Here is a 72,089-nt window from a genome sequence, read left to right as displayed (position 1 = left end):
AATGCACCAAAAGGTGGAGTAGTATTCTAATATATATTAATAACTAGGCATTTTTAAAACAATGCAAGAACCATCAGAAAACAGTTTTAATAAGAGCATTAGTGGCATAGAAATGTTGAGGACTCAAGAAAATCTTATGTACATAAAACAAGTTATAGGTCAATATACCATCTTTACCATATCACCACAGGTATAGTCATCATCCAAAAAGCTAAACCACAAAATCTGAGTCAGAAAGGACTTCAAAGGTTATTTAGTGATGTGGTATAAAAAACACTGGGTTTGGAGTCAAGGAATCTGGCTTTTAATCTGGCCTTAGTACTCCCACACAACCCCCAATTGCCCATCTTATCAATAATTTGTTGAATGAACAGTTTAACACTTCCTCCATAATAATTCTGTATCTTTCATATCTTACTAGAACTACTACCGACTCTTATTTGCCCCAAATAGCTCCAAATTCCCTACAAGTTCACTGACAGGAGAAAAGGACTTTGAAAAACATATCTGTGTAGGTGTACATATATGTATGTACATGGGTATACAGGGTGTTCAGGAAAGACTAGCACCTCTGGTATAAGGGCTTGCCAAGCCCTTTTCAGGGTTGCTCATTTACCTTTGGTGGACATCTGTCACCCAACTCTCACCTGTGGCTCCAAGAAGCTGTAGCACGCAAGGAGACCACACGCTGGTAAAACCATCTAGGCAGACAGGCTAAGCCAGGTTGAGGATAACTGACAGGCCTCAAAACAGTCTGTGTGCATTAGGGGGATGTCTACCCCAGCCATGTGAACATTTTCCCTGGCAGAATGGGCAGATGAGAACAATTTGTTCCAATAGCCATGAAGGCAGCTTAGAGCTTGGTCAGACATCAAAAACCCCAAGATCATCCACTGCATCCTGGGCCATCATCACTTGCCACTGAACTCTGATGACTCTGGAAGAGATAGTAAGGCTGGCAACTCTGCCTCACTTTAATCCAATTTGTGCACAAGTCAAAACATCACCCTGTGATGTCATTGGTCCACTTTGAAAATGAAGGACAAACAGCAGTATCTTCAAATGTTAAATGAGGGTATTGGACTCAAAGACCTATATTTTCCCTTCCAGCTCTGACACCACAAGCCATATGACTTTCTTCCAATAAAAAAAAAGCTTGGCCTCAGACATTTGATACTTACTAGCTGTGCAACCCTGGGCAAATCACTTAACCCCATCACCTAGCAAAAAACAAACAAACAAACAAAAAAGGTGTTAGTTGCCTGACAACCAAGGCAATCTAAACTGACAGTGGACCTGCATGGAGAGTGCATTGGAAAGTGGGGCAGCAGGGATCCCCTGGTCATGTAAAGTCATCAGTGAAATGGCTACTTATGGAGAGGTCAGACACTATGAGACCATAATCCCTGTAACAAGTACACCTTTAAGGAAAGGGAACTAGTCTCAGAAGAAAATATCAGGTAAGTCCAATAGACTTTTGCCCATAAACAAAATCAAGGCTCCTGGACTATAGTTTACTGACTCAATTCTTTTCCTGTATTTGAAAATCAGGACATTTGTATTTTCTAGTCCTTTCAGTATCTTCATTCTGCACAGCCTTCAAAACATTACTGAAAGTGGCTCAACAGTCACATCTGCCAATTCTTTGAGTAACATGGTATGCTGAAATTGTATCTTGTTTTATTTAGAACATTGGGGGAGACAAGATGGTGAAGTAAGCAGTAAATCACTGTAACTCTCCCATATTCATCTCCAAAAAACCATAAAATAGCACCCCAGAATAAATCCTAGAACAGTAGAACCGGCAAAAATACCAGCTGAAACAATCTTTGAACCCAAGAAACTTGGAAAATTGACAGGAAAGATCTGTCTCATTCAGGTAAAAGGGGAGCACCGTCCAGGACCGGAAGTGTCCCAAGAAGTGTCCCAGCAAGCCAGCAGGAAGCCTCACCTCAGCAAAACAGTGGTAAATCTTGAGCCCTAGTGCAGTGGAGCAGGCAAACAACAACACCAGGTCTGCCCATGTGCCTCAGCATAGCCAAGGGACCTGGCAAACTCCAGCTCTGAGAACTGCCATGTACTTCAGCATAGCCCCTGGCAAATAGGCAACCTCTAGTGGCCAGACCTCCACATGCTTCAGTGTAGCCCCAGGCAAACAGGGAGACATCAAACCTAAGGGTGCCTAAGCAAACAGGCAGCCACCAGCAGCCAGACTACCACCACATGCTTGAGCATATCCCACCCCTGAATCACAGAAACAGCCCACCAGCCTCAGCATACCCCAGATGCCAGCACTAGGACCCCAGCTCAGCACAGGGAAGCTGCAAGACCCCCTATACCTTCTAGCAGCACCAACCACCCGCCACCACACCCCCTCAGCACAGCACAGGCCCCAGGGCAACATCAGTGCAGCATCAGGTAAATAGCCAGGGCCTGCAGCCCCTGGCACAAGAAGCCTGAGACAGTGCCCCTTCTATCCCAGGAGCAGAGATCAAATTTAAAAGAAAAGAAAAAGGCCAAAAAAGATGAGGAAAAAACAAAAACCAAAAAAAAATAATCTTAACATAGAAAGTTATTATGAGAGGGAATATCAAGACACAAATTCAAAACAATGTCAAAATACCTATGCGCAAAACCCCAAATAAAAACAGGAAGTGGTCTCAAGCCCAAAAAGAACTTGTGGAAAGGCTCAAAAAGGAGCTTAAAAATCAAATGAGAGAGGTAGGAAAAAAATTGGGAAAAGAAATGAAAGTGATGGAAAGAATTATGAAAAAAAAGTCAACATCTTGGAAAAAGAAAACAACTGCTTAAAAAGTACAATTGGCCAAATAGAAAAGGAATTACAAAAGCTAATGGAGGAAAACAACTCCTTGAAAGTTAGAATTGGGCAAGTGGAAGCTAATGACTCTATGAGACATCGAGAATCAATCAAACATATTCAAAAGAATGAAAAAATAGAAGAAAATATAAAATACCTCATGAGAAATACAACTGACCTGGAAATTAGATCCAGGAGAGAAAATATCAGAATCATTGGACTACCTGAAAGCCATAATCAAAAGGAGGACCTGGACAGTATACACAGAGATAGAGGGTATGGGTAAAAGATGAATTTGAAGGAATGACATAAAAATAATAATTAAGGGATGAGAAAGGGGAATACACTGAGTGCAGAAAGAAGGGAGAGGTAAAATGGGTTAAATTATTTCACATGAAAAGGCATAAAAAACTTATTTCTATGGAGGTGAAGATGGGAGAGTGGGTGATAGGCATCACTTGAATCTTATTCTCATCAGTATTGGCTCAAAGAAGGACTAATCTACACAATCAGATGAATACAGAAATCTATCTTACCTGACAAAGAAGTAGGAGGGGAGGAGACTAAGTAAAGGAGGAGGGGTGGACTGACAGAAGGGAGTGCAGACCAGGGAAGGTGGTAGACAGAAGCAAAACACAGGTAAGGAGGGAAAGGGTGAAATGACAGAGAGGATAAACAGAAGGAAAAATAGGATGAAGGGAAATACACAGTTAGTAATCATAACTGTGAATGTGAATGGGATGAATTCTCCCATAAAAGAGAAAGGATAGCAGAATGGATCAAAAAACAGAATCCTACAATATGTTATTTACAAGAAACACACTTGAAGCAGAGAGACACATACAGAGTCAAGGTAAGGGGCTGAAGTAGAATCTATTATGCTTCAGCTGAAGTAAAAAAAAAGCAGAGGTGACAATTCTGATCTCAGACAAAGTAAAAGCAAAAATAGACATAATTAAAAGAGATAAAGAAGAAAATTACATCTTGCTAAAAGGCATCATAAACAATGAAGCAATATCAATACTAAACATATATGCATCAAGTGGTATAGCATCCAAATTCTTAAAGAGAAGTTAAGTGAGATGCAGGCATTATGAAATGTAAAATAGACAGTTTTGACTGTATTAAAATAAAAAGCTTTTGTACAAACAATGCAACCAAGATTAGAAGGAAAGCAGAAAGCTGGGAAACAATCTTTACAGCAAGTGTCTCTAATAAAGGCCTCATTTTTCAAATATATAAAGAACTCATTCAGATTTATAAGAATACAAGCCATTCCCCAATTGATAAATGGTCAAAGGATATGAACAGCAGTTTTCATATGAAGAAATCAAAGCTATCTATGGGCATATGAAGAAGTGCTCTAAATCACTTTTGATTAGAGAAATGCAAATTAAAACAACTCTGAGGTACCGCCTCACACCTATCAAACTGGTTAATATGACAAAAATAAAAGGAAAATGAAAAATGCTGGAGAAGATGTGGAAAAATTGGGACACTAATGCACTATTGGTGGAGTTGTGAACTGATCCAACCATTCTGGAGAGCAATTTGGAACTATGTCCAAAGGGCTATAAAAATTGTGCATATCCTTCAATCCAGCAATACCACTACTAGGTCTATATCCCAAATAAAAAAGGGAAAGGACCTTCATGTGCAAAAAATATTCATATTAGCTCTTTTTGTGGTGGCAAAATATTGGAAATTGAAGGAATATCCATCAATTGGGGAATAGCTAAACAAGCTATGGTATATGAATGTAATGGAATACTATTCTGCAATAAGAAGTGATGAACAGATTTCAGAAAAACCTGAAAAGACTTGTATGAACTGATGCAAAGTGAAATGAGCAGAACGAGGAAAACATTGTACACAGTATCAGTAACATTGTGTGATGATCAATTATGAATGACTCAGCTCTTCTCAACAACACAATGACCTAAGACAAATACAAAGGACTCATGAAGGAAAATGCTATCCATATCCAGATAAAGAAATGATGGACTCTGAATGCAGATTGAAGCATATTTTTTTCACTTTATTCTTTTTTGTGTTTTTTTTCCATTTGATCTGTTTTTTCTTTCACAACTGTGACTAATACAGATATATGTTTTACATGGTAGCACATGTATGACCTATATCAAATTGCCTACCATTTTCAGAAAAAGGAAGCAGTGTGAGGGAGGGAGAAAAATTTGAAACTCAAAATCTTGTAAAAATGAATGCTAAAAATTGTCTCAACATGTAACTGGGGAAAAAATAAAACACTATTCAAAAAAAAGTGCATATTGTTTTTGTCCTCCTGATTACCTCACCAGTTAGTATGGTGAGCACATATATAAATAGTTAGTATTAGGTAACTTCTTTGCTGTCTTGTTGCCTTAGGAGGCAGTGATTCAGGGCCTGAATATTGCATAGTCTCCCAAAGTGGGCAATGCTGACCCCTGGGGGGGCACTGGAACGATGGAGGGGGAGGAGCGGTAGTAGTCCAGGTACAATTGGGAGGTGTTGAATAAAAATAAGGGGACACTGGAAGCATAAGGAAAGAAAAGAAGATAAAAATTTTGAAAAATAGTTCATACATGTTTCATCTGTTGTATAGCAGAGTTGAAGTCCTAGTGATTACCTTGTTTTCTAAACACACAAAATGCAAGTTATAACCTGTCAGTGGTCAAGTCCGCTGACAAGTCTTAACAAGCAAGTGTTGGCAGGCAAGTGTGTCATGCATTGTTGGGAAGTCCAACATGCATCAGCAGGAATATGAGCATGTAATGACTTGTGTGTACAGTATAATACTATACAGTTACATGATGCAATGTTGCATCATCAAAATTTCAATGCAGGAAAAAAAACAAATTTACAGTAAATTATTAAATTTAAGATGCATAATTTTTTTAAAATATTTTATATTTTTTGAAATGATGCAAATTTCCAAAAAAAAAAAAACATTAAAGGGTTAAAGAAAGTAGATTTCCAAGGTAGTGCTGAGGAATTATTTTAAAAGGGGGTAGTAGGCCAAATAAGTTTGGGAACCTTTGGTCTAGAGCATCTAAGCTCCAATAGTAACTCACTTGGTAGAAAATAAGATGCAAGCTTGGGCCTTACACACTTCTTCCAGAGTGTACATGTTAATCCTGGAATCACTGAAGTGTACCCAGAACCCTCTTTCAGACTTTCAGACTTGCAGCAATATGCAGTATAGTGACCTGAACCAAATTCTTTCTCGTGATTCATGATGACAGCAGACAAATCATAGATAAACAATCTGGTCTGAGGGCCTTTAAAGACTTTCTGTAGCAACGGGATTCTGTGTTTAAAATTTCATCAAAACCGATATATACTCCTGGGGCAGGTAGGTGGTATACTGGGTAAAGCACTGACCCTAGAGTCAAGAAGACTCAACTCTCTGAGTTCAAATCCTGCCTAAGACACTTACTAGCTGTGTGACCCTAGGCAAGTCATATAACCTTGTTTGCCTCAGTTCCTCATCTGTAAAATGAGCTGCAGAAGGAAATGGCAAACCATTCCAGTATCTCTGCCAAGAAAACCTCAAATGGGGTCACAGAGAGTAGGACATGATTGAAATGACTAAACAATATGTATTCCTATTTTCTCTCTGTTATTATGCCCTAACCAGTGTTAACACTGGTCACACACATAAATTTTTCTTTCTAAAGTTTCAGTTTCTTTGAAGTTAGTCAATATGTCAATAACCAAGCAGGGACCCTGTTGAATCATCTGTTTTCCAATGAAGTTGCATCTTTCAGGAAATTCCAGGGACAGGTCCCAGAAATGTTCTGTGGCAAAACAGGCAACCTGCCACAGTCCAAGCCACCATCTTACAAGCTTGCCACCACATTCGGCCACAACTGCAGCAGCAAAAGCAGCAGCCATGGCAGCAGGGAACCAGTGACTGGGTGGCGCCCTTGAAGTCCAAGGTCATTATTTTACAAAGAAATGTTTTTTTTAATTGCTTCCTATATTCTTCCTCTATATTCCTACAGGTTTCTTCTCCAAGTTTACCTTTCATTTATCCTTTAAGTATTTTATATCTATCTATTTATATATCTGTAGGCTCCCCTCAGGCACCAGACTTAAACCGTTATAATTTGCAAACTTGATAGGCATTATATGAATGAAGTAAAAAACATATATTAATCATTTACTCTGTAGGAGACTATTCTAACCTCTAAGGATACATATACAAAAGTGACCTTCCATATCCTGAACTGTAGAACTCTATATAAGATATAAGCCTACAAATTTAGTATTAAAATGTCAAGATGTGTAATATAGAATGAAGGTTGAAAGCATTAATGATTCACAATAATTCTGAGAAATGAATTATAATAAAGGAAAGTTGGGCTGAGATAAATAAGCATTTTTAAATGAATGATCACTGGAAATGTGCTATATGTCACTTAAGAGTGGATTATGGTGCTTTAGCTGAGAAAAGCATTGGAAAATAGTATTGTTACTTTGGTGAATGGTTCATTTGATTAAATCAAATGAAACTATTATAAAGTCTACCAAAAGTGTATCACTCAAAAAGAAAGAAAATGGCTTTCCAAATTCAATATATGATCACCATGCTGATAATTTTTTCAAAAAAAAGCAGAACATACATTTAATTTACCTTAACTATTTATGATCACAAACATTTGAATCTCATCTGGAATATTATTGCTTCATTCTAGGAGACATCAACTTGAAGATCCTTAAAGAAAAATCATCCTCATGTTATATTTGTGAGCAATTTCTAATGTTTTGTGATTGGGAAACTAACAAAAACTAAATCAATCTGAGGTGTTTCTGTGCTGTCTTTACCCCACAGAATAAAAAAAATGTCTTATTTGGTTTTGGAAAGAATACAGCAACTTTTTTCTTCCTGGTGGAAAAGCACTAGCTTCAGATTCCAGGGACCCAAGCTCAAATCCTAACTCCAGTACTTAGTACCTATGTGACCTTAGTCAAGTCACTTAACCAATGAGTCAGAAAACAAGTTTGTACCACTGACATCTACCTGCTTCATCTTTCCCAATTCCCTGCTCTCCTTTGCTGATATTCCCATTGCCTGTCCCATCCAGTTTGGGCTACTTCTCTTGCTGTCTCAATCTGCCCAACTCGGCTCATGTTTGGTTTCTATGCCTGTCTGTTCCTGTGGATTTGGTATTTCTGAAACCTTCATTCCCATCCTCAAAAAAGCAGAATACTAACCTCCTATAAGAACTTCTGTCCTTCTGACCCCAGGCAAGAGTTACTTTACCCCTTAGTCTAAGCTGCTCATCTCTGGCTACACAGTGGGAAAGGCTTTGGCACTATTAAGACCTCTCTTCTAAAATATTTGTTTCTGCTGTGTTAAGAGGAATTTTGCAGAAGAAAATTATATTAGTGATTGTATACCAGTATATAAATGTCACAAAAAAAAAATAAAGACAAAAGAATAGAATCAGAGTTGCATCCTTTGATTTAACTTTATGAAGGGGATTTTAAGGTAAAGTGTCAAATCAGATTGCATACTTGCAGGGAACTGAGACACTTTTGGCACCAGATTTGAAGATTGGCTTTCTCTGCACCTCAGGCCCTGGTTGCTCCTTTGCCTACACTCTGTACTCTAGCATCTTTCCATCTGTCAGTCCCTGGATCAAACTGAGGTCAGGGCTTAGCTCTTGTACAAACATATACTTTTCTGAACCTTGAGCACTGCCCACCTTCTTAAGCAACCTATGGCTGCTAAAGTCTACTCTCTCCTCCCCTCTCTTCATTTTCAGTCAATTACCTCCAAAGGCTTGCTTTCTTATTCCTGAAAAGATCTTGAGTATGAGTTTTCCTTAATAGGTGTGGGGGACCTCTTTCCCTGGTTTAACATAGGAAATTTAGAAGTGTATGTAAGTGTTGCAGTAAATAGAAAAGATCAGGCAGCTCTAGTGCCCATAAATATAAAAAGGAAAGCTTATTTAGAGCCAAATCATACAGCATAGGCAAAAACCAATTCATGAAGAGATGGCTGTGCCAGAATCAGTATGGGGTGCTCCACGTAGAGTTGTGCATTATTATTTCATTCTTAATTCAGTAGAAGAGGAAAAGGAATGATCAAAAACATAGGGGAAAAAAGGACTTGAAATACCTTGAAATCTATCATTTACCTAGAGATAAAAGTATGTAAATTACTTTTTAAAAAAACACTTTCTTATTAATGTGTTGATATAGTAAGCTACTTTGTGATTTTGGGGAAAAGAATATTATCATTATCAATCAAGGTCATTTGTTTTAGGCTCCCTCTTGTCACCTCCTCCTGATCTCACAATCCTTTGACCTCAATGCCTTTACTCCAGTCTCTGATAAGGAGGTAGTCCTTCACCTCACCAAGGCACACCATTCTACACATACCTTTCATCTCGTTTCTTTCCATTTTCTGTAGCAGATCACCCATGGTATAATTCCCACTCCCTCTCTCTCCTCTCCTTCTTGACCCCTCTCTCTCTCAAATTTTCAATTTCTCCCCCATCTACTTGTTCCTTCTCTGCTTCCTACCTACATATCCAAGTATCGACTACCCTTAAAAAATTTTCACTATATCATATTCCCATGAGTTTATATTCCACGTTTTGTCTCCCTTTCTCAAACTCCTTAATAAAGCTTTTGGTATTTCTATTTGAGGCGGCTAGGTGGCGCAGTGCATAGAGTGCTGGGCCTGGAGTCAGGAAGACTCTTCTCTCTGAATTTAAATCTGGCCTCAGATACTTACTAGCTGTGTGACCCTGGGCAAATCACTTAACCCCATTTGCCTCTATAAAATAAGCTCGAGAAGGAAATGATAAACTACTCTAGTATCTTTGCCAAGAAAACCCCGAAACAGCATCATGAAGTCAGACATGACTGAAACGACTGAACGACAAAAAATTTCTACTTTGTCGGTTCTCATTCTCTCATAAACATTTTATGATCTGGCTTCTAACTTCATTACTCAACTGACCTCATTTTTCTTGGTCCCACTCTCCTTTTCTCTCTACACTCTCTCCCTTCAGTTCAATTATATCTTTTTTTTTTCCTTTTTTGCTTTTTGGTGAGGCAGTCAGGGTTAAGTGACTTGCCCAGGGTCACACAACTAGTAAGTGTCAAGTATCTATGGCCAGATTTGAACTCACGTCCTCCTGACTCAAAGGCCAGAGCTCTATCCACTGTGCAACCTAGCTGCCCCTTCAATTACATCTTTTTACAAATGACTCCCAGATCTATATATATCATCAGTAGTTTCTTTCCTGACATCCAGACCAACATCACCAGCTACTTATTGGACATTTCAAAATGGATATCCCATAAGCACTTCAAATTTAGCATAACCCAAGCAGTCATCTCTCATATACATCCACTTTACTTGACTCACGCTAACTACCACCCTAGTTAAGGATTTCTTCACCTCTCACCTGGGCTTTTGCAAGTCTCTTAATTGGTTTCCCTGCCTTGTTTTTCCACACTCTAATCCAACCTCCACTGAGTTACCAAAGTGATTTTTATAAAGCACAGATCTGACCCTGTCACCTCCTCCTCGATTCAAAATAATTGTCATAGCTCCCTATTGCCTGTAGGAGAAAAATTCAAACTTCTCCATTTAACATTCATGCTACCTTTTGAGAATCCTTAAATATTACCCCTCTCCACAAACTCTGCAGTCTAGTCAAAATAATCTACTTGTTGTTCCTCATACATGACACTCCATCTCCCAACTCCATCCTTTGTCCTAACTGCTTCCATGCCTGCAATACTTTCCTTCCTCATCTCTACTTTTTAGACTCCTTGGCTTTCTCCAAGTCTCAAGTTATGCCTCCTGAGGAGATGGTCTCCTCAGTCCCTAGCACATTCTTTCCCAATGTTATCTCATGTCTACTTTGTGTCATTTATATTGACATATGTACATGCCTTCCCTGGTAGAATATAAGCTCCTTGAGGGCAACATTATTTTGTATTTTTCTTTATATCCCCTAGACTTTATGCAGTGCCTAGTATGTAATAGGTGCTTAATAAAATGTTGATTGATTACTTGACATTAATTTAAATATTGAATATTAATAGTCTATAATTCATGATTATACTGAAACTATATTACTTTTATAAATTGTGTGTCATTTAATTTTATATTTTAAAAAATATAGCTCACAACTCAAAATCCTGAGTGTGAGTCTCATTACACAACATTATCTTTCACGTAGAAATTTAACAAATGTTTTAATTGAATCAAATGTTTAATTGCTTTATTTCCTCTATTTCAATATGTCTTAATTTACAACAAATCAATGAATATACTTTTTATGGAGGTAGTATGGTGTAATATAAAAACAATGGAATTAGAGACAGTAAAGCTAAAATCCTGGCCTTATTACTTATTAACTGTGTGACCTTGGATAACTCATCTCTCTAAGCCTCAGCTTCCTCCCTGTTAAAGGGGTAAAAGAGTACTTATAATTATCAAATGAAATGAAGTATCTGAAGTACTTCATATCAATATATTATTAATAATAATAATGCCATTCATATAATACTTTAAAATTTGCAAAATAAATAATATCTAATTTTATCCTCACAACAACCTTGGGAGGTTGGTGATATTATTGGCCCCATTTTCCTTTTTTTGGGCTAGGCAATGGGGTTAAGTGACTTGCCCAGGATCACACAGCTAGTAAGTGTTACGTGTCTGAGACCAGATTTGAACTCAGGTCCTCCTGAATTCAGGGCCGGTGCTCTATCCACTACACCACCTAGCTGCCCCTCCCATTTTCCAGATAAGGAAATCGAGTCAGGCAGAGGTTAAGTGCCTTACCCAGGGTCACACAGCTAGTAAGTGTCTGAGGCCAAATTTGAACTCAAGTTTTCCTGACTCCAAGTCTAGCACTCTATCCACTGTGCCACTTAGCTTCTAACCACAAAGCATTCTATATAGATCTGAAAAATAATCTACTACAGTGATTTTTGCTTTAAAATCCATGTTTATTTGCCAATTACACTTAGAGGGGTTACATTGAGAATATAACCTTGCATCTCTACTTCTGTTTATATGTTGTATTCAATCAAGGTGGTAACAGAAATAAAAGTGGCTGAGGATTGTATCTAATCCATAAGTTATCATCAGCAGTCAGAATCACCAAAAGCTGCACAAGAACTACAGGAAACAGAACCAAAACATATGTAACTGCAAAAGTAAGAAAACGAGATTATAGTGGTGAGATTTCAACAACCAACCTAAAATGAAGTTCCTTCTCAGTGCCTTCAATATTTTTCAAATTTTGAGCTTTACAGGACTTTTTTTGAAATTGAAAAAAAAAAATTGGTGACGCAGCAATGTGTATTGTGGACTAATTAAGCCAGGCTCATGATCATGAATAGGAACATGTAAAGAGAGTATCTGGCAACCAAGGGTATTCTAATAACAGTTTGTATAGATAGCAGGTATTGGGTACTACAACTGTGCAGTACAACTCTGGGCTTTCCAGTGTGGAAGTGCCTTTCTATAGCATAAGAAATGAATAGCACTCGTGGACATCTAATAGACTGACCTCATGAAAATGCCCTCCAGGCAGGTATTAGGGAAACCAGTGCTTCACTTTTGTCTATCCTGAACCGAGTAGTACTAGATGAAGAGCGACATCTTGTGGTTATTTCAGTCAGTGAAAAAGTTGCTTTACAACTTGTATCAAGTGACATCCCAGATAGGGGGGTACATGGCATCACCTTTGCACGTGAAGGACTAAAAGTTTTTCATAAAACTTTATTGGTCTTGTCTTTGCTGTACTAATAATAAAAACTAGAAGACTAGCCTGTACCAAACTAATGCTCCGTGTCCTAGCCAAGGAATTTTTTTCAGTGAAAGTTTCCGCCTGACTTTTGTAAAAATTTTGTTTTGCCATTCTGAAGTTCCTACTTTTAACATGACAGTGACCTGAATAGCCAGGAAATACCATAAACAACTTACTAATGCCTACAATGATGGGTTACAATATAAATACATGCAGTGAGATTTTCCAGAGGCAAATCAGTGCAGATGCACCACAGCATAATATATTTCGATACAAAGCACAAACATAATCAAAGCTGCCAGCATATTAATATTGTTGGATTAAGTTTACTCTGGAGACGTTATTCAGTTTTCCTAAGTGGAGTGCATCCAGTTCATCAAAATCTCCACAACTATTGGATCATGCCATGGAATTACAGAAATGTGTTGTTGTTTTTTTACCATTGACAACAAGTTATTGTTTTTTAGGTATAACTGTTTCCTATTAATAAAAAGGAAGAGAGAAGAATGAGGGCATTCTTTGGTCATTTCTATCTACACAGTCAGCCTGAGGCTGACATGGGGAAAGTTTTTCACAGAAACTTTGGAGCCAGAAAGGACCATAAAGATCATCTAGTCTCATCCCTTGTTTTTAAAGATGAGATAACTGGGGTTCAGAGAGTTTAAAAGATTTTCCTAAGTTAATGGTAAAGCAAAGACAAAAACTGAAGCCTTCTAAGTCCGTGCGCCTTTCTGAATATTGAAGCTTACTGCAGTTCAGGTTTTCTTGAATTTATTCATGGTACCCCACACAAGAAAATCCAAGAAACTTCCCTAAGCCTCTCTTAGGTTCAAGTTTGGAAAATAAGAATACTTTGCTTCATCACTAATGGCAATATAAACCTTAAACAGACATGTTCCACTGTTTTTCTAGGCAAGAAGAATATATTCTGTTTGGTAATCTTAGCCAAATTTCCAACTGGAAAAGCAATTGACATTATTAAAGATTCAAATGTATTTTTTAAAAAACCAACCAGATTTAAATGTAATGGTGTAGAGGTAAATTTCAGACTTTTCTCCAAACCACTACCTTCAAGAAATCCTTTCATCCTTCCTATGAGAGGCCCAAGAGCTCCAGTGAAACATCTCAGTAAATGTATTATTTAGCAAGGAGACAAGCAACTTATGGCCCCAGTGGACTAATATGAGAATAAACTGCTTGACCCAACATTCCACATGATGGCATTTGTATCTTTTCTTCTCTTTTCCTTTTATTTCCTCTTCTTTTTTCCCTCTTGTCCTATTTCTGCCTTAGGGCTACCAATGACACAAAAAGGTACAAATAAGTGTTCAGTTAGCATGCCTGATGACCCTCCAAGCTAAGGAGATGGATGCCCAGGAGCACTGGAGTGAATTTGTAGTTTGTATGGATAATGTTCATTGATGTCATGTGATATTGCAAGAACCAATGAGATCAGGTTCAGAAAGCACTTTGAGATGCTCAGATAAAGAAATTCATGCAAGCACAGATTACTATTATTGGCTGCTTACAATAATTAACACCATAAATAATTCAGCAGCACATCTTTTTATTTAAGTAGCAAGGGGAAATTGCAATCTTGAAACAATGGTCTAACTACATAAGATATCTTTTATATAAATTCACCTTGCCTATTTTTTAAAAGATGTTTTAATTCAAACAAGTACTCAAAATTTACCAAAGCACAAAAAAAAAAAAAAGAATCCTATAGCTTGCCCTCAACTTATAAGCTAGCCAGAGAGTAAAGGAAATTAAATCAGCACGTCTTCCTGCTCATTGAGGATAATGCTTTACCAGCCCTAGGAGCGAGGCAAGTGTCAATTGGAAAGGCCACATCGTTTGCCATAGCCAACACAGCACAAGCCTAGAAATAATTTTGTCTTGCTCTCAGTGCTAAAAACACATTGCCAAATCTTTTTCTGAAAAGCACAAAAGCAAAATAGCCCATTCCTGCAAGCAGACCAACCACAAAGGTGGTGCCAAGAACTTTTGGGGCCCTTTTCTTGGCCACCCGGAATGCTGTTGGCAGCACTGCCGAGATTAATATATTGTTGACATGTCCTAAAACCTTGTTAAATGTTTTTCTCTTCAAGACACGCTCGTAATAGGTTTCCAAGTTTGGTCGCTTTCCGTTTCCCCAGTTTCTCCTTGCAAAACCCAGGAACTTCAGTCGATGCAATGTGACAGCAAGCGATACATCTGCCAATGTGAAAGATTCACCACAGAGCCAAGGCTGGCAGCCCTCCTCTAATCAGAGAAAAAGACATGGAGAATTAGGTGCAAATACTATACAGGGAGAACCCAAAGGAGATGTGCTGCCTGACTACATTATCCCCTCATCTTTAAGAGTGACTGCAAAGATATCAACATTTAAAAGTGCTGTATTACTCCTATTGAAACACTCATGGCCAAGTTATTTGATGCTTAAAAAAAATAAAAGCAAAAGCTAATTTATTCTAAGCTAAAGGGATTTTTGAGGAACAGCTGTTAGCTGCCCAGGTCTCTGGGTGAAAGCTGAAGCCCCCTGGTGCTTAAAACCTGCCTGATGCTTCATAAGGGACCCCAAGTGGCTCAAGGCCTCCAAGAAGCAGCGTGATCGCCAGACACTCCCTGCTCATTTCAGTAAACAACAGGTGTGCTTGAGGTAACAAGATCAGGGTCAGCCTGCAACTGTCAATGGCATTGCCATTAATTTTTTTTTTTCAAAGCAGGGACACTCTGTCACCTTGTGCAAGGAAAGTTTCAAGCGACAGAACTATCATCTAGAGACCCCAGCATGCTGCACAGGTGGGACTAACATATATGGGCACATGGGAATTGTTTTATTCATAAAGCTCAGCCCGCATATGTTCACAACTAGTCCAAACTTTAGATTCTCTATATCATGCATCTGAGAGACAGCTCGAGCTGTGGAGAACAGATCAGCCTAAGCAGCAGAAAACTCTGGATTCCAGTATTGCCTTTGAACACAGTAGCTTTGTGACCATGGGCCAGACTCTAGTCAACTCTAAGACTGGGATCTAGAAACTAGGTCCTGAGGGTCAGATCTGGCCCACCCCCTATTTTTGTACTGCCTAAGCTAAGAATGGGATTTTTATAACATTTTTAAAGCAATAAAACTTTATTTTAGAAATTTATTTTAAAAACCATTCTTAGCTTGCTACCCATACAAAAAACAGGCTGCATGTCCTACTCTAAGACTAAAAATTACAGAATAGTTACTTATATGCATTGATAGAAGAGATTTCCACACTGGAAGTCCCCCACATTGATGAAATCACAGGTCCAGATGCCTTCCTTTGTCCCCAAAAAGATATGCATGCTTCCTGATTCATATGGTTTTCTCACCTGTACTTTTGGGGGCAGAAGCCATGCCTGAACAGGCAAAATGAAAAACAGTATTTAGACAAAGACCCAGATTAATGCCCAGGAGTGAAAGGGAACTGTGGAATCTGAATGCTATTGTCTTCTATCACTTTCACTAAAAAACCATTCCATTCTCTCATATACCACATGAGTGACCACTAAGCATCTGATTTTGCTGAGTTCATTTGAGTTATCACGATCATAATTAAAATATGAACAGAAAGCATGGATAAAATGTTTGAAATGATATCTTTCAAGGTGAGCATGATAGCAATGGTAGGAGGGGACAGGAGAGACACCTAAATCAGCACTTACCTGGGGTTTCTTCATTTCTCCTTTGCAATTCAGTTTCAACTTGATCCAAAACTTTCTCAAGCTCATCAAGTATTTTCTTCAAATATTTTACATTGTCATGGTCCAGTAGCTTTGACTAAGCAAACAAATTTTAAAAAAAGCCACACTGAACACATTCAATTTCTGTGAGGGACTTACACAGTGCAAAGTCTACATCTTATGAATCCATGTGTTATTCTAGAAGGCAGCAAAAGGGAACAGGATAATTTAAAGTGAAAAACTCCGTTAAGAGAAAACTTCAGCTTAGAAAAGGTGCTCATAAGTAACTTCCTTTTCTCAGAAGCATTTCCAAGCAGACTCAAATGACTACAGCAAGGAAAGAATGGGGACTAGCCAGTAGAGAGAGGCATCAGAAAGTCCATTATATTCACTCTAAAGGACAATCTACATAGGAATAAAAACCTCTTTAGGCCTACATGGACTAAGGAGGGCAGGGAGAGTATATAATTAATGATGGTTCACTGATTCAATTTAGCAAACATTTATTGAATGTTTAGTACTTGTAAGGTATTGTACTAGGTACTACGGGGACACAAAAATGAAAAATGGAAGTCCTTACCCTCAAAGTTCTTATAATTTAATAGAGGAAAGATGACACAGGAACAAAATTGGGATGCTATAAAATAGAAAGTGATGAAAGCAAAGGAGAAATTTCCCCCAAAAAAAATGCTCAGAAAAAAACATATAAAGGACAGATCATTTTCACTTGGTAAAAAATAGTGATTTTTTTTTGGAGGGAGGGGGCAGGTGTTAGGGAAAACAGGGCACCACAGCCAGGCACAGGACTTAGGCAGACGATAAGAGACTGTTGTGATGGTGGTGAAAATATTTTCCCAATAAAGTAGGATTGCAAAGGAGAAAGGAAAACAAAAAGGCTAGGAGATAAAGCAATGGAGAAGGTATTGGGGGGAGTTGTTCAACAGTCTATCTGATGAGATCTAGGGGTTGACTTTTGTTGAGCTGGAGTATTTTCTGCAGAGCTGTACATGCACACTTGGCCTTTTGCTGAGGGAGAACACCTTGCTGGGAGGACACAGTGAATTCCTCTGGTCCCCAATGACTGGAACTGCCTCCGGATGATTACTGACAGATTGGGAGTGGGGAGTGGCGTGAAAGACTCTTCTTGGAAGACTCCCAAGGAAGGAAAGAAAGCTAGGAATAACCCTGGGTGACTTACTTTAAGACGTTTCTGCTTTGCTATGTATGCATCCTGAAGGTCTGGATTTTCTTGAGCAAGTTTCTTCAGTTCAGACTCAGTATTACCTATTTGGCCTGATGTTGGGAGCATTTTCCAAAAACAAAACAAAAACAAAGTTTTTTCTCAGATCACAACATGGCACAGCATGGTGTACCTACAAAGGTTTCAATCAAATAAAAGTAAATTTGTTCAATCCAGTGAAACTGATAGCTTGCTTTTAAATCCTTTTCCCATTAAGTGATTTATAAATACAATCATTCAGAAATAAGAAAGGTATAAAAAAGAGTAGAGAACGGTTTGTTTTTTTAAAGCCCTTAGACTACCTCAGACTACCTCAGACTCTACTGACAGGAACAATGAATAAAAGGAAGCCTTGGGACAACTAAATCAGTACAATTCCACAATATTTCCCCTTCTCCCTAGGCCCTCTCTCCAGGGAGCTATTCCACCCCTAGATAGAAATTCTTTCCTGACTTCATGCCCCAATGAGAAGTAGGGAAATAAAGGACTCTGAAAATTACTGTAAAAATGATTAGAATACACCTACTCCTGGCTGTAAGCCATAAAATCAGTATTTTAGAGTAGCAATAAAGTAATTCTAGAATTATCATCATCATAACTGCATGTCCACAAACATGTGAGGCAAGTAATATCAAGGCTCTGTAAACACATAGACTTAATTGTGAAGGAATAGGCAGAAAGGGGGATAATGGATAATTTCATTATACTGTGTGATATCCAGGAAATGATCTACCAATACTCAGCCAATTGTATGGCCAAGTCTTATGGGACTCTTAAGTTTTGTCTGGACATCAATAATCTCTCGGGAGGGATAGAGACTGAACCTGTCATTTTATTGGTATAGAGAACACCTAGGTGAGAAAACTCCCTCTACCAGTTTTATAATCTTAGAGAATTGCCTGGGGCACTGAGAGATTAAATAATTGCCCACGATCTGATCTATGTATCAGAGGCAGGATTTGAGCCCAGGTCTCCTTGGCTTTAAGGCCACCCCTCTAGTCACTACACCCCATTGCTTCTCAAAACATGAGCAAAACTTTGTATAATCTTATTATGCCCAAGTAAAGCAACATCTCTTTAAAATCTTGAAGATACAGAATCAAAGGATGAGGTGAAGCAGCAAATAAGGGGAGAAACAGTATAGGGAAGACTAGAGCAAGAAGTTAGGAAGATTAATGAATCTAAAGAACCATTCATGAAATTAACAGACATATTCAAAGGAGAACCACTGAGGCTTAGCATTCTCCTCTAGAGCATTTGGGAAAAAAGAAATATCAATAAATAATAGATTATTATAAAAAAAATTACACAGGCAAATAAAAATAGCCTTTTGTTTTCCTACATAGAGGGAACAAGGTTTTCATTAATTTCTTTAGGTTAGTATTGCCTAGTTGCCTAATATTGCCTAGGCCTTTGTTGTAAAATCAAGCTCTATTGAAATATAACAGAATAAGTCAGGTATTCATTCCTCATAGGTCACTATACTTGAGACCATGAGGAGATTTCAGAATGTTCCTGAATCCTATAACTAGTCAGTGGGAGGGGCGGGGAGGGAAAACAGAACAAAAACTCAGCTCATCACATTACTAGTCCAATCTTTTTTCCACTATATCAATGAACCTTACCACAAAGGAGTCCTATTTTGTGATGTATGTAGCCTTCCCCAAAATAAAAGTGGGGAAATGCGCTAATTAAAAAACAAACATTTACTTAATATAAGGCACGGATTAATAAACTTGAAGCATCTATTTTCTATAATAATCTTGGGGGTGTATGTGAAACAAATTGAAAAGCCCTACCCATGACCATAAGAAATAATAGAAATCAGACAAATGAGTTATAAAAGGAATGTGAGACAAATCCGGGTTCCTGAATCCTTTACATACTTCGAATCCTTGTTGTGGCGTAAGCAGGGATCATGGAGTCCACTGTTAGTTCTGGGTGTAAGATGCAACCATGTGTATAGGCATCCATGGGCAAGGAGTCAAGGAGTTCTCTGTAGTGCTGGACTCGTGGGTAATACATGCTTTCTTTTTCAGGTATTAACCTGGGTGTCTTTTCTAAGATATTCATGCATAAAGAAAAAAAATTAAAGTTAGGTAGCATGGCAAAAAGAAACACATTATGATAAAAATCATCAGCATGACCTTAGTAGAATTTAAACGATAATAAGTATGTATTAAGAAGTAGGGATTATAATCGCAAATAATGGGTTCTTAATTAGGCAATTAAAAATATGAAGTGACATTATATACAAGGTTACTGATATGAACACAATAATGAACACAGATGAGAGGACCGCCAATAGAGGGGGGTTTTCTTCCAAAATTTTTAATGTAAATTAATTATCTTAAGGTTGGATCTTCAGGGAACAAGAAAGGTCTTGCCCCACAGAAGTTGCTACTGGTAATTGTTCTTTCCCAGGAACTGTTCAAAATTCAAATATGAGAATTGGATTCATCATACATTCTTTTTTGTTTATGGAGTGCTCCTTTGAACCTATCTGACTCTCCACCACTCTGCTACTCTTCACAGTGGATATTTGACTGAGAGTGGCAACAGGAACTAAAGAGATATAACCCAGATGCAAAAGAAGATCCCATTCAGTGTCCATTTCAGAGAGTTATGCCAGGATAAGCAACGGCAATAGCAGGCTGAAAGCGTGTGACCTCCCCACCAACAATTAATCAAAGAGGACTGAGAAAATTACCCATTGTGGAATCTTCCATATAACCCTAAATCTACCCAACTCCAAAGTCTATCTTCTATGTGATAAGTCACAATCCAAAATTCCTTGGGGGTTCTCTGTTGGCTTTGAAAGAACATCCCAACTGGAAGTGAGTCAATCATGTGCTTCTTTGCCCCCTTGAAAGGGCATAGCCATAGGAAAGCAAATGCAAATTGTGCATGTCATAGAACTCCCAGAATGTCAAAGCAGCTTCTGTACTCTCTAGGGGCTCCCAGAGTCTAGGAAAGTTGTGGGCTAATAACTGTTGGGTAGATTTTCATAGTTTTATGTATCATGTGCTAGTTATTATTTAATTATAGTCTATGCTGAATAGAATCCACTATATGCACTATCCAAGAATATTTGTCAATTTCTATAGAGATCCAACCCCATTATGCCAAAATCATGTGACTAGAACACTTTAAAGTATATTAAGTTCAAGAAGGAGCTGCAGTTTCCTAATACATGGGGTTGCAAGAACTAGTTTCTGCAAGAACTAGTTCTGTAAATCCACAAATCCACATATTCCTTGACAGTGAATTGGTGCTGCCCCATAGAGAGAGGCAAAGCTAAAGGAGAAAAGATAGCTGACTTTCTGAGAAACATGGAGAATACTCCTACCTTGTGGGTCCAGTCAGTCAACTGCCAGAAGAAGTATCAGACTCCCCAAAACCCAAAGCTTCAAAACTTGAAGGATCAATGATTGGTTGTCATTGTTTACATGGCAGTTAACTAAGTCTAGTTAAGATTTTATTTTTTTTCAACTAGACATTCATCATCCATTTATTAAATTTTAGTGTTTGAGACATTAGGCATTATTGAATCTTGCTGTTTCATTTTACAGATAAAGAAATGGAACCTCAGAATGGTCAAATGGCTCTCTCAAGGTGGCATAGCTAGTTAGTGGCAGAGACAGGACTTCCAATTTCTAGGCCGGTACTCTTTCAACCACACAATTATGCCTGTCTTGTGATATTTTTTCAAAGGGTACAAATGTCAGAGATCAGGAGAAGGAAATAGGAATCATGTGACTTAATAGTCAAAAATGAGTTTCTACAGGCTTCACAAAAGAGTAGAGAATAAGTAAAGCACTGGATCTCCTCAGCCAATAATTCCACAATTCCATAATTATTCCTGTTTCAACTAACCTGCTTAACCACTCCTTTATTACTTTAATGAATGACAAAGTTCTTTACTCTACCCCAGGCTATAGTTCTGATAGTCCAGACTTTCTCTACCATGCCCCTACCAAGGTACTTCTCCTCTTTTCAATTTCTTTTTATGTGCTGTCTTCCCCAATTAAAATGTAAGCTCCTTGAGGACAGGGACTATTATTCTTTCTGCTGGTACATGTATTCCCAAAGTGGGCAGCTAAGTAGCACAGTGAATAGAGTGCCAGACCTGGAAGTCAAGAAGACTCCTCTTCCTGAGTTCAAATCCAGTCTCAGACACTTACTAGCTGTGTGACCCTGGATAAGTTGCTTAACCCTGTTTGCCTCCATTTCCTCATCTGTAAAATGAGTTGGAGAAGAAAATGACAAACTACTCCAGTATCTTTGCCAAAAAAACCTCAAATGGGGTCATGAAGAGTTGAACATGATTGAAAAATGATTAAACAATAACAGCAACAAATAGTATTCCCAAAGCTAAGCGTAGTGCCTAACACCTTGTAAATGCCCAATGAATGTTTGTTGTTTGTTGATTTGACAACTCTTTTATTGACTAATGTCAGTAATATAAAAAAATTCAATAAATATGTATTAAGTACTTACAATTAAGTACTTATATAATTTACTTAGTTGAGATTTTGAAAGTCTCAGACTGGTTCAGAAAGTGTTGAAAATCTAGTATTAGACAATTTCTGTAGAGCAACAAGGCAAAGTCCCATGCCAGGTCAATAAGCAAAATTTCCAGGGGACAATAGGCTGTTTTTATTCTTTCTTTCTCCTCCTACATCTACAAAAATGCCTACACAAAACACTAGAAAAATGCTTAACTCCCCCTCCAATACAATCCAAAACTGGCTGCCAGCATAATTTTACCAAGAAGGAAACTTCCAATGCACAACACTCTCCAACAAGCCTTGATACAAGATGTAATAAGACACATTTCTTCCTTCTTGATATGACCCTATGGGAAAAGGGGGCAAGTGAAGGCTGTAAGCATTCAACCTCCAGGTGAGTCATTTGCAAAAATGTATGGTCACATTTCAACAATCAGCCTTCAGTCTCTCTACAAACCAACCAATACTTCCAATATCCCTAACCATTTATTCAGGACAAAAGTTTCTTCTGGCTTCAATGATTGAAAAAAAATGTCACCAAGTAAAGAAATCTCTGTTTGATTTTTCTCCTGCCTCTAATTTCTCTTCATTGCAATATAGCCACAAGACAGCCACCAAAGTGATTTCTCTAAAGTACAGATCTAATCACATCACTTCCTCCACTCCTTAATAAACTCAAGTGGCTCCCTACTACCTCTAGTATTAAATTTGAACTACTCTGTTGGCACATACAGCTCTTCACAACCAGGCATTTTCCTACCTTCCCAACTTCTTACAACTCTACTATCCAGCCACACTGGCCTAGTTGCCTCTTAGGTCCTACTTGTTTCACACATAGTGTTCTACAACCACCTCTGTGTCTTTGTACTGACTTTCCCCATGACTGGTGTGCTTTCTCTCATCTCCTTCTCTTAGAATCCCTGGCCTCTGTAAAGACTCAGTTGAAATACCACCTTCTGCAGGAGGCTTTTCTTGGTTCCCCATTCACTCCCCAAATACATCTTGAAACAAACCATTCCACTTTTGTTAGGAAACTTTTCAAAACAAGTCTAAATCAATCTCTCTACAACTTCTACCCATTCTACCTAATCCTACTCTCTGGGGCTAGGAAGAACAAATATAACTTCTTTCCCATCCACATTATAACCTTTCAGATTTTATTAAATTTCATTTTTTTAAAGTAAGCCCAAAGTTCTAGCCTGTAGAGAACTTTTAAAATCCTAACATTGTCATTCTTTGAGTTAGATAACCCTCCTGACTTTTGATTAGCTGGAGATTTGATAAGCATTCTATTTAAATCATTGACAAAAATCAGAGAGAGAAACACACAGAGAGGGGAGATGAGAGAGAGAGAGACAGAGAGAGAGAGACAGAGACAGAGAGACAGACAGATGGATGGAAACAGAGACAGAGAGAAAGAGACAGAGACAAGAGAGTTCTAAGCACAGATCCCTGGGTCACACACCACTGGAGACTTCCTTCACAAGTGACATCAAACCTTGATTACTCTTTGTGTGGCCACTCAACCAATTCCAAATACATTTAGTAATGCTATGGTCTAAACTGCATCTCTTCATCTTTACCACAAGAATACCCAGAGAGATTTTTAACAAACACTTTGCCAAAATCTAAGTAAATTATATCTACAATAAATAATCTTAATCTGGTATGAATTCTTCCTGCTGTGTCTATGTGATCATGGCCTCCTTTTCTGGATATTCCTTACTGATACTGACACTTCTTAACATTATGGTCTAGAATTTTGCCTGAAATTAAAGTAAAATTCACTAACCTATAGCTTTAAATACCATTCTCTGCATTTTTTTCCAAAAACTCAGGACAACAGAGACTTAATTAGTTGGTTAATTTTGTGAAACTTTTTTTCTCTTTCTTTTATATTCTATTAAAGGGGCTGCCTCACCAAACAGAAAAGATGGAGAGAGAAATATTCAGAAATGGAAATTATGTAAAAAATATATACTGATTTTTAAAAATTAAGAAATTCAAGACATTTGCTTCTTTCTGATATTGGGATACTTCTCCCATTCTCTACAATCTTTCAAAGACCACTGACAATAGATCAGCAATCAAATCTGCCAGTTCTTTCAGAACCCAAGGAGGAAGGTCATCTGGATGAAGTAACTTGAATTCAGCATTCTTTTTCCATTTCCTTTTTTATCTTGGGTATCAATTTCCAACTAGTCATTTTTGTTCCGCTTTTGGTTCAAAGGTCATTTTTCTTGGCATAGAAAATAGAAGCAAACAGCTCTGCCCTCTCTATATCATCATTTATAAATAAGAGGATACAATTAGATCAACTCATAGTCAATTAATCAATAAGCATTAAGTACGTATATATCAAATGCTGTGGTAATCACAGTCATTTAATGAAACAGGATGATAAGAAAAATAGCAATAAACCTTTCTCTATCCATTAATCTGAGCCATGTTCTTCCACAACTAAAAAATTAGTTGAAACAATAATTTTAACAAGATATCTGGATATAAAGTAAATCTACAGAAATCATCAGCATTCATATATGTCACAACATTCTGCAAAAAGAGACACTAAAAAAAATCCCACTTAAAATAACTCTAGACAGTATAAAATACCTTGAGTACACATGCCAAAATAAACCCATGAACTACAAAAACAAAATTATAAAAAAAACTTTTTATATTAATAAGATGAGATTTTAAATAATTGGAGAAATATTAATTGTTCATGGGTAGGCAGGGCCAATATAATAAAAATTATAATTTTGCCCAAACTAATTTATATATTCAATATCATCTCAATTAACTTACCAAAAAAATTTTACTTAATTAGAAAAAATAATAGCAAAATTCATTTGGAAAAAAAACAAAAAGTCAAGAATATCAAGGGAAATAATGAAAAAAATGTAAAAGAAAGAGGTTTTGCAATAGCAGATCTTAAACTATAAGGCAGTGATTACCAAAATTATCTGACACTGGCTAAGAAATAGAAAGCTAGATCAGTGGAATAGAAGAGACATACAATTTACAGAAGCAAATAAACATAATGATCTTGTATTTGACAAGTGTGAAGATTTAGGATTTTGAAATAATATTTGGTTAAAAAAATTGTTGGAAAAACTGGAAAGCAGTATGGTAGAAACTGGGGATGGACCAATATCTTACACCATCTACCAAGATAAGGTCAAAATGGATATGTGACTTAGATACAAAGAAAGATTTTGCAAGAAAATTAGAAGAACATAGAACATATTACTTATCAGATTTATGGATAGGTGGACAATTTATGATTAAACAAGAGATAGAGAGCAAAGTTAGGTTTAAAATAGATAATTTCTATTACATCAAATTTAAAAGAGTTTGTACAAATAAAATAAATGTAACCAAGATCTAAAAGAAAGGAGAAAATTTGGCAGGGAGATTTCAAAATTTCTTTGACAGTTTATCAAATAAAGGTCTCATATTTAAAATATACAAAGAACTTTGTCAAATATATAAGAATACTAGTCATGCTCCAATTGATAAATGGTCAAAGCCTATAAATAGATGGTTCTCTGATGAAATCAAAACAATGTAGAGTCATATAAAAAAATGCTCTAAATCATTATTGACTAGAGAAATGTAATTTAAAACAACCTTGAGATATCATATTACACCTATCAGATTGGCTAAAATGATAGAAGGAGAAGATGACAAATGTTGGAAGGGATGTGGAAAAATTGAGACATTAATTTATTGTTGATGGAATTGGAAACTTATCCAACCATTTTGGAGAGCAATCTGGAATTATGCCCAAAGAGTTACTAAGCTACCTATATCCTTTGGACCAGAAATAGCACTACTTGGTCTATTTCCAAAGATTATTAGGGGGAAAGGAAAAGAGCCTATATATTCTGAAAGGTTGATAGCAGCTCTCTTTGTGGTGGCAAAGAACTGAAAATTCCAGGGATGCCCATCAATTGGGGAATGGCTAAACAAGTTGCGGTACATGATTGTGACAGAATGCTACTGTGCTATAAGAAATTATGAGCTCAATGATCTCAGAAAAAAATGGGAAAATTTGCACAAAATAATGAAGAGTGAAATGAGCAGAACCAAAAGAACATTATGTACAGTACGAGAAGTATTGTTTTAAGAATGACTTTAAACAAGTAAGTTATTTTGACTATTATAAATACCCAAATTAGCTATAAAGGGCATATGAAGTAAGATACTATCTCCATCCAGAGAAAGAATTGATAAATAGAAGTATGTATAGAATAATCATACGTATACATATATGTCTATTTGTGTCTAACAGTAGCCATCTCTAGGGTGGGGTAGAGGAGAAAAAAAGAAATTTACATGATAATTTCATTGTATATTTGAAAGGTGCATAGTAGATTTGCAGTTTCATGTGTAGTCATCTTTTCATTGTACTATGTTATGGAAATGTTTGTTTTATTCCGTAAGTTAAAAATAAAATGTAGTAATCATTTTTAAAATAGAAGTCTTTAGATATAGTTTTTCAGGAAGGCAAAGTTCTAATATCCATCAAACTACAAAAAAAAGAATCCTTAGAGATTTTTCTCCCAGGATAATCTGTCAATTCTCAGAACTTTGGCTCGAATAGGAGGTAAGTGGGAGGTCCTCTCCAGAAAGAAATGCCTTGAACCAAAAGTCAAGCTCTTTGAAACACAGTCCTAACTAATTAGTGTCTTCAGGCTTAAATTCATTCTTTTAACTCTTACTTCATGTTTACCAACAGCAGTGTCTCTATCAAAAGCTTCATTGATTTAGGTTTAGAAATTCCTTGTTGTTCCCTGTTTAATTTCCAATTACTAAATTTCACCTAGTCAACATCGGTGTCAAAACTTTCAAAAAACTGCCAAGGACTTTGAGTTTTTTAGGGGTAGGGAAAAATAGTTTTTCAACTACAAGATTCTTCTGCTCTCCTGTACAAATTAATGGGGGGGGAGGGGAAGGCATAAAAAGAAAGTTAAGTCCAACAAGCAAAGTAGTTGTCTTTCTACTAACTAGGCCAATACCTACATTTAATGTGTGTGTGTGTGTGTGTGTGTGTGTGTGTGTGTCTAGCCTCATCCTTTCCAGACTTCAAGCCCCATACACTACACTACCCTTTTTTTTTTAAGTTTTATTGATGTATTTTATTTTTATCCCATAGCTTCTCCCAACATCACACCCCATCCCATTTCAGAGAACCATTCTATATAGCAAATAGTATGATTTTTCAAAGACAAGAAAAATCATACTATGAAAAAAATTAAAATAGAAGCAAATCCTATACCTCTGTTCTGGGTAAGAGATGTATTCTTTGTTTTGTTGTTATTGTTTTTTTTCTTTTTGCGAGGCAATTGGGGTTAAGTGACTTGCCCAGCATTACACAGCTAGTGTCAAATGTCTGGTCTGAGATCACATTTGAACTCAGGTCCTCCTGACTCCAGGGCCAGTGCTGTATCCACAGAGCCACCTAGCTGCCCCTAGGAGAGTATTCTTAACCAAGCAGGAGATAAGGGCAATTACAAAAGATAACTATAATTATATGAAATTTAAAGCTTTTGCACAGAAAAAATTAATGTATGCCAGATAAGAATAGAAGCTGTCAAATGGGGGAAATTATATCAAATTTATCTGATAAGGGTTCAGTATCCAAGATATACAAGCAATTAACAGATAATTTATATGTGTGTATATATATATATATGTCTATTTCTCAATAGATAGATGGTCAAAGAATATGAACAAACAATTCTGAGAATTGCAAACTATTAATGAGCTCATGAAAGAGTGCTCTAAATCACTAATAACAAGAGAAATGCAAATAACAATTCTGATGGACTTACAGAAGAATTTTTGCAAACTTTTAAGAATCAATAAGATTCATATTATATAAATTATTTTTAAAAATTTAGAAAAAACACACCTTCACACCCTGCACATTCTCAAGGACAAAAAACTTACAGTAGTCAATGGTAAAGGAGTTGTGGAGTGATAGGCATGCAAGTGCATTGTTGGTGGAGTTGAAAATCAGTACAACCATTTTGGAAAGCAATTTGGAATTAATCAAATAAAGTGGCTAAAACAACCATACTCTTCAACCCAGAGATTCTATTATTAGACATACCACAGCAAGGCCATTGACAAGAAGAAAGTTCCCCTATACACCAAAAGTGTTTAGAGTTATTACTGTGTTGTAAGAAAGGGTGAATGTGATAAATACAAAGAAGTATGTAAAGGTCTATTTGAAATAATGCAGAAGTAAGCAGAACTAAGAAAATAACACATACGATGACCTCAACAATGTAAACAGAAAGAACAACTAATAAAAAACATAAAAATTCAATGTCACAAAATTATAAAGAACAGGCACCCCTCAAAGGAACAGATATGAAAAGACACTCTTACCCAACTCCTTTGCAGAGTTGGAAGGCCCACGTGTGTTGTACATTGTGCATATTTTCAGATGTTTTTAATGTATCCTTCAATTATTTTCCTCTTCTTTTTCTTTTTTGTATTTGAAAAATAGTACTATTTGCTATATGGAATAACTCTCTGAAATTGGGAGAAACTATAGTGACATAAAAACAAAATACATCAATCTAGATCTAGAAAGTATTGTGGAAATTTCTTCCAGACAGCTTTTCAGTTTTCTTAGCAGTTTCAAAAATCAAATTAAGAGTTCTTTCCTAGGTAATTATTTTTTCTACTTTACCAAATATTGAGCTACTGAGTTCCATTGTTTCTGATTCTCTCTTGTCTAGTCTGTTGCATTGATTTATCTCTCTACTTTTTTTACCAATATCAGATGGTCTTGATGACTGCTGCTGATCAGGACACAGTTCTTTTCATCATTTTTCTTGATATTCTAAATCTTTTGTTATTCCAAATGAATTTTGTGTGAAGTATCTCTTTGATAATTATATTAGCTTAGCATTAAAAGTATAAATTAATTTTGTAGTCTTGTCAGATTTTCACTTTTATTACACTGGCATGGCTGAACCATGATAATCCTCCATTTAAATTGTTCTTCATTTCTTTAAGGAGCACTTTGCAAATGAATCTATATGTCTTTTGTATGCTTTGGTAGAATGATCTCCAAATACTTTATGCACTTTATATTTATTTGGAATGAGATTGCTCTTTCTATTGTTGCTTCTTGGACTTTGTCATTATATAGAAATGTTGCTGATTTTTGAGGGTTGGTTTGTAGCTTCTGCTGAAGCTATTGTCTCAGTGTCTTTGTTGATTTCCTAGAATTTCCAAGTAAAAAAATTATATCATCTCAAATAATAATAGACTTATCTCCTCTTTACCTCTCTTTATTCCTTTAATTTCTTTTTCTTGTCTTGTTTCTATTGCTAGCATTTCCAAAGTTATGTAGAGTGATCGTGGGTAAAATAAGCATCCTTGCTTTACTCCTGTATTTATTGGGGGAAAATACTGGTGTAAGCCCATTGCATATGATGTTTACTTCTGATTTTAGATAGACACTTTTTATAATATGCAAGAGGTCCCTCTGTGCCTGTACTTCATAGGGTTTTTAGCATAAATACTGTGTTTTGTCAAAGATCTTCCCTGAAATTTTTGAAGTAATCGTGTGGGTTGAGATGTTTTTGTTTTTAATATGATCAATTATGTGGATTATTCTCCTAATAATTAACTGTCTTGCTTTCCTGCTATAAATTCAATTTGGTCATGATGAACAATTGCTTGGATGAATGACTATAGTCTGACAGTGTTTTATTTTTAAAAAATGTAATTGATATTAATTAATGATATTTGTCTATAATCTATAGTCTCTTCATGTGCTTTGTCCCTGCCTGATTTATACTATATTTGCCAAATAAATTGATTCTAGCAGGGTGTGTTTTTTCTCAATTTTAAAAAATAATTTGTGTAATATGGATCCTATTGATTCTTAAAAGTTTGCAAAAATTCTCCTGTAAACCTATCAGGACTTGAAGGTTTTCTCTTCAGTAGTTCATTTGCAGCTAGTTCTATTAACTTTTCTGAGATTAGGTTAAGATCTCTGTTTGGTGTTCCATTAGCTTGGATACTTAATATTTTTTGAAAATGTTCCTCTCTTTTGTGTTCTGTTTTGTTAGCATATAACTATGCATAATAAGTTCTAATTTTCTTCTGGCTGTGTTGTGATTTCTCCTTGTTTATTTGCTAATTTGTTGATTTAATTTTCTGCCCTCTTGTTTTTTATCAGATTGGCTAAAATATTTATGAAGTTTTAGTCATTTCAAAGAAACAGATTTTAGTTTATGTGTCATTTCAACAGTCTTTTTGATTTCCAGATTATTTCTCCTCTAAGTTATAATATCTCCTACTTTATGTTTATTTTGGATTTGTCTATTTGTTCTATTTTAATGCATAATCAATTCATTAACCCTCTCTTTTTCTGTTTGATTAATGTATGTAGGGATAAGATTTTTCCCCTAAGGATTGTTTTAGCTATCCCAGAAATTTCAGTTTGTTGTTTCATTGTTATCATTTTTTTATATAATTATTGTTTCTATTATTTATTCTTTGGCTCACTTATTTAAATTGCATTACTCAATCTTCATTTAGAGCTGTGTCTTTTGTTTGTGGTTCTTGAACCAATTGCTATTTTTATTGTACCGTGATCTGTGAAGTCTGTATTTATTAATTTTGCCTTTTTGCATTTGTTGGCAATTTCTCTGCACCCTAATATGTGGACATTTTTTGGTAAAAATTCCATGTGATTCTGTGAAATACATACATTCATTAGCAGTCTTTAGCATTTAGAAGACATAAGTCTTTTGTCTTGAGTCTCTCCCATGATTTGTTCAGTTCTATATGCTTTCTTTTGTTTATCTTTCTATCTTCATCTATATTTATTTGAAACAGAGAGAGAGGCATTGAAATCTCCTGCCATTTTTGTATTGCTATCAATATCTTCCTTTAGTCTATTTAATGTTTTCTTTATGAATTTCAGTGCTAAGACATTTTAAGTGTATAAGTTTAATACTGATATTGATTTGTTGTCCAGGATTCCTTTCAGTGAAGTAGTTTCCTTGTTATGTTTTGAATGTTTATTTTTGTTTTATCTGATAGAATTATTTCAGTTCCTGCTTTTTAAAAGCTCAGTTGATGCATAGTAATATCTGGCCCCTCATTTTCATCCTGTTTATTTCTTTGTTAAATACATTCCACATAAACAACAAATTATGGGGTTTTGTTTTCTTATCTAATCTGTCATTCTTTTATGTTTTATTGTATTGTTTAATCTATGCACAGTTATGAGAATTAGGTTTATGTTTTTCTCCATTTGTTTCAAAATTAGATTTTTTCTCTTCCTCTGTAAATATGGTCCTATGTTCTTCACTTATTTTCACTTAATTTATCCTAAGGCCAATCCTAAACCCACTGGCTCACTTCCCCTCACCCTACTTCCCTCCTGTTTATTACCCTTCTCCCTAGTTTTGGAGTTTTGCTTATTAGTTCTTTTCCTTTCCTGCTTTTTTCTGGTCATATAATTATTCCCCTCTTTTATTCTCTCTCTTAAATAGTTAAATAGTCAAGTAAAATTTCCTTCCCTCCCTTTCAACTTGTTCAGTTCATTAGAGCTTTTTGAATTTCATTTTCTGTGCCTTTTTCTAAAAAGGATTTTCCCCTTATTCTCTTCTTTATTTATCTTCTTTTTCTATTTGTTCTTTTTATTCTTTGATTCAAGTCCCAGATACTTATTTAGTCTTTCCTTAGTCTCCAAAATCCTCATGGAATTAAAGTTTCTAAAGTATCTATTTGTAGTTTCTTCTTTTTTGTTTTATTTTTTAAACAATTTATTTATTAATTTTTAGTTTTCAACATTCACTTCCATAAGATTTTGAGTTTCAAATTTTCTTCCCTTCCTTTTTCCCCCCTCCCCAAGACAGTGTGTAATCTGATAATGCTCTCCTTATATATTCATATTAAACATATTTTCACATTAGTCATGATGTAAAGAAGAATTAGAACCAATGGGAGGAACCACAAGAAATAAGAATCAAAACAAAACAACAAACGAAAAGGAGAGCAAATAGTATGCTTCCATCTACATTCAGATTCCATAGTTCTTTTTATGAATGTGAATAGCTTTTCCATCATGAGTCTTTTGGAGTTGTCTTAGATCCTTGCATTGCTGAGAAGAGCTAAGACTATTGTAGTCAGTCATCGCACAATATGGCTGTTACTGTGTACATTGTTCTCCTGGTTCTGCTCACTTCACTCAGCATCAGTTCATAAAAGTCTTTCTAGGATTTTCTGAGGTCTGCCCACTCATCATTTCTTATAGTACAATAGTATTCCATAACATTCATATACCATAGCTTGTTCAGCCATTCCCCAATTGATGGGCATCCCCTCAATTTCCAATCTTTGGCCACCACAAAAAGAGCTGCTATAAATATTTTTGTACATATTGGTTCTTTCCCATTTTTATGATCTCCTTGGAATACAGACCTAGAAGTAGTATTGCTGGGTCAGAGGGTATGCACAGCTTTATAGCCCATTGGGCATAGTTCCAAATTGCTTTCCAGAATGGTTGCATCAGTTAACAATGGAGTTCCTTCTAAACAATTTCAAAAATATTGTCTTATAGATCTTGTCCCTTGGCCTTCTTTTTTTCTTTTAAACCTCATTTTTATAAATGCAGGTGACAAGTGCCCCAGTGTTCCTGATTATGTTCTTCATAATTGACCTTTGCTGCCTTGCCACTCTTCTGGTGTCAGTTGCCCGCAGGAGCTCTGATTCACCTTCTCCTGAGGCAAGATAAGTGGTCTCTCTAAGTACCAAATCCCTATAGATTATACCTATTGTAATGTCCTGAATTTCCTTTATGGGATATCTCCCTTCTCCCATGTTTCTTTTCCTTCCTTCTTTCTTAATGGTCTTATTTTTATTTTATGGTCATTTTTGGTTGCTATATTTCTTTAACTTTCTCATATTTCTGCTCTCTGAGGTGTTTCAGAAGCAAATAATTTTTTCAGAGTTGGCTTTCTTTATCGGAATATTTTGAATTCCTCTTTTATACTGAATATCCATCTTTTTTTTATTACTGGTTAGACTCAAATTTTCAGGGTAGGTCACCTTAGGTTGCATCTTGAGTTCTTTTGCTCTTCAGAGCATATTCCATTTCTTCCTAAGGTTTTGAGGGTTTTTTTTGGTGAGGGGTGGAAAGGTGAGCAATGCAGAATAGTCATGTTGATTGAATCTCCTTTATATTTGAAGATTTCTCTCCTGATAACTGGCAGAATTTATTATTTATCAATAGAATGTTAAATATAACCACTAATTTGTCTTGAAGTTTGCAGCTTAGGGTGTTTTTCTGGAGGTGATCAATGGATTATTTGGATTGACACTTTGTTTTCTGTGTTCAGAAGTTGAGGGCAGTTTTTGTATCATTTTTTGCATTGTGATGTTTAGGTTTTTCAACTTGTGTTCTTTTCGGGGTGTTATAATGCTTAAGTTGTCTCTATGCATCTTATATTTGAGATCAACAAATTTTGTTTGTATGGAGAGCTCATTTTATTTTAATGTAATTGTTTTTGTATTCCCAGTTATTCTCTCATTTGTTTCTTTTGTGAGATTTGCCACCATGGATTCAAGTTTTTCTATTCTGCCAATTATTTCTGCTAGGCAGGACATGAATCCTGCTTTCACAATTCTTATTTCTCTGAAGTCATTAAAGAGCATTCTGCTGTGGTTCCATGCTCTCTTCAAAATAATAAGGGTCCTCTGCCTCATCAGATGTTGATTCATTTTCCTTTGTCTTACAATACTTTTTAAAATTGATGCCTCAATTTTTTTCTCTGATCTGGAAGCCATTTTCCCTTCTTTTAATAATATCTTCCCTGTTGATTTATCTGCTTATGTTCAAAGTCTTTAATTGAGCATTCTTCCTCAAATTCCTCCTGAGATCATTGATGGTTTCAGTCTCTTTTCTTTATTTTATCTTATTGCTCACTTTCTGACTCCTTCCTCTTTGATGGCAATTTGTCTGCGGGGCTAGATCTCAAAATTGTCTCAGTTTCCTCCCATGCTGCGGGATTTATGGTTCATCAGCCCAAATCTCTGCCCCAAGTGACTTCTGGGGAGACAGACCTATTCCCAGATAAATAATGGGTTCTTTCCCTCCCACTTAGCAGATCACCACTACATACACACATACACACACATACACATGCATACACTCACAAGCACATGCACGTACTGGCTCACTTCCCCTCACCCTACTTCCCTCCTGTTTATTTACTGCCCCAGTTCCCTTTGCTCCTCAGTTCTGTGGTCAAGCTCTTTTATTGCACAGAGTGCTACTTCTCCTTGCTGCTGTCATGTATCTCACTCCTACTACAACCTGAGCAAATTTCTATTTGTACCTCTGTGGTACTTGAGGGAATATCCAGAAGGAACTATAGAATTTGAGTTCTCTTGCAAGCATGACCGCTGCTTCTGGGAGTTTAGTGGACTCTTCACAAAAATCAGAAGTCACCCTACACTATTCTTTAAGGATTGGGTCATGTTTTGACATTCATCCTTCATACCATTGTTTCCATATTCTGTACATTTCTCTTTTTTTTCTACAGTGGTTGGTAATTGTTCTGTGCACTCATATCAGTCTCATGAGACAAGGAACTTTGATTGTTTTTCTTGTCATCTTCAGAATTTCATTCTTGAGACCTTCTGATTTATCCTGGACAAACTTCCCCTATAAAATTTTAGGACATGAGATCCTATCTATCCTTTCTCTGAATTCTTTGAAATCTCCTTTACTAAAACCTAAGTATCATGTTAGGATATTTACTATTTTCCTAACCTATATTTCAAAATCAAAATTGAATTTGTCACTTCTCCTAAAGGTTTCCATAATTTCCACATAATCAACTAATGCTTCATTGTAGAAGAAATGCAAAATAAATTTTTTCTTGTTTAGTTGCATCTCCTCCCCATTTGAAAGATGAAACTATCATTAAGGCAAGCCAAGCCTTCATTAACTGCTCTGCCTTTCAATGGAAGATAACTCTAGAATTTGTTGAGGTAATTGAAATGTATCATCCTTACTGTCTCATACCTCTGTGCCAAGCTAGTCATCTGTTTTACAAACTCTGCATACAGTTCTTATTTTTGTACATGTGTTCTGTAGTATAATACCATTATAATATTGCTTCTATTTCTGTTTCCATTTATTTTCACCCAAAGCTCTCCACCATGCTTCCTGGCTCTGGTTTCTCAATTTCCTCATATAAATGTTTCTTCTTAATAGATTGCCATATAGGGCTACTCCAGCCAAGCCCCTTTTTACCTATCCTGTTTCTTTTGAATAAAGTATTTGCTTCCAGAACCATACTCCATTCCTAGGTCTCATTTGGCCATATTGAAGTGACATATATGAGCTCAAATTTGCCTCTTCAAATTGGGATATATAGTTCAACTTGCTTGTTATACATACTTTATGAATCTTTATATAAGTGTCTGAGACCATGTTTTACTTTATTTTAATTATTGGCTTCCTTTCTTGTATTTTATCTCTGGTAGACTTCTGGATGTCTCTATTGTTACTATTATTTCTATGTTATAGTTCTTCTTTATGGTATTTAGCTTGGTGGATGCAAGTAGTTTTCTCTTCCCCCTCTTTCTTTTCAGTTTAAAACTCTTTTGACTAGATTGTCAAGACTCAAAGCAGATATTTTCTTGCCAGTCCTTATTAGATCCACTTTATCCCTGGTCAGGAATCTGTCATTCTTGTATTTAAGCCATGATTCAGAACTATAAATCCCATTCTCAGATCTCTTCTTAAATAGCTGATTACTTCCCAAATATGCTTTTCTCTTCTGAATCCCTTGCTTTCAGCAATAAAAATATCATTTACATAGTTAAGGCCTTTAGGTCTTGTCCAATGTTTCAAAATATTTCTAGGTAATTACAATTAATGATTGATGATTTCAACATTAGTCCAAATGCCTTTCTCCAGTATCATTATACCCACATGAATCTCCAGAAGTAGGGAGTAATCACAATGAAGTTACCAAAGTAAATAGTGGTTACAAAGACTGAGCTTCAGGGGAATGACTCTTGGCCATTAAAGAACTAGAGCTACAAGCAAAACCCCATTATCACAATAATTGGGATATCAGGGAAGGAATAAATGAAAGAATTCAAACACAAGCGACCAATTGTTAGAAGTAAGGTGTAAGGTCAGAATAGAATCTTTTGTATACAAAACTGACAATACTTAGCCAATAAACTGCTGACGTGGGATCCCTTATATCCTTCCCATGCATAATTGGTCCCCGAATCTGGTGTGAAACTGAACCTACAGATGAAAGATATTTGGTTCCAGCTTCAAAAATTAGAGGGATAAAGAGGCAAGGATTGAAGCAAGCCATTGTAACATCTTTATTCAGAGATCTGAAGACTGCAACCATCTATAAGATTACTGTAAACTCAGAAATAAATGAGAACTCTGAAGAAACTAACTGAACAAAATAACTTATTGCAAGGTCCACAAACTTGACTAGCAGCAGCTAGGCAGTTCAATAAATAGAGTGCTGGAACTGAGTTCAAATTCAGTCTCAGACACTTACTATCTGTGTGACCTTGGGCAAGTCTCTTAAATTCTATCTGCCTCAGTTTTCTCATCTACAAAATGAAGATAATAATAACACCCACCTCACAGGATAGTTATGAGGATCAAATGAGACAATATGTGTAAGGTGTTTAGCACAATGCAATAGGTACCATATAAATGCTAGCTCTTATTATTAGGGAATGGGTAAAATAAGGCAGAAAATTAGATGTTGGAAGGATATACTGAAAACAGGAAGAAGTGACACAATAATAGAAGCTAAAAACTATGAAAAGTAGACAGGAAATTTCTATTATATAAATCAAAAGTCCTACCCACATCATTGTTACTCCTACTTCTGTGTCTAAGCATAAAATTTAATCTCTATTTCATGTGACCTTTCAAGTACTCTGAAACCATCATATCTCAGCTTAGTTTTCTCTTCCCCAAGCTAAATATTACCAAGTCATTCAGCCATTCCTCATATGGTATTAATTAAAGGTTTTTCCCTATCCATATTGCCACCCTCTGTGCACTCTTCACTTTATCAGTGTTCTCATTAAAATGCAGTACCCAGATAGGAACACAATGCTTGAGGGGTAGTCTGATCTTGCCAGGATACAATGGAACTATACTGCCCAAAATTGCTTTTATTTTCTTGGCTTCTATGTCACTCTGTTGAAACATTAAGCTTGTGGTCCACTAAAATCCTTAGAACTTTTTTTTAATACAAATTGCTATGTAGTCATACATTGCCTATCTTATATAACCAAAATTTAATTTAAAAAAAACCACATGAACAACTTTACTTTTTTCCCTATTAAATTTCATCTTATTATATTCAGTCCAATATTCTAGCCTGTTGAAATATACCAAACAAAATGTTTGCTATATCTCCCAGTTCCATGTCATCTGAAATTGTGATAAGCATACACTATACCTTCATCCAAGTAATTATAAAAAATATGAAACAGTCCAGAACCAAAAACAGACACCTGAGACACTTTAAGAGATTTAATTTATATTATCCCTTTAATGACTACTCTTTGGATCCATTTTTCAGTAAGTTCTGAACCCACATAACTGTCCTGTTGTCCAGCTAACATCTCCCTCAAGAAATTCAAATTGCTCACTATGATTGGCCTTATCCATCCACAAGCACCTTAGAAATGAAAATATTTTAGTGGAACTTCTCTCAATCAAATTAAAATGAAGAAATTCTCTTCAGATTATATCAGTAAGAATATCAGAATCTACTTTTAGTCTGGATCCCCAGATCTTATATTTATAATGAATGATTGATAAACTCAAGTACAGGAGTTCACCACTCTTCTTGTTGGACCTGACTCAAGCCAGTCTTCTGGTAGTTCAAGTTTAGTATTAGAACAAAATAAGATACTTGAAAAACCATTAAACAGTTAACAAAAGGCTGTTTACTTAGCCTCAGCAAACTAAGGAAGACATCAAGGACACCTTTGGTTTATTTAATTGAGAGAAGCCCTCTCATAGTTTTCCACCATTCAATCATCAGAGAAGTACTTGAGCTCTTTGTTGGAAGCTTTGTACTCAGGTGAGATAGAAATGATTCCAACATTCTGAGGTTTTAGTCCTCTAATTCAATCAAGTCTCAAGGATGGTTTTGATACCTTACAAGGAAAAATTATCTTACTTCGTACCATGGAATGTAGTTAGGATATTGTTCTTACCATAACCACATTCCCTCCTTTAGTTCATTTGGGAAAAGGATGATTTTAGAAGTAGCCTCTCATTAGAGCAATGGGAAATAGAGTTCTCTGAAGGTAGGAGAGCACATAGAACAAAGATAGGATGCAGGCCCATTTCTTATCTACCTCTCTGACTTTATACACATTCAGCTCCCATAAAGGCATCTTGTTTCTAAGCACTTCATATGTTTACCTGATCTAGTAATTTAAATTTTCTGTGTCATTTTGCCAATTTATGTCACTTTCCTGGCTTTTTTCTAACTACAGTGACATTATCCTCATCTGGCAGTCAATGAAGAACCATATGACATGTTTGAGAAACAGAATTAGAAAATTGCCGAAGATAGCAAAACATAGAAATAATCAATGTTGGAGGTGCCATGCAAAGATATGTACACTAGTATGCTGTGGATAGAGCTGTGACTTGATCCAACCATTCTGGGAAGTAATTTGAAATTGTGTTTTTAAAAAATCACTAAGATGCTCATAACCCTTTGACCTTCAGACATCGTTTTTAGACATATACCAAAAGTCTCATATACATCAAAATAGTCCCATAAGTGCTTTCTGTGTCAAGAAAAACTGAAAACAATTGAGAAATGACTGAACAAATTATACTTATATATAATGGAACATTATTGCACCATAAGAATTAACATGTGAATGAAGAATTCAGATAAGCAGAGAAAGATATATGAACTGATGCATAATGAAGTAAGCAGACTTAGGGAAAATACATACATAACTATGTGAAAGGACAGGAAGGACAAAATGAAACTGAATGCTACCTAATTATAATGACCAAGCTTGAGTCCAGAAAAGAGTTGAGAAAATTCATCTCTTTCCTTTCATTACAAAAGTGGGAAGATTATGTTGTTATAAAATATAACACAACATTAGACACAATGAATGTATTGTTCAGTTTTGCTGAATTGTTTTTCCCCTTTCTTTTTAATCTTTATTAAAAAGAATGGATTTCTGAGTAAGAGAAGGAAGTTATCCCTTTGAAAATTTGAAAATAAGTGAGATATAGAAATTTGAAAATATTTGAAAATTTGTGAGATTTGAAAATAAGTGAGATATAGAAATAAAGTCATCAATAAAAATGAGATAATAAACTTTAAATGAGGAATTTTTTAAAGAAAAAAGAGAGGTAGTCTTGAAGTCCTCTAGTCAATTCTCTTACAAAATTGTGAGGACAACATATGGTAATTTCTGTCTCCAAGCATTCTTATCTTAACTTTAGAAAAAGATGGCTTTCTGTTGTCTTCTGAAAAGAAAAGGATAAAACACATGTTTTCCAGAACAAACAGCGTCCCCAAATTTAAAAGCTGAATATATCTTTCTCTGAGTACCTTAAAATTTGGTCTCCTCCTCTAGTCTTTCCTGTCACACTTTCTTGAGACACATTGGCTAGGAAAATAATCAGTACTTCACTGCAAATGATTGATTTTTTTCTTAGTATATATTATATTTAGAAGTGAAAACATGAGTTTTATTTCAATTACTATATTATCTTAGCAAACAGAGCAAATTCACTTATTTTGATTCCCTTCCAAGAATTTATATGATTTGAAGTCTTTGTCAATATGGATTTAAATGGAAAGACATTCAATGAAAAGTACCTGGCATGTAGCAGATGCTTAATAAATGTTCATTGAATGGTTACTATTCAAAGGTTTTTAAGGGTTTAATTTACATGGATAAAATAAAATGGAGTTACATTGGTTGAGATAAAGCTTATAGTATTTGTTGCTGAATCTATTGGTGTATACTTATGGAAATGGAAAATATGCCACTTCTACCAAAATCAAAACTAAAGAGATAACAAATAGCCTTAACATTACCATCCACGAAAGTCTGTTCAAGATAATCAATGATCTGAGTTGCCTCACAAAGAATGTTTTCCCCATGGATAAGGACAGGCACTTCTCCAGAAGAGTTCAAACGCATAAACCACGGTTCGTTATGTTCACTCAGCGGCAGACTTACATCATGTTCCTCACACTTCAGTTTCTTTTCAGCAATTACTAAGCGCACCTGAAAGAATTTACATTGGTTACAAAAGTGTGTTTATTCTGGATTAAATTACTTCTCTTGATTCTACTAAGCATCTTCTGAATCCCTTGTGAGTCATGTCTTTGTAAATGCAACCTAAATATCTAAAGACTGTGGGGAAAGTACTGATAACATCTATGCTTTTTTTATAACCTACTGAGGTTGGTTTTTATAGTATTTGCCTTCTTATTCTAAAGTCCTATTTTATACATAATTTAATGCAAAAAGCTTTTATGAAGTATCTTCTATGTACAAAGCACTGAGCTAGGCGCTCAGAATCAAAAACAAAAATGGAAACCAGTCGCTGTCCTCAAGGATCATATGCAATCTAACCCTACCACAAACCCTGTCTGATTCCATTTGGACAAGCCAAAGACAATGCCAAGAACCTGAAACTAGGGTAAATAATGCTGTATGGGGGTAAGAAGGAGAACAAAGAGAAGAAGCAGAGTGGGAGGAGGTGACGTTTAGAAGTTAGTGTTCGAGCAAGATTATGATTAGTTTAATTGAGAAGTGGAGTGACTTCTTTGACCCTTTTCTCCTAACTCTCCACCTTATAGTTGCTATTACTAAAAAAGGCCAGGCTTTCAAGGCCTATAAATCTATGCTGCCTTGGTCGCATTTATGGCTAAATAGGGCACATCCACTTCATTCCTTGGGTTGATTTTTCTTTGCTCCTCTCGGAAAGACTAATATAAGTCCAAGCTGAAGTGGCAGAGGCGAGTGGTGGCCACCTCCCCAGCCAAGGTAGACTAGCATTAATGAACAACCCAAGGGAGCTGTCCCGGTGCTGAAACCCAATACTCGGTGCCAAGGCCTCCCCGAACATTTACCTTTTGGGAACTAAAGGAATGGGTCCAGTGGTAGAGAACGAGCTTAACCTCTGAGTCGGACTCCCCTTTAGTCGGCGGCACATTCCCTGCTTGCTCATCTTTCTTCAGAGCCATTTCTGAGTGTGTTTATCTCTCCTCTTCCACCCACACTGCTCTGCGCTTTGTCCTTTTTTATTGATTCCTCCCAAAGAAGAAAAAACTAGTTCTTGCTTTCGAAAAGGCACCTGGGAGCTGTAGTTTTTTGCCTCTGAATATGCAAAGGCTACTTGTTCCAGTAAACCTGGAGAAACAGAGTACTACCTAGGCGGGTTAGGAGATAACAATTCTGCTACTGAATAGTTTACCAAGTTTAGTTGAATCTGTAGTTTTTCAGATGTGAATGTAAGCATACAGACCAAAAGACAGAACCAATAACACTAATTGCAAATTTCCCCATCAGTCAAGGGGAAAGTTTTCCTCTTCGTTTGGAGTTACAGTTAATTGGCAGGTTTCTGTTTAGTGGCAAAGAAACTACCTGAAAGGAAGTAGAAGATTGAAGTTTTATCTTGGGCCACTAAGGAGCTGTAGCATTCTTTTACATGTGGAAAATCTATTTTTAAACAAAAAGGCTATGCCATTTACACATGAAGCTGTTTTTACTACATGGCATTCATTGTTATACCACGGTTACTGTCAAAGTCTTTGGAGTAGTGGTAAAATACCATTTTGCCCAAAATACTACCTTGTTGTCTTAGGTTTGTTTTTTGTTTTATTTTGGATTTTTTGTTTTGTTTTTTTTTGCAACTGTTGCTTCATAGTGTTCAAAAACATCTTGCTGATTATTTTTCTTCTAGTCCTTATAAATAAACATAACATTGAAGAAATGTTTTATAGTATTATTATTTTACTTAAAGAAAATACAGAGACTATCTGGTCTCTGATTTGTATATACCAACCAATAATGTGTTATGCATATAGCCAAAAATCAAATTGACTTTATTTACAAATTTAATATTTCTACTTCACCTGACCTTTATTTCTCCATCCATGATATGACCACTAATAGTCATAGATATAGATACCTCCATTGTAATAAACTGCTATCAAATTTGCATTTCTACTTTCTAAATATTTCCTTGTCATCTAACTTTTTTTTTAGAATTTTTACCAATATATTGCCTTGAATTTTAGTGTTATTATAGTTAATAACAGGCAGCATGGCCTTGGCATTGGCATTGACAATGAGCCAGCTGCAAGGTGAAGAAAAGATGATTTCAAGTCCTGCCTCTGAAACTTATTGTGACTCTAGGAAAGTCATTTAATAACCTTTCAGTGCCCCTCGAGTAACTCTCTAAAACTCCAAGTTGCACAGCACATATCCTTTTGTCTCATACTGGGAGTTTCCTCATTGGACATCCTTATACCAGTGAATAATGATTAGCATTTGTATAGCACTTTAAAGTTGGAAAAGTGCCTCACACATATCTCATTTGATTCTCACAACAACTCTGTGAGGTAGATGCTGTTATTCCTATTTTACAGATGAGAAAACTGAGGCTTAGAGTCACAAGCCAGTAAGTGACAAAGACTTAAACTGAGATCGTCCTGCCTCCAAATTCAATACTCTGGAAATAACAAATTTGATTCAAAAGAAAAGTTAGCTTTTTGCATGTTGTCTAAGGGATTTACCTCATTTCATATGCTATTATCAATCTCTTTTATTTTACTATCAGTCTATATTTTAGAATTGTTTAATAGTTTAGTCATTCATTCAACAAATATTTACTGAATGATACAAGGTGACATGAGTTTGGACATCTTTTTATGAGACCATTTCCAGCTCTAAAATTCTAGGAATATATTAAATAAGCTCTATAGAGGTAACATTTAATTAATTCACACTAATATAACTGTGCTATCCTCTCTTTTGAGCAAGTTGGAGTGGAGGTAAGCTTCAGGGAGAAAAAAGGAGCTGTAAACTGGGGAAGTAGGCAAGGGAAGGGGCTCAGAAATAAACTTTTCCTACAACACAAATGTGCTTATACTAAGCCTAGGTGTGATTAATTTCCTGATAAGGATAAAAATACATTCACCACAGTGCAGAATTATAAGATTCTTAAGACACACCAAGGATGACCATAGAAATTAGAGCTAAAGGGACTTTTAGAGATCACTTAGCCTCACACCTTCATTTTACAGATAAGGAAGATGAGAGACTAAAATGTAAAGTGCCTTACACAAGTTCACACAGGTCATAACAAAGCCAAGATTGAAACACAGGTGTTTCAACTCCAAACTCAGTACTCTTTCCACTATATTATAGTAGATAAAGGTAAATTACACTATCTCAACCACATGAGAATTTAAAATCTCTAAAAACAAGATTTTGTTTCACTCTGCGTTTTTCTAAAATAGCTAGTTTAATAGATTTCATTTTTCCACAGAATCAACTGCTTAGTCTGGCATTGTGTATTCCAGCAGTGTCAAACTCAAATAGAAAGAGATCCCTATGGGTCACATATTAACTTAGAAAACCACAAATTAACATTATAAATTAATGTATCTTATTTATTTTGTTAAATATTTCCCTAATTAAATTTCAATCTGGTTTGGGTCCCACTCTGGAGTTTTGCAGTTCACTTGCCACCTTCAGGCTATGAGTTTGACATTTCTGGCGTAGAAACAACCTCACAAAGACCCAGAAATATTCTTATCTTTATTATAAAACTAAATCTTGGATTGGAGTTTGGTGCCTGGTATGCCAACTTAAGTAAAAGAAGACTGTTAGAAAACTCATAAATAATAAGAATTTTTTTATAACAGATATCTCCAGATGGATATAATTTCTCCCTTCTCTGAACCCTCACAATCCTTTTTTCATAAATCATTACACTAATTAATTAAATCTTTTACCATAAGTATTTATCATTTGCATATCTTATACCCATGTACTCTTTTAGATTATGAATTTAATATTGGCAAACCACCCCAGTATCTTTGCTAAGAAAACTTCGAATTCAGTCAAGAAGAATCTGACACAACTGAATGAGAACAAGAAATAATTTTAATGGGAACCATGTCTTACTCATCATTGTGTCTACCTGTTGTTACTAGCACAGTGAATTAAATAAAATATCATTGATCAATTGAATGTAATAGATTATTAATAAAGTTAGGAATGTCTGATATATATCTCAAACCACAAAAGAGGCAACTATCACTTTTTCCCACAGAAGTCCCTTTGGTATGACTGTCAGAAACAGATGACTAAACTGACAATTAGTTCAAGCCGACAAAAAAGGTTTATGTTACCATATAATTCAAAAACAGATACCATAGTCTCTGTGCCATGATACACAAGCATTTTTCTAAAGAGAATCAGACCTGAAAATTATCTTTAAAAATCGTTCTATTGTTTGCAGAGGTTGATAATGTACTTTTATAAATAACCACAAGAGGTCCCTGTTTTCCTAAAAATAAAGCAAAGTTGTTTGCTTGAAAGCAGTGTAAAAAATTAACGCTGATCTTTAAATTATAAATTTAAACAACCTTATAGTTGGAGACAATAATAGCAATTCATATCTTAACTAATTTGATGGTTTTCGCCAATTAGAGATAGAGATACCATGAGATACTGCTTTTCTTTTAAAAAGGAGACCATTAGCTTAGCAAGCTTGTGACCTGACAAACCTTAATCATGCACTATCCTTTCTCTTTGAAGATAAAGCTTCTGACTCATCAGTGGAAAACTCGCTTTGAGCTATTTTAATTGGTGGTATATTTTCAATTATCTATTTTGCTTCAATCTCAATGTGACCAACAATATTAATAATATCTTACATTTAGATAATACTTTAGAGAGACAATACAACATGGCACAGTGGATAAAGAGCTAGCCTCAAAGCCAGGAATAGTCAGTCAGTCATTAAACATCTATTAAGTGCCTACTATGTGCCAGGCACTAGGCTAAGCACTGAGGATGCAAAGAAAAGTAAAAGACATTCACTGCTCTCTAGGAACTCAAAATTTAACAGAGGAGACAAGATGAAAGTAACTAGGTTGATCTTGATTTGAGTTCTGACACAGTGACAATGTAACCCCAAGTAGGTCCTTTAACCATTTCGCTCTCTGGGCAACTCTCTAAGATTATAAGTTGCAGATAAAGTGTCAACCTGTAGTGGTAAAGGGAGTTTCCTAAAACAACAAAATCATAGCTCCTGTCTTCATTCTTATCCCTATCGTTCAATCCTGCCAACAACCTTTGAGTTATATAGTATTTATTTGTACATAAGCCTGGTTTATCAGGGATGACACTGATCAATTGTGTGAATTTCTGGACCAATCTGACAAGATTACAAAGCAGAGACCTTTGAAAAAAGGGTAACTCCAACATCTATGTGCTTTATCAACTTGTTGAAAAGAAGCACAGAATTCTTCTGAGCTCTATAAATGAGCCTGCAACCAAGAAAATTGACAACTGAGAGTCAAAGTAAATGAACTCTTATAGGAAGAGCTACCTTTTCCTCCAGTCCCTAAAAATATTGTAAAAAGACTTAACCTTTCTTGTTCTGTGCCATGGGGGTAGGAGTGTGCAGTAGATAAATATTTGGATCTTGCCAACTCTGCTTTTGCTGTGACTTGCTCAGATGGTACAGATGAAAACAAATTGAAAGTATTTGTGTAGCACTCCTGCACAATGGTTTTACCTTCCAGGGGAATGGAATGGGTTATTTGTGGGCTTTGTTTTCGTGTTTTTAAATATTCCTATGAGTCCTTTGCAGCTCACATATTTTCTGTGATGGGAAAACTAAACATTTTTCAATACCCAATATCCATATTGTACGTTTAGTGCCTGTGTCTTAGTTGAGGACCCTGTTAACATATATTTGAGGAAATCTAGACATAGACAATATCTAATCTTTATTTGGGTAATTTTCCCCGTGGCAAAACTCCATGGTAGGCAAAAACCAAAGAGATAAACTGTACCTCTTTGATCAGACCCTCAGAAACAAACTGAGTCCATATGAGCACAGAGACTATTAGGGGACATTGAGGCATGTGGTATCTGTAAAATAAATATTAAATATTTATAATACCTACTTCACAGAGTTGTTGAGAAGATAAGATGAGATAATTATGTAAGGTGCTCAGAAAAAGTTGAAGTACTATATAAATTGTCATTTAATATGATGACAATGGCAGTGGTGATGGCAAATTTACCCATAATCATAAACAGTTCATAAACCTAGACTAACATACAATTATAATAAAAAGAGACATGTTAATTTTAGGAAGTAGAATTATAAGATTGAAGCCACAGATAAATCTATTTGTAACTTAAACAATTTGTGCTACTTATTCAGTTCAGGAAAAGTTTCATAGAGGAAATGATGAAATAAAGTGGAGGACATCTTTCACTGTCTAAATCAGGGGGAAACGACAACTAGGTATAGCACTTTCTTGGTCATGCCTCCTGAAGGTGTCACCAAGTAAGTCAGTATGCTAGAGATGAATGCCTCCACATTTGGACAGAAATTCAAACTTACTCTTCCTTTATTCTCTATCTGCAGTTTTGCATTGACCTTGAGGTTGAAGGAAGGGTTTACTTTGACTCACAAGCCCACCCCTCCCATATTTAGACTTAGAGAAAGAAGAAACAAAGCCTTAGAAACCAAAAAGGCAGAAGTTGATGCCCCACAGGAAGTGAAGGGAGGCACTCCAAGAAGTTGTGGATGAATTTCTTTGGACAAATGAGTCAGCAATAGTGGCTGAGCAGTTAACTGGCTGAGCTAAGCAATGAGGCAGGCATCTGCCCTAACATTACTTGTGCATGATTCATCAACACCATGTTGGCCTGGAGCTCTTCTGTCCAGTCCTCATGGCAACAGCCCCCTCCACAAATTAAGTCTCCCTGGTTCCTGAGGCTTCTTCTTTTCTTCTTCCCACAAATCCAAGTGTGAGAGGGGTGAATGTGTGAGTCAAACTGCCTTTATTGGCCCCAGAGTCAGGGAAAGCTCCCTGGTGAGGGCAAGGAGGAGGACAAGGAAGAGGATACTGGAAAATTTCTGCCTAAATCATAAATCATACATCTCTAGCATCTTAATCTCCTTAATGATGTCTGCATAGCCAGGATGTAATCCAATCTATTGACTATCTATTCTACTTTTATGTCACCAGCACATTTTATTAGCAAGCCATCTATGCTTTTATCCAAGTCATTCACTGATGAACATTCTAATCATTGCAGCGCCAAGAAGATGTCCCTGCAGCCCTCCGAAACCACTGAAGACTGCTTTCTGGCATCTGGACATTCAACCAGTTCTGAATCCACTATCATTGAGTTATCATCTAGTCCATGTCTCATCTTCTTGTCCTCAAGAATACCACATTAAATTGTCAAAATGCTTGCTTTAAAATCTGTTCTCCAAAACTCTATCAACCAATAAATCAACAAGAATTTGTTAAATACCTACTATGTGCCAGGTACTGCACTCTAGGTGACAGATAAACAAGGAAAAGAGCAAAAGAGCCCCTGTCCTCAAGGAGTTTATACTTGAACAGGGGATATAACAATGTATACAGGGACATATAAAATACAAAACAAACAGATATAAGGGGAGAAAGCATTAGTAACTGGAGGAGACCAGAAAAGGTTGCACAGAGAAGGTGGTGCTTGAAGAGTATTTTGAACAAATCCAGGGATTCCAAGAGGCAGAGATGAGGAGGAAGAACATTCCAGAGAAGAAAAATAGCCAGCACAAAGAAAAATGTACAGGAGATGGAGTGTCTTGTGTGGAGAATAACAAGAGGATGCTAGTGGTACAATCATAGAGATCAAATAATATGTAATAAGGTGGAAAACATTTAGAAGAGCTTCAAATGTCAATCAGAAGAGTTTATATTTGATCCTAAAGGTATAAAGGAGCACAGGAGTTTATGAAAGAGGCTGAAAGTAGGGGCAATGAAAGCAGTGACATGGTCATACCTGAACTTTGAAAAAATCACTTTGATAGTTGCGCAGTATATAAATTGGAGAGGGAAGAGATTTATTCAGAGATACTGATTATGAAGATATTACAATAGTCTGGCTGGCTGTACAGAGAAGGGAGCATATGCAAAAGATTTTTTAGAGGTAAAAATGATAAAAAAAAAAGTTTAGCAATTAATTAGATATGTGAGGTGAGAGTAAGGAATCAAAGAGAACACTGAGGTTTTGAACCTAGATGACTGAGAAGATGGTGGTATCCTCAATAGAAAAGGAGAAGTTCAGAATAGGAGTAAAACTTAAGGGGTAGATAATGAGTTTTATTTTGGACGCATTGAGTTTGAGGTACCTGTGGACAACCAATTTGAAATGTCCAATAGACAGAATGTAGAGAGGAAAGGGAAAGGAAACAAGCATTTATTAAGTACCCACTATGTGACAAGTACTGTACTTCACTAATGTTATCTCATTTGATCCTCATAATAACTCTGTGAGATCGATGCTATTTCTGTTTACAATGAGGAAACTGAGGCAGAGGTTAAGTGACTTGCCCAAAATCACACAGCTAGTGTCTGGATTTGAACCCATGTCTTCCTAACTCCAGGCCCCATGTATTATTCCACTGTACCACCTAGAAACTGCTAGAAAAAAAGGATCAAGATAGATCCTTGGGGTATACACACTGCTAATGGACATGATACAGATGATGATCCAAAAAAGAATAATAGTATATCACATGCTCTGGGTGAACTTTCCAACTCCCATTCACATAAGTCAGGTCTACAGATCATAGCTACTCTATCTCTTCTAAATGTCTATGGAATCTTTGAGGGATTGCAGTGTCAAGTCAAGTCAACAAGTATTTATTAAGCACTTACTATATACCAAGCACCATACTAAGCCAAGGGTGTACCTTTCTAATACTGTAGCTCAAGAGCCCACAGTGGTATGCTTATCAATATCAATGATCATTTAATTAGCTTTTACAAAGAGATATTTGCTTAGGTAGTATAGTAAGAATTACACCAATCTGAATGGACTTCCTTTGCAACAGCACTCCAGGTAGTTCATTAGCTTTCAAAGATATCTAAATTGACCCAGGATTTTTTTGCACTTAGTATAAACCCTATGTTTGAATGATTGATTCAGTGCAAACATGCAGGCTTTGTTCCCACTTAGGGAGTAGTTGGTACGTGAGTTGCACCTAGAAGAAGGATTTCAACAAGCAGCTATGTGAATGGTATATAATTCAGATATAAGAGAGAGTCTACAGGAACTCACAGTGGTGATAGAAGACAAAAGACCAGAGAAAACCTAGTAGTCAAGTTTGAATAGAACATAGAGTTTGTGGAGAGCAGAGTAAAGTAAGTCTGGAAAGACAGATAAGAATCAGATTTCAGAGACTATGTATTTATATAACACCTACTATATGTCAGGCACTGTGCTAAGAAGCATTTTTTTTACAAATACTATCTAATTTATTCTTCACAACAACCCTGCAAGGTAAGTGCTATTGTTATCCCCATTTTAAAGTTGAGGAGATTGAGGCAAGCAGAGGTTAAGTGACTTGTCCAAGATCTCACAGTTAATAAGTGCCTGAAGCTAGATTTAAACTGGTCATCTTGATTCCAGGCCCAGAGCTCTATCTACTGTGCCACCAGTGCCCTTAAAGGATTTGCACAACCAAAAAAATGTTGAGAACCATTGCTCTGATATACACTAGTTATATGACTCTGGACAAGTCACTTAACCTCTCAGTGTCCCCAGGTAATTAGAGTTACAGACCTCTTTGGGATCTGCACTGGTAGATTTCTGCACTGTAAGAAATTTCTATAGCAGAAGTTCCTTATACCAATTAAAAGCATGGATCTCAAATCTCCCTCCCCCCCAAAAAAAAATTCTAGACATTGAATATTTTTTGAATCAGGGAACTTATGTATTAGGAAAAATATTGGCAGCTGCATAAAGGAGAAGAGACTTTGGAGAAGAGAGAGACTGGAAATAGACAAGTTAGAGGATGATTACAATAGTCCTAGCAAATGGTGATAAGATAAGGTAGTGCTGGTGTGAGAAGAAAGGAAGAAGCATACGTGAGCATTATTGCCAAAGTGAAATAAATAGCGCTGGCCAAAGATAGGATGGAGGAGGGAAGAGACTAGGGACTGGGGTGGGGGGGGGGGGGTGAAGAAAGTGTAATAAAAGATGACTCCAAGGTTTTGAGCTGGGATTAATAGGAGTACAGTACATAAAAGTACATAAATAGGAAAATTGAGAACTTTTGGTAGGAAGATGATGAGTTCAGTTTTCCATGGGTAGGATTTGGGGTGCCAATGAGATATCTAGGTGGAAATACCCAGCAGGCATTTGGAAATGTCTGACTGCAACGTGGGGAAGTAATATAGATTTAGGAATCAGAGATTTTAATTGAAGCCATGGACATAGTGAGAGATTATAGAAGGAGAAGAGGGCCAAGGATAGAGTCTCAGGGGATAGCTACTTTTGTTTGGAGGAGGAGAATGAACAAACTAACAAGGAGTAGTCACAGAGAATGGAAGAAAAACAGGGTTAATCAATGTCCCTGAAGCCAGCAAAAGAGAGAATATCCAAAAAGAAAGAAAAGGAGAGGTATTGAACAGTGTTAGATCCTACAAAAAGGTCAAAAAACATGAGGACTGAAAAAAACTGAAAATAATTTAATGAATAAGAAATTATTTGGTGACCTCACAGAAAGCAAATTCAGTAAATTTGTCACTTCAAAAACCAGACTGCAGGAGATTGAAGAAAGAAAAAAGCAGAATGAGGACATAAAACTATGACTGGGAAAATCATATCTCCCCACCTCCCACCCAAACCCTAAAATACCTCCTAATTCAGTTTGCTGGTGGAGTGATTCTTCAAATCATTTCACCCTGGGCTTTCTAGAGCCCATTGCTGCTTGAGGGACAAGGCAGCTTGAGTTGCCAGTGACTCAGGATCTCAGCAGGTGGGAGAGGAGGAGGAGGAGGTAGTGCTGCCAGCTGGTGCTAAAAACCAAAAGAGTAAGTACTCATATACCACACAATCAGTGCAGATTCTAACTGGCTTCAAAGCAGTAGCACCCTCATCCCTACTTACAGATACAAGCACACACACCCTGAGGCTATGCAGGCTATATGGGGCTATACACACCCTCTTTTTTATTCATTTCTCCTTTTCCTTTTCAAGGATACACTTCTTTGTGTTAATCAGATTTCACCTTTAGAAAAGCATTGACTATTGCTCGTGGATGTTTCCCTTTTTCTTCAGTGTTTTATTACAAAACAGGGCTCTCTACTAAGTAGCTACCCAGCTAATGGACATATGTTAATTCATGCTAAACTATTAAAGATAAACAGTACTTTATCCTTCCTAGTCAAAACATTTGCATTTCAATGGGGCTTCCTGAAAAATCCCTTAGCCAACCCAGTAACAAAAATAGTAGGAAGTTCAAGCCCTAGACAGGCTAAAGATGGTATTTTGACCTAGATTTCTAAACCCTAGGCACTCCTTATCTTATGCCTCATAGGTACACTCAACTTATATATAATGCCAGCACCAAAGTCTTCTCCTTGTTGATGGCCAAATCTGTCTCCTATCTTCATTTTCCAGAATTATATAATAATTTGATATTCAGTTTCCTACTATGGAAAAGTGACGTCAAACCAGATGACCACTAGGGGCTCTTCCAGTTTTTTGATCTTGCATTTTCTAGTCTAATATTCGGTGTGATCTTACTATGTACCCTTCAAGTTATTCAGTCTTCCCAGAATTTGATCATCCCCTTTTAGCCTGTTACATAGGAGCTATATTGGTATTCTGATGCTACCCTCTTGCCCAACAGAATGGTAGACTCACTGCATTATATAAGTTCATTGTTTATGAACTTACTATTTAATATAAACTATACTATAGGACTTATCTACTAAGTCAACATTGTACAGTGAAATGAACAATGGATCAGTCAGAAGTGCTAGGTTCAAATCTTACCTTTGTTAACTTAGTTAAGATCATTTAATCTCTTTGGGTTTCAGTGACATCTACAAAACAACAGATTTGCAAAGAGGTCAATGCCAATAGAATGGATAGATAGATAAATAGATAGATATAGAAATACTTAAATATTTTAATATAAGTTTTTGTTGTAGCAAAGAACTGGAAACAAAATAGGTGTTAACCAATTAGCAAATGACTGAACAAAATATGGCACATAAATACAATGGAATATTTTGTACCATAAGAAATGGATGAATGAAAAAGCATTTATTAAATTCTGTGTCCCAGTCACTGTGCTAAGCACTGGATATATGACACATACAAGTCTGGAACTATCTGGGAAGTATCATGATGGCCTAGTTCTAGGAAAGATAGCATGAAAGCTCACCTATCAATGACCAGGCCCCTAAAGGCAGGAGTTCAAGTTCCAATGGGAAAAGGAGGAAGGCTGAAATGGTGGCAATATGGATAAGGATTCCAAGAAACCTAGGAAGATTTATATGAATTGATGCACGATGAAGTGAGGAGAAGCAGGATAACAATTTATATAATTATGACAATAATGTAAGGGAAAGCAATCCATGCAATAACCAATTAAGATACCAGGAGACTGATGATGAAGCATGTTTGCCACCTCTTAGTGGAGAAGTGAAGCACTAGAGATACAAGAATGAGGCATTCATTTCCAGTCACTGTCATTGTCCAGAATTATTTTACTTATATGTTCTAAGGGAGGATTTCCATTTCAGGGGGAAAGTAAAGTCCATGAGTAGTAAAAGAAGCAAAAGAAGCAGGAGGAGGAGGAGGAGGAGGAGAATGAGAAGAAGAAAAAAAAGAAAAGAAGAAGAAAGCATCAATGAAACATTTAAAAATACATAGGAAAGAGGAGAAGCAAGTTCAAAAGGTTACAAACAGGCAGGGTAGTTTTATTATCATGCCGTATTTACTATACACTTTTTAAAAATTGTATATAAAAGAAGTTCACAGTTTTATATTGTCTTCTTTTTCTAATCTTTGTATATGGAAATGTTCATGTGTGGCTGTGTGTAAGTTCATAATAAAAAAGAAACTATTTTTTTAAAATAAGATCAGACTAAATCACCCTTAGAGTACTTTTGAGCTCTAAATCTCTGATCCTATGAAAATAGATGTTATTGGTAGAGAAAATTTTCCCAAATAAAGGAAATCACAAATTATTCCTTTTGTTGTTACTCAATCATTTTTCAGTCATGTCTAATGTTTCGTGACCACATTTGGGGTTTCCTTGGTAAAGATACTGGAGTGGTTTACTATTTCCTTCTCCAACTCATTTTACAGATGAGGAAACTGAGGCAAAATGGGTTAAGTGACTTGCCCAGAATCACACAGCTAATAAGTGTCTAAAGCCCAGATTTGACCCACGAAGATGAGTCTTCCTGACACCAGGTCCAGCACTCTATATGCTATGCCACCTAGCTGCCCAAAAGATCATTCCTACATGCATAATACAAACATTTCATAAGAATTTTAAACATATTAGTCACCTCAATACCTCACACATTTCTTGATTTTATGATATGCCTGCTTCAAAAGAAATACTTAAAGGTGTTATTGATATCATTCACATAGTACATAGGATATTGAGATAAGAGAAGTTAAGGACAAAACAAGTGAACTACTTTTCTAAAGACCATAAAGACATCTGAAAGAAATAATGAATGTAATAACTAATATAATCCATTAATCTTTCACTCCAACCAAAAAGAGTACTTTTTTAAAAATGCATTTGACAACTGATGTCCACCCCCTCCTTCTTGATATTCTCTCTTGATATTTGGCTTCCGTGACACGGCTTGATTCTGTTCCTACTTGACTGAAGACTCCTCTTCAGTCAGTTTCACATATTCATTTTTCTCCTATGTATGTCACAAGTGTGGCCATCCTCCTATTCTGTATCCTCAGCCCATTCTCCCCACATTTACCACCCCCTTACTGCTTCAATTACAGTATCTATTCAAATGACTCCAAAGTATATACATACAGCCCTGATTACTTCTCTGAACTCCAGTTCCACATTTCTGACTATTTACTTAACATCTACATCTTGACGCTTCATGCACACTTCAAACCCAATATGTTCAAAATTGAATTTATCTTCTGCCTAAATTTTTTTCATCCTTTGAACTTCACTATTTATGTTAATGATGCCACAATCTTGCCATTTGTCTAGGTTCAAAATCTCAGAGATATTTTGACTCTTCCCACTCCCAATATCCAATCAATTCAATACCTGTTGATTCTACCTTGGCAATTTCACATCTTCCCTCTCCTTTTTATTCTCATTACCACCTCCTGATCACCTTTGACTGGACTGTTTAAAAGGGTTGTAACTGATCTTCCTTCAATCTCACTCATTGACGATCCATCCCTTATACAACTGCTAAAATAATCTTCCTCATCTATAGGTCTATATATGCTATTCTTCTGCTCAAAAACCTTCAGTTACTCCTTATTACTTATTTTATATGTATCGGGCATGTACCAAGAAGATTCATAGAAAAAGTACTTGAGTATTTCTTAAAGATGTTAAATCAAGGTCTCCTCTTCCAACTGTACATGCCAGAAGAAGGCCCAAGGGCACTTACACATGAGAAGGAAGGAAATTAAGGGCACATACATTTATTAAGTGCTTACTATGTGCTAGGCACTTTGCTAAAAGCAAAAAGAAAAAATCCCTGCCCTCAAAGAATTTTTCTATTCTGATTGGGAAAGACAATATACAAAAGCCAAAAAAAAAAAAAATAGAGGAGGGGTGGCAGGGATCTTTGGTACCCAGCATGATTTTTAAATTATTTATTTAATATTTTATTTTTTCCCCAATTACATGAAAAAAATTTAACATCCATTTTTTAAAATTTTGAGTTCCAAAATCCAGATTCTCTCCCTCTCTTCCTCTCTTCCCTTGTCATTGAGAAGACAAACAATTTGATACAGGTTATATGTATACAGTCATGCAAAAACCAGCATGATTTTGAAGTACAGAAACCAGGAACAAGACCAGAAGGGAAATGAAGGCCTGCTCAGTCCCCTCCATAAAACAGAAGTCCCAAGAGAAACTCACAATTGAAAGAAAGGGAGTTGATGTCATTGAGGGGTATTCCAGGTTGAGAAGGATATATACAAATGATTCCAGGGCAAGAAGTCTCAGTGCTGAGGAAAGTTTCAGGATGAGTTAGTATTAGAGCCATGGTTTTGGAGTCTGGAAGCCAGGTACAAGGACATGAGGAAATAAGAAACTCAGAGGGAGATCTGAGAGAGCAACCACCCACAAGATGGAGGTTTTCATGTAGAAAAACTGCACTATAGATAAAAATGAACCTTCTAGATAGAGTGGCCCTGAGGCATTGAGTTGACAGCAACAAAACCAGCAGTTATCAATCTAGTGCCTAAGATTTCCAGAGCTAAACCAGAAGTTGTAGGACTAACAATGATCTGTATGTACTGAATTAAATTTGCCCCGTGAGCTATGGGACATGGTGAGAAATAGTAACTAAGGAAGATCACTACAGTAGTGAGACTGAGCAAGGAAGTGAACTGATGTCTGAGAGAAGTCAGCAAGCACTGAGACAGAGTCTTCCTATTACCAATGTTTATGGCTACACTGACACAGAAGCAACTTCATTTCTTGATTTGGTGAGGACTGTTACTGAACTCTTGAGGGTGGGGTAGAGAAATTGAGTTCAACAGACGGGCAGCTATAACTAGTGTTTTGATAAAGAGATTTAGACATGACTCCCTTTTTTTTGTTCTTTTACATTCCATTAATAAACCTGGTCTACGGTCTTGTTTTAGAAGCCTGATGCTTGAGGGAAATGAGGACCACTAAAAAATATGGGCCAGATTCTGATGTTCCTAGGAGATTTCTGGATGGGAGCAATGAAACATAGAGATTATTATTAAAAAGAAGCCCCCAATATTAAAACCATCAGAGAAGGATCATTGTGTTCATCAAAACTTAGGTTGCATGGTTTTACATACAAACTCCATATCTTGACATTTAAGACCTTCCACAATCTGTCTCTAATCTACCTCTCTGTGCCAATTTCACTCAATTAATGTTCAAAAAATCTATATTCCAACCAAACTGAGTAACAAAATCCTCCCTAATCTTCTCCCCTCTCCCACCCCTGTGCATTCCATGTAGGCTACCCCTCATATCTCTGCCTACTAGAATTCTTTTCTTCTTTCAAGACCAAGGTTAGGTTCTAATTCTTCCATGAAGCCTTCCCAGGCCATGTTGCCATCTAACCTGCCTTCACTCTCCTGTTATTTCTTACCAGGCCCAGCATCCTCCGGACTCAACTTTCAAAATCTGTGCCCTCATTCTCTGCAGAAGTAAAGCCATTTGTTCTACTTTGAAATTCACATCCTGAGGCTGAGCCATCTTATCTGATAACTAGATGACTGAATATTTACCTAGCCCCTTATCTCTAGTTGGCCATAGACCATGAGACCATGTTTTACATCCTTTCCAACCATCCACCTAGACCATTTTGCCATTTGCCCTGCCCACTTGGTATATCATCCTATCCCACTCCCACTTTCCCCTTCTTGCTCTGGGCACATAATAAAATCAAATAACATGTTAGAACTGTTCCTGTGACTCTCCAAACCAAAGATTTCCTCTCTAGTCACTACATCGCTTTATATGTTGTCTCTCCCTATTAAGATTAGAATGTGAGAAAGGATTGTTTCTCTTCTTATATTTATATCCCTAGTGCTTAGCACAGTCCCTGACCTTAATAAGTGAGTCTTCATTTATTCATTCCCTGGCACCCTGAAATTGAAAATAATCTCTTCCTCCTGATTTTAATAGCACTTTGTCTAAATCCTTCCTTTGCCCTTATCACATTCTATGAAGAATGTCCTGTATTAGATAAACTTGAGGAAATGGATGGTACTATTTTTACCATTGAATCCCCAACTCCTAACAGCATGAGTAATCCCTCCATCACTGTAGATTGTTGTTGTTCAGTCATTTTTTTGGTCACGTCCAACTTTTGGCAAAGATCCTGGAAAGGTTTGCCATTTCCTTCTCCAGCTCATTTTACAGATGAGAAAACTGAGGCAAACAGGGTTAAGTAATTTGCCCAGGGTCACATAGCTAGCAAGTGTCTGAGGCCAGATTTGAACTCAGGAAAATGAGTTTTCCTGACTCCAGGCCCAGCACTCTATTCACTGTGCCACCTGGCTGCCTGGTGGATTACAACCCTCCATTACAAAAGCTTTCAGACACACCCAAAGACTGATCCAGCAGAAATCAAAAAATTGTTTTATGAGAGATGCAGTCTAGACTTCTTATCACTTACTCCCTTGTATTGGAAGGATAATGCCTCCTCAGTCAACAGAATGGTATCAAACATAGCCACACCTGACAAAGTTGCTTGGGAAGGAAAATAAAACACACAGCTACCTGACTGCCTTCCCCAGACAGCATAATGGGAGAGCACACAGTCAGTCAGCCAATAAATATTTATTAAGGGCCTATTATGTGCTGGGCACTGTGCTAAATTCTGGAGATTAAAAAAAAAAAGGCAAAAGATAGCCTCTGCCTTCAAGGAGCTCACAGTCTAGTGGGGGAGACAACAAGCAAACATGGATATGATATGTCCATATCAAGGAAATCTGCAGGATATTCCAAATAATAGAGCCACACCCTTCCCAAACCACAGGCCCTTACCTGGCTTGAATCCCTCTTTATACACAATCCAATGTGCCTAAAGCCTCCACAATTGTGACTGGCCTCATCACTATTAGCATCAAATACTTTTTTTCTCTTCTTTCAATATAGTAATGCCACACCCCCATAATGGCACCCCAACACAGCTCAGCTAGGCCTTTCGAAAATAAGCTGACCAAAGTAGCTGAAGTAGGCCCCCAAACTATCTGTGGCCATGGTGCTAATGCCTTCTTAGAACAATCAGTTCTGCTATAATGTGGCATACACATTTCCAAAAGCACAGCAATAGGCAAAATTGCACAATAAAAACCACAGGGCTTCTGGGGAAAATAGGGTTAAGGGCACAAAATTCAAAAACTATCAGTGACACCTTAAAAAAAAAAAAGACGGGAACCTAATTTTAAAAATGGCAGCACAGTTTTATACATGTTAAATGGTTAAGAAATGCATGCATACTACAACAAAGAGGAGTTAAGAAGGTTTGTAATAAATGTGCATTGAATTGAATTGAATGCATGCAAATAAGGAAGTTTCTGGTGTGTGGTAAAGTTTTAACAGTCATTAAAAAAAAATCTGAGAGAAGCACAATATGGAGGGGATACTTCATTTGTTCATTACAGTCAACAAGGGCCACACACATTGTGCCAAGTGCTAGCACAGGGGTGGGGAACCTTTGATCTCCAGGCCACATGTGGTCTTCTAGCTCCTTGGGTGCAGCCTTTTGACTGAGTCCAAGTTTTACAGAACAAATCCTTCTATTAAGGGGATTTGTTCTGTGAAATTTGGATTCAGTCAAAGGGCCACACTTGAAGACCTAGAAGGCCACATGTGGCCTTGAGACCACAGGTTCCCCACCCCTGTGCTAGGAGTAAAAAATACAAGTAGAAAGAAAGACAGTCCTTAAGAATTTACATTCTATGGCCAACATGACAAACAGGAAGATGATAAATGTTGGAGAAGATGTGGGAGAATTGGAACACTAATGCATTGTTGGTGGAGTTGTGAAATGATCCAACCATTTTGGAGAGCAATTAGGAACTATGCCCAAAGGGCTATAAAAATGTGCATACCCTTTGACCCAGCAATAGCACTTCTAGGGCTATATCCCAAAGAGATCACACAAATGGGAAAAGGACCTACATGTACAAAAATATTCATAGCAGCTCTTTTTGTGGTGGCAAAGAATTGGAAATTGAGAGGATGCCCATCCATTGGGGAATGGCTGAACAAGTTGTGGTATATGAATGTGATGGAATACTATTGTGCTGTAAGAAATGATGAACAGGCTGACTTCAGAAAAACCTGGAAAGACTTGTATAGTCTGATGCTGAGTGAAGTGAGCAGAACCAAGAGAATGTTGTAATAGCCACGTCGTGTGATGACTAATATTGATAAACTTAACCCTTCCCTACAATACAAGGATCTAAGACATCTCCAAAGGCCTCATGATGGAAAATGCTATCCACACCCAAAGAAAGAACTATGGAAGTCGAATTGCTATTTTTTTTCTCTTCTGTTGAGTTTTGTTTCCTCTTTCTGATGGTTCCTCCTATTGATTTTAATTTCTACTTACAACATCACTAATGTGAAAATATGTTTAATATGAATGTAAATGTATAGCCTATAACAGATTGTGCGCCGTCTTGGGGAGGGTAGTGGGGAGGAAGGGGGAGAAAAATTTTAAACTCAAAAGCTTACGGAAGTGATTATTGATAAATCAAAATAAATTAATTTTTAAAAAAAGACTTTACATTCTAATGGAAGAAGACAACACCTAAAAGGAAGATGAAAAGAGGGGGGAAGAAATGAAGGTACCCATGATAGGGCATAGTTGAGAAAGAAAATCAGAGAGTTAGTAATGAAACCTAGAGAGGAATGAAGGAATGAACATAGCTGACCTGGGCATTTTCCTTAAAATGGAGGTTCTAGGAACCATGGCATGAGAAGGCCCCAGAGGCAGAGTATAGCAGTACTTAGTAATTTTGTTTTCTATAATTAATTTAATATTTATTAATTTTAAAATATGTTGATATGGGTTGAAAGGGCTTTAGAAATGCTATGTAATATGTTGCTTCACTCTCTTTTTTTGGGGGGGGTGAGGGGAATCCCAGACCTATGATTTCACAAGGACACTTCTTATACCAAAGCAGATTGTATACTATTCTATAATGTATAGTATTAGAGAGTTAACGAGCATTCAGAGGTTAAGTGACTTGTCAATGGTCATGAAGCCAATATGTGTCAGATGCAAGATTTGAACCCAAGTCTTCCTGACTCTTAAGACCATCAATGTGTAACTATTGCAAGTTTGTTATAGCCATTCTCTCAGTGGAAGATTATTCAGTTAGGAGTTCAAGACAGTTGGTTTTATTCTGCTTTGGAAATCTTCTGAGCTTTAAGATTGAGAATTTTATCCATCTTTGTAACTTAGAACATATTTAATATTGCAATGGTGCTTCCTTTTCAGATTTCCCTGTCTTGTGATCAGATTATTGATTCTCTGAGTAATGAATGCGGAAGTTAATTTGCATTTGTATTCTCTGTTGCCCACTTGAGGAAAAATGCAGAACTCAACAGCATGAAATTTAAGGAAAGAAAATGTTAATGTTGCAAGTATGGCTCTAAAAAGGAATTTGGTTTGTGAATGTATAAATAGGACAAGATAAGGTTCTGGGCAACAGCAGCAGCAGATACTGGGCACTGAATCACTGTCTATGTTCCCTTGGCACTGACTTTGAAACACTGATGTGACTTTTTCTTAACTACCCAACGTCACTGAGGAGGCATAGGGAACAAACAGCAGAGTTAGTGGCATGAAAAGATATTTCCTTTATCTTGTTTTTCTTAATAAGATTCTAAAGAAGAAAAACATAGGGATGACAATGGAACAAATGGCTGGATTTTTTATTCAGGAAGTCAAAAGTATAAGAAGACATCAGCTTTATTTTTCTTTATAACAGACATCATCTGGAAGCAGACTTGGGACCCAAGGAGAGGATGAATTTAAATCCTGTGCATGTAACTGATACAAATGAAAGCATGAAGTTGACTCTGTGCCCTGTTAAAGATTGCATGGGAGAAACGAGTGACGTGGGTGGTGGTATGTGTCTGAAATAACAAACCCCCTTCTAGAGCAACTCTTTGAGTGGCATCAAGACTAGACAAGAGAAGCAAGAAAACCAACCCAGAGAAAGAGCTCAGTTCAGCTCAGTAAGACAGGATACAAACTTAGAGAAGTGAGGAAGAGTTTTTAAAAAAGAAGGAAGAAATAGGATGGGGTTTATGGCACATGGGGACTCTAGGGATCTTTGACATAATGATTAAATTTATTATGAACTGATTGGGGAGCTCACTTTGGCTTCTATTAGACCTAGAGAAATCATCTACAAAAACTAGTACATAGGATTTCTAAGATTTCTACTGAAAACAGGCAGGCAGCATTACTAGGGGTCCACAAAGGGGTCTACATGACACATATAAGAAAGTAGACAACCCAGTCCCTGCCGTCAAGGAACTATCTGTCTAACAGAGGGATGGAGAAAAGGCACAGACAAGTGACAGAGAGAATTATATATTATATAACCACAGCAACTGAACAGACATGTAAGCATATGTGCTAAGAATTTGGGACAATGAGAAAAGAGTCAAAGATGAAGCATGGTAAGATTTGTTGAAATGACTGGTTCCAGGTGGATTTAGTCTGGTAAAATCAAATATTTCTTGAAGCAGTTTGAGAGTAGGGAGAGATAAGTCCTTTCCTTCAATAGCTCTGAGTAAAATGCGCTGATTCAGCAGAATGAAGTGGCTGAAATCTGATGGGACCTCTTTAAATAACCAGAGATGGAGAGAGCCCTCTTTTGCACTTTTATCATTACGCATGTGCCTTGATGGCTGTGTCAGCTGCAGATAAGAGTGAGTTCCCAGACAGACGTGCTGGGAAGTTCTCAATTCAGCTCTCAGGAGCTCTGAGCCAGCTGTCTTAGAACCTGATTTAGGATCTGGTCCCCTGCTACCATAAGGGTGCAGAGCCCCCACTGGCCCTGTGATTGTGTGTCTTCCTCCTTTCTGCTTTATGTCAAAGCAGTATGTTTTGGAATCAAGTCTCTCCAAAACACAGCAACATTTGTCCAGTTTTCCTCCCAGTCTCCAGATCCGGGTTTCCTCCAAGTCCCCAAGCACCTGGTAGCCAATGGGACTGTTAGGTTCTGTGAATGTGATCTGTGCCTGTCATCCATGTCTCAGCAGAGGAGAAACATGACCATATTTACTGCTGTTGCTATTCTGGGGTCCATGTGACGTTCTTCTCCCCTTGTGGCAGAGCACTGCCTGTTCATCTTTCACCACTTGCTCCAAGGATAAACTCAGTTAAAGAAATGTCAGGAGGAAATCTAACATAAGGAATACTGAGAAACTTTCAAATATATTCTGCTGTGTGCCCTTAAGCCATTAAAATCTGATAGGTCGGTATTTTATGTATGTGAACTCAGCAACAAAAACGGAAACACCAACTACCACAGTTGTAATCCTGGTGAAAAAAAAGGAATATGAATCTATAGTAACAACAAATCACACAGTCTTCAACTCAGTGTTAGGCGTGTCCAAAGGTTATTAGAATGATTTTTTTTAGGTTGTTCACTACTCTCTATGCTGATTTATTAATTCCTGACCTAGTTATTGTAGAGGAACAACCATGGTAGGCAAAAGAAATTATCTTGTGCCTATACTGTTGCACATGAAAGAACACAGTGAAGCTTTTCGTGTTAGCAAAGAATGGAAACAAAATAAATGCCCATCAATTGGGAAATGGTTAAACAAATTGTGGTGCATGGATTTAGTAGAATATTACTGCACCATAAGCAATGATAAATATGTGAAGAATTCAGAGAAGCATAGGAAGACTTGTATGAACTGATACTGAATGAAATAAGCAGAGTCAGAAAAAATAAAATCCATCCTCTGCACAGCTGCCAAAAGGATTTTCCTAAAGCATAGATCATATAATCTTTCTTCTCAGTAAACTGCAGTGGCTCTCTATTACAGGATCAAATATAAAGTCCTTTGGCATTTAAAGCTGTTCACAACCTGGCCCCTTCCTACTGTTGAGGTTTAGGGATTTAGGGGTACTGGAACCCCAAAATCAGAACACATGGGTCCCGCCCAAGAGAATTCAAACCAAGCTTCTTTCAGCCAAAGACAAGGTTTATTAGAAAATCTCTCATATTGGGCAGACTCTTAAGGAATCTGAACATTAGTGAGCTATTGGCTAGATTGTAAGAATCTGAGCAGTGGCTAAATTTTAAGAATCTGAGCATCTTAATGGAGACAAAATGGACCTTATATACAGAAAGACTGTGAGACAGATCTAGGAGTGGCCAAGTAGTTTGCTGGACAGGGAGGTAATAGAATGTCAGGGACCTACACCACTTGGCCTAGGGGGAGAATGGAGCCAAGCTAGGATTGAGGGTGGGAAGTGGCCTGGGGCCATAGGGAGGTAAGACAATGGCAGGCTAGGCTAGGTTAAGGGTAACAGGGAATTGGGAGATTGGGTGTAGCCACAGTGAAAGGTCAGTTGATGGGATTATGGCCTCAGGTGAACACCAAGAGATTTGGCCATGTGAGAAAGTCGAGGGTTTTTCCTTTTTGGTGTCTAGATCCCATCCTCATCATTACCTTTCCAGTCTTCTAAGACTTTAGTTCCCTCCCTACACCCTACAATCCAACTATACTTACCTGCTTGCTTTTTTCCCATACATAATATTCCATTTCCTGTTTCTATGACTTTACATTAGCTGCTCCCTATGTCCAGAATGCTCTCCTGCCTTACCTCAGCCTCTTAGAATCTCTTCATTTTTTCAAGATTTAGCTCAAAGGCCACCTTATTCAGCATAGTATAATCATCCTAGGTGCTAGAACTTTCTATCTAGTCTGATTTATCTTAAATATGTGGCCTTTAAAAACACTGGGGGTCCTTATTCCAACTCCTATTCTCACAAATGAGTTGCTTCTGCATGTAAGGATATATCTCCCCAACAGAATTTTGTAAGTGCCCCTGAGGGCCTGGAGATATCTTTCTCTAATGCTAGTGGTTCAGACTCTTATTCTGATGCATCCTACCCAATATCAATCCCCAGTGATTAGCTCCAGTACCATTTAACCAATCAACACCAATTAGTTTTTACAAAGGGATATTTTTTGATAAGATAGAGCAAGAACAGAAGTACAAATATTCCTCTCAAACACCTAGAGGCACAGTTGCTTCACTACCATCCTCATTCCTAGGGTAATAGACTCAAATTTAAATGTTTCTATGCTGCATTTACTCCCACAAGGTTCACTTTGAGACCTCTGCTGCTCCCTCTTGCCTGCCTTCAATCTACCTCTATGCTGGGTCAAAAAGGTCACACATTTGGGTCACTCCTCATTGGACCTGGCTGTCCACAAAATCTGGCAGGACTCCATCTCCTGGATGTTTGCCAGCTCCCTCTCCCAACTTTTTAAAGTTTACAAGGTCACAGTCCAATCCAAAACTCCTTCACTTCAGAAGCAAGAAACATCTAGTGCCAAGAGGAAAAGAAGAGATGCCTGTAGTCATGACCACAAGTGGGCCCAAATGAGGAGAGAGACCTCAGGCATCACTTAGAGAAGAGGTTCCCAAACTTATTTGGCCTACCACCCCCTTTTCAAAAAAAAAAAATAATTACTCAGTACCTCCCTGGAAATCCCTTTAACAGGTTTTTTTTTTTTAATTTGTATCACTTCAAAAAATATAAAATATTGTGAGGAATGCTAACAGTTTGGTTCCCACAGAATTGACAAGAAAACAGGACAGGGGGAGATTAGGTTATTGATTCCAGGCTTTCCAGCTCTCTCCTTTTTTCTTGCTTTCCTGCTGAACCAACAGTTCCTTGTTTCACGCCTTTTTGCAAATCTTGTTGCTGGGGAAAAATTTCCGCTTAGACTGTGAGCTCTGAAGCCCAGCCAATGGGAAGAGGAACTAGTGGGAGGGTGGGGATTCCGCCTTAGGGTCTACATAAACTGGCTTTGATCTACACTCCCTGCACACCCTGGTTGGAGCCATCTTGAGCAAATGCTGGGTGTGTCCTTTCTCATGAGAAAGCAATAAAACACCTTTTTTGCCTTTCTTAAGAAAAAGTCTCCGATTTGATTATTTTGGGGGTCACAAACACCCCACACAATATTTTTAAATGACATCTTAAATTTAATAATTTATTGTAAATTGTGGGGGGGTTTCCAGCATTGAAATGTTGTTGACGCAATATCACATCATGTAACCTTATAGTATCATATTGTAAACAAGTCACTGCATGTACATATTCCTGTTAATGCATGCTGGACTTCCCAACAATGCACAACACACTCACCTGCCAACACTTGCTTGTTAAGACCTGTTGGCAGACTTGACCACTGATAGGTTATAACTTGCATTTTGCGTGTTTATGTGGAAAATAATGTGATCACTATGACTTTAACTCTGTTACACAACAGATGAAACATGTAAGAATGTTTTTTTTTCAAAATTTTCTTACTTTCTCTTCTTTCCTTATGCTTCCACCACCCCTTTATTTTTATTCAATGCCACCTAATTGCACCGAAGGCTACTACCACTCCCCCAAGGGAAGGCATTGCCCAGTTTGGGAACCTCTGAGAGGATATCTTCCCTGGATCATAGACAGGGAAAAACAGGAGACCAAGTCATCCAACTAGTGTATTTAGTAAGCTTTCTCCTTTGAATATACTGAAGTCCACAAGGAGAGTGTATCAAAAGAACATGCTGCATATACTCATAAGGATGGGGTTCAATGGCCAGTGGCCCCATTGCATATGTACCTATCTATTAATTTACTTGTCTCCAATGATAAAATTTAAGCTCCTTGAGAGCAAGGATAGTCTCTTTTTTATTTATTTTTAGTTTTCAATATTCACTTTTATAAGATTTTGAGTTCTAAATTTTCCCTCTTCCCAAGATTGCATGCAATCTGATATAGGCTATATATGTACAATCATATTAAACATATTTCTATATTAGTCTGTTGTGAAAGAAGAATAAGAACAAAAGGGGAAAACCACAAAAAAAAAACAAAAAACAACAACAAAAAGAGAAAATAGTATGCTTTGATCTGCATTCAGATGCTACTGTTCTTTCTCTGGATGTGGATAGCATTTTCCATCATGAATCTTTTGGAATTGTCTTAGATAATTGTATTGATGAGAAGAGCTAAGTCTGTCAAAGTTAGCCATCATAAAATATTGCTATTACTGTGTACAATGTTCTCCTGGTTCTGCTCACTTCATTCAGCATCAGTTCATGTAAGTCTTTCCAGGTTTTTCTGAAATCTACCTGCTCATCATTTCTTACAGCACAATAGTATTCCGTTACATTCATATAACACAACTTGTTCAGCCATTCCCCAATTGATGGGCATCCCCTCAATTTCCAATTATTTACCACCACAAAAAGAGCTGCTATAAATATTTTTGTGCATGTGGGTCCTTTTCCCTTTTTAATGATCTCTTTAGAATACAGATCTACTAGGGGTATTGCTGGATCAAAGGGTATGCACAATTTTATAGCTCTTTGGGCATACTTCCAAGTTGGAGAGCAAGGACAGTCTCATTCCTTACTTTTTATCCCCAGTGCTGAGCTTAGTGCCTGGCACATAGTAACTGCTTAATAAACGAGTATTTATTGATTCATTGGTTGATTTGACAGACTAAACAAAAAAAAATTAATTGAATGGTATGTAATTATAATGACCAAGCTTGGCCCTGGAAAAGAGATGAGGAAATGCACCTCCTTCCCTTCTTTGTAGATGTGGGGGACTATGACTGTGGAAAATTGGATAAACTATCAGACTTTCTTGATGTGTCTTGCTTAAGTACTTTTTTCTTTCTTTTTTATTCTTTTTCTGCAAGGGATGGCTTGATAGGGGAGAGAGACAGCATGGAATTAGAAATAAAGTTGACCTAAAAACAAATTATATTTTTAAAAATATTTTAAGGAATACAATGTTGTTGTTGACTGCTTGGAAGTAATAGCCACAAATGTAGCAATACACAACCATCAAACCGAGATCATCAACATGCAGCAATCAATTCATGTCCATCTAAAGCAGATATTATTTCTTGCCCCTCAGAATAGAGGAATCTCACAAACAGAAAGGATATTTACAAATTTATTTTCAGATACCATATTGAGAAAATAAACAAATAACATCTTCAGCCTTGAAGGCCTTAAGATCAGTCTATATCAAAACCGAGATATATAAATTAACCCAAAAAAGTGTTAAAGTAGCTTCATATAATAGACAAGATTTGGTGTCAGAAAGACTTGAGTTTAAATACAGTCTCTAACACCTACTAGCTATTTGAGTGTGATCAAATAATATAACCTCTCTGAGCCTCTGTTTACTCATCTCTAAAATGGGTATAAATATAATAAGTGAAAAGTGTTTCCCAGATTTTATAAGTACTATACAAATGTCACTTATTTTCTTTAAATATGTAAGATTATAAGGAAGTCACCTGTACATTAACAAATAATAATGAAGAAAATCTTAGATTCCCCTCTGATTATTGAAAAGCCCTCTATTCATGGATTTAGAATGCAATCATACATACTCACTTTTTATATGCTTAGCTTCAACCATGCTCTGACTCAGAGTCATAGTACTGCCCCCAAACCTGGTTCAGCCCAAGAGTCCCTCCACTCTTGGACCTCAGCTCCAGTGGCCTCCACCTCTACAATCTCCTCCTGTGATTGGTAAATTCAACCAGAAGCTCCATTTGAGGAAGCCCCACACTAACCAGGTCCATTTTGTGTGTTGTCTTCCCTCATTAGAATATAAGCTTTTTGAGGGCAAGGGCTGCCTTTCTTTTTCACCTGTATTTGTATTCCCAGTGCTTAGAACAGGGCCTGGCACATAGAAAGCATTTAAGAAAGTCTTTTTCTCTCTCTAGCTATAGTCTACAATACATACTTAGGGGATGGTAGGAAAAAGGCCAAGTTAGTCCCTATGCAGAGAGCAATTCCCTTCCTGAGGATTATTCACATAACAGGTTAGTTGAGAAAACAGGTTAGTTTCAGAAACCAACCTAGCTGCCACAATGCCTATATGGTTCAAGACTGTGGAATTTTGCCCAAGGGATCACAGTTACAGTTCCAAACCAGCTGGAAGCTTCAGCAGCTAGGGAGCCGAAGTTCCTTGCTAAGTGGGTGGTGGAGGAACAGCAGAAAGCTTCCCAGACTACCCTCACTGCCAGCTGTTCAGTATAGCTGGATAAAAGATGCTAACTATAACCACCATTCCCAGAACATTACAGGCAGCACTTCCCATAGTGGGATGCCAACAGCAACTTTAAGGGCACTAGATATGAGGATTTAGAAAATCTCATTAATTCATGCTCCAGTGTAGTCCAAGATAATCAGATTTTATTTTTTTTAATGCATGAGTTTAGTTCCTGCCTCATGAAAGTACTACCATTGTTATATACTTATTGAATGCCTGTCATTTATTTCTTTCAATGCCAGTTTCAATTTATATACTACTTCTATAAAGGATTTGAAGTAGCAATGAACAATTAAACTTAAAACAAAACAAAAATGAGATGGGAGTTGAGAAATGCTACTAGCCACCTGGGACTTCTTAAATAGATATCAGGCTTGGGATATTATTGAATTAAAATTTTAAAATCATAATATTTACATGTGTATAATGCATTTGTGTCTTCAAAGAGACTTGGAAAATTGACAAAGGGCAAGGCTAAGTATGGTATGATGTATTAATTGGTACAACCAGGCAACTTAGAATTCGTTTCATCAACTTAGAGAATCTAAGGCAGTCTGTCTGAGCATTCTGTAAAGGAGTTTCCTGGAGGCACCTGATTTTGGGAAAGGAGATAACTAAGTCAGCCTGGGAACATGTAAAGAAATAGGGTTATGGATGCCTCTATATAGCAACACCAAAAAATTCAGTTCATCTCACTCCCCAGAAGCTATCTTCACAGTACATGCTGGCAAGTTTGTTATTTTTACCATGTTTTAGTTTGGCCAGAGATTTTACTCCTATGCAATTCTGCACACGCTTATATTTTATTTTTTCAATTAGCATATACGCGTGTGTGTGTGTGTGTGTGTGTGTGTGTGTGTATGTGTGTTCTATCCCTCCTAGAACCTCCCACACCAGGGAGAAGAAGAAAAAAAACAGAACTCTTATAACTGATATGTATAGTCAAGCAAAACAATTTCCACATTGTTTAGGCCCCAAAATGTATGTGTCATCTTTGTATTTGGAGTTTTTCACCTTTCTCTCAGGAGGTAGGTGGTATATATCATTATAAACACAGTCTACTCCATTAACAGGTGAAATGATTCACAAAATTATCTGTATTCTTAAGGCAACAGCAAACTTTGCTTTTGGAATGAATTATTGGAGTTCTTGATAGTCCCAAATTCAGCAGACAATAGCTGAACTTACTTAAATTAGACTATAGATATCATACCATGCTATAGCTAGGTCCCAATCAGCACAAAAAAATGAATCCTATGAAGTGGTCACATGTATTCTAATTTGAACTATTTAAAATTATAGTTATATAAAATATGGTAATTGGTTTCAGCAAAATGGCAATATGCAGTATGAATTTGAATAATGTGACCACTTTGGGGGATTCATTATTCACAATAATAAGAACCCAGAAGACATTATATATGAAGAGAAGAAATATGGCATAGTGGATAGAGTCCTGACTTGACGTCAGGAAGACCTAGGTTTGAATCCTGTTTCAAATACTTGCCAATTATGTGACTCCAGCTAATTCACTTAACTACTTTAAGCTTATTTCTTCATCTGTAAAATGGAATTAATAATAGTAGTACCTAGCTCAAAGAGTTGTTTTGAGGATCAATTTTTATGAATCTTAAATTGCACTATAAACACAAGCTTTTGTTATTATTGTACAGAAATCAGCCAATTTATAAACTGACAGTTTTTCCTTGTTTCTACAATGAGTGTGACATATCTATATAGATGTCTGTTTCTATATCTATATCAAGACTCAGGAAGTTAGGAAATTACAAGGTGATGCAACTAGAGGGAAGACAAGTGAGATGAAGGAGGTGACAGAAAAAAATGCAGTGACAGAGAATCTTTAAGGTGGGAAGTCTTGATGTGGAATATCACTGAGAATCCCAAAGATGCCAGAATGGATTTCTAAGTATTGTGGAAATGGACAAGGATCATACAAGATAAGAAGATATGGAAGGGTTGCAAACTGCACCACTGCAAGGCATACCCAGATATACGAGGCTCACAGATCCATTTATTAATTAATAGATCCTGTGACAAAGGCAGCGGCGTGGAATAGACTGTAATACCTAGGAATAAAGTTTATTAGAGATGATATTCTGGGATGTATGATATTTGGATGTTGTTATTAATTGCAACATGACCTGCCTTCCATCAAATATATGTTTGAATTATACAGTTCTACTTATACCTTCGAAGCTGTATAAGGCAATTGTGCCAATATAGTCTATGTTGGAGGGAAGGAAAATATTCAATAAATCAAATCAACAAACATTTATTAAGCACTTGCTATGTGCTAGGCCCTGAATAAGCACTAAGAATATAAATTCAAGCAAAAAAAAAAGTTCCTGCCCTCAAGGAATTTATATTATGTGTGGGGATGGGAGGAATGGGAATGGTAGAAAAAGAAGTCCAGAGAATAATAAAGGAATGACCATGGTTGCCCTGGGCTCTTCTAAAAACAGAGGTTCCAGAAAGACCTAAATAACTAAGATGAATTTAAACACATCATTTCAAATGCTATGTATTAGGAACAGGAACAAAAATTCTGTGAATGTCAATATTGCAGAAATTATATACTGCATGTGGCTATGAAAGATGCCAATTTTTCTCAGCTATAGTCTCCGTTACGCTACAAAAATTTTCCTTGCTCTTAGCTATCATTCAACTATTACTTAGTTCCTCCCTTATTGTTCCTGATTATCTTTCAGGAAATGGCATTTTCCTCCTAAAATTTCACCTCTTTATCAATACATGATCTCATCAAATTTTCTGATTTTCAGTAGGATCTCAACACTTATGTTCTACAAGCTTTTTTTTGTACTACTCACCAGCCCCAAACTCTGCTCCCTTTTATTATTTCAATTATTCTACTCCCTTTTAACTTTCTCTTCCAGGATATAATGCTGTGATTTTAAATGTAACATGTGAGAAAACTAGCGCATTATATTACCTCCTCAAATTTCAGTGACCCCTTTTTTAGAATCTCTATTACTGTCTTCTTTTTTTTAACTCACATTCACAATGTGAGTCTATTTTTTTTCTTTTCTTCCCCTCTACAGAATTCTCCTTAGATCAAGATAAATTTTCCTCTATAAAATCTACAAAAATGTCTCCTTCTCTTTGTCCTTTCAGTTAAAATTTTTGTTTAAGGCTAATGATTCCTAACCCTAGTTTTTCAATAGCCCAAAGCAGCTAAATATCTGAAAATGTGTCAGGAAATATTCAAAGTTTTTAAAGGTAGGCAAGCCATAAGTGTAGAGAACCCACCTCTGGTGAGGGCTGACATTGTGTGGCTCAAAGTGAGAGAGAACAAATATCTCTGGTCTCTTCTTTCCCAGTCCCCCTTCTCCAAGGGAATCTTATTCCTGCCAGTAGAGGAAGCAGCTGGGGCCAGATGCCTAACCGCTTCTCCACCAAATACCAGTTCCACAATGAACATACCTAATGAATAGTAAAGAAAACCTATTTATTTATCTATCTATCTATCTATCTAGGCAATGGGGTTAAGTGACTTGCTCAGGGTCACCCAGCTAGTAAGTGTTATGTGTCTGAGGCCAGATTTGAACTCAGGTCCTCCTGAATCCAGGGCCAGTGCTCTATCCACTGCGCCACCTAGCTGCCCCTAAGAAAACCTATTTATCCAATTCAATAACAAAATAGGAATCAGAGAAGATATATATACCAGATCATACAGAGTGAAATAGCTTTCTCACTGGGTGGAAAATAACTCAGCTCAACCAAGAGAGAGAGTTCTGGATCGCACTCAAGGGATAATGCTCCAAAGTCTCCCAAGCTACAGTAGTAGC

The 72,089-nt window shown here is 36.8% G+C and overlaps 1 protein-coding gene across 2 annotated transcripts; it reads right to left on the bottom strand.

Moving 5' to 3' along the window:
• Positions 1-14,157: 14,157 nt before the first annotated feature.
• Positions 14,158-41,375, bottom strand: LOC114054159 (ganglioside-induced differentiation-associated protein 1). 2 transcript variants are annotated; one of them, XM_027877314.1, is made up of 6 exons: positions 41,262-41,375; positions 40,218-40,410; positions 19,453-19,626; positions 17,525-17,619; positions 16,309-16,423; positions 14,158-14,874 (listed from the first exon to the last, which is right to left on the bottom strand). In XM_027877314.1, the coding sequence occupies exons 1-6, from the start codon at positions 41,373-41,375 to the stop codon at positions 14,492-14,494; spliced, it is 1,074 nt and encodes a 357-aa protein (XP_027733115.1). In that variant the 3' UTR covers positions 14,158-14,491. The 2 variants fall into 2 exon arrangements, with proteins under 2 accessions (XP_027733115.1, XP_027733116.1); XM_027877315.1 differs by lacking the exon at positions 19,453-19,626.
• Between the last annotated feature and the right edge of the window lie 30,714 nt (positions 41,376-72,089).

The sequence above is a fragment of the Vombatus ursinus genome, unplaced genomic scaffold (genome assembly GCF_900497805.2).
Source record: "Vombatus ursinus unplaced genomic scaffold, bare-nosed wombat genome assembly UNPS02014812.1, whole genome shotgun sequence".
Classification (NCBI taxonomy): Eukaryota; Metazoa; Chordata; class Mammalia; order Diprotodontia; family Vombatidae; genus Vombatus; species Vombatus ursinus.
Note: the sequence above shows the minus strand (reverse complement) of the source record. Positions and strands in the feature narration are given on the sequence as shown.

What these genes read in the sequence shown, in the direction of transcription:
- LOC114054159 (XM_027877314.1), bottom strand. Translation starts at nt 41,375, where the DNA reads ATGGCTCTGAAGAAAGATGAGCAAGCAGGGAATGTGCCGCCGACTAAA. An exon ending in CGCCACAACAAGGATTCGAA is followed by an intron (nt 17,620 to 19,452) that starts GTATGTAAAGGA and finishes TCCCAACATCAG; the next exon opens with GCCAAATAGGTAATACTGAG. An exon ending in GAGAAATGAAGAAACCCCAG is followed by an intron (nt 14,875 to 16,308) that starts GTAAGTGCTGAT and finishes TTCTCTGATTAG; the next exon opens with AGGAGGGCTGCCAGCCTTGG.